The following is a 72,089-nucleotide window of genomic DNA, read 5'->3' as shown; positions in this document are numbered from 1 at the left end:
TTGTAAGGCAAATCCACATACTCAATCATCTCTTTTGTTTTCCACAATTGTTACAACTCACGTGGTACTCATGGTGTCAAAGTTTCAGCTGGACACAGAGAAAGATAGGGGCTTATAGTTTTGCCTCCCAACTATTTACCTCAAGGGTAAAGTCAACAATAATAAAGCATAAGTACTCAACTTAAAGTTGATATATGAATATAGATCTTTCACAAGCATGTGACGGTAGCCAAGAAAAAGGAAAAAAAATAGGGAATTGGTGAAGATCACCATGACTCTTACAAGGGCAAAAAGTAAAGGTACAAGATAGGCCCTTCGCAGAGGGAAGCAGAGGTTGTCATGCGCTTTTGAGGTTTGAATGCGTGTCCTCTTAGTGCGTAGGAACGTCACTTTATATTGCCTCCGGTGATAAAGAACTTTATTATGCAATATGTCGCTTTTATGTCTTCCTCATCACAGGTTCGTACAAAGCTTATTTTCCACACACTAATAGTTCGTACATATTAGAGAGCAATTTTTATTGCTTGCACCAATGAAAACTTACTTGAAGGATCTTATTCAATCCATAGGTAGGTATGGTGGACTCTCATGGCAAAACTGGATTGGAGGTTTATGGATGCACAAGTAGTATCTCTACTTCGTGCGGGAGTTTTGGCTAATATGAGGTGGAAGCAATCGTCACATGCTAAGGGATCTCAGATCATATAACATTGTTTGGAACCAAGCAAACACAATTCATTATGTTGTCTTCCTTGTCCAACATCTACTCCTAAGCATGCAATAGTTTGGTGAGTGCTCACAATTGTAAAAAAAAGTGTCTAAGATGATATATTTGTATGTGAACCTCTCTTTCCTTATTACTTCTTATTAATTGCAACAATGACTGAGGTCTGTGTTGATTTATTCTCAACAAGTTTCAATCATCATACGTGTCATATGTGAAGTAATCACTTTCCATAAGATCGTCTCATGATCTTTCATGTTATCGTTCTTTTCATACTTTTGATCATGACAAAAAGCAAAGCCCTTGACTAAGATACTCTTTATTATATAGTTCACGAGCTCGAATACATCGGGGGAGAGACAAAGCAAAAGACTCAAACTAAACACTAAAGACTTATTCCTCTAGGAGAAGAAATAAAAACTGAAAAGGAAATAACTAAAACAAAGGTAAAAGCAAAAGATATAAAGGTGATACGATACCAGGGCAACTCCCCCAAGCTTGGCAGAAGCCAAGGGGATTGCCCATACCAATGCTTAGTTGTCTTCCTTTGGTGGTGATGGTGGTGGAGTTGTTGAAGTAGTCCGATCCTTCGTCTTCCAAGGCATAGGTGCTCCATCATGGTAGGATGAACGAGTCGCCGGAATCCTCAAATGTGCAGCCAACCTTATTGATTTAAATCTGTACTCATACTCACAGTTTTGGTTCTGCAGGTCATAGATCTGGCCCTGAAGTTGATCAACCCTGTCATAGAGCTTGGAGAGGTGTTTCCCAATGTCAATGGCATCCATTTTGTGATTGCTAGTGAACTCCGTGATCATCATGTGGTTGGCGTTGAGTCCATGCTCCACCATCCCTTGGCACTTGAAGACTTGTTGCTCCATTGCTTCGAGCCTCGTCTCCACGCTTCCGGTCTTCTTAGGCCACTCAACATCACGAATGTGCAACATCCCCTCGCTCATCTTGATAGATTGAGGGTGTTTCAGCACTTCCGTGAGGTAGGGATTGATGACCTTCTCGAAGATCTTGTCCTTAGGAGATTTTGGGGAAGTCATGATGATCTAGATCTGTCACAGAAACAGGCTCGAAACAAAAACAGAGGAAAACTACGCGATACGGAGATCAAAACCTTCGGGTGAATATATATTGATTTTTTCTGGACCAGAAGGAGTGCTCTGCAAGAAAACGGAGTCCGGGAGGCACACGAGGTGCCCACAAGTGCTCTCTCTGCCACCAGGGGGTGGCGGTGGCCAAGCTTGTGGCCGCCTCGTGCGCTCTCCGGACTGCTTTTTATTTTTCTAATTTGCCAAAAATTCCAAAACGGAGGAAATTTCCTATTGGAAAAGCATCGGAGTCCAATTTCTTACAGAAACAGATACCTCTTCGTTTTCAGGGTCTGAAACAGGCTGATAAACATCCCTTATGTACTCCTGTGGACTTATGAAATTGATGATATTGGTCTCAACATTTATGGGAGTACCAGAGATGTAATGCTTGATTCTTTGCCCATTTACCACTCTAGGAAAATTTCCTTCCGTGTTATTGATTTTGATGGCACCGGAACGATATACTTCCTCGATAACGTAAGAACCTCCCATTTAGGGAGAAGCTTGCATGCGAAGAATCTCAAACGAGAATTGTATAGCAGGACATAATCACCTACATTGAACTCTCGTTTCTGTATTCGTTTATCGTGCCATCTCTTAACCTTCTCCTTGAACAACTTGGCATTCTCATATGCATGGGCCCTCCATTCATCTAATGAGCCGATATCAAACAACCGCTTCTCACCGGCAAGTTTGAAATCGAAGTTGAGCTCTTTGATTGCCCAATAAGCTTTGTGTTCCAGCTCAAGAGGTAAATGACAGGCCTTACTGTAAACCATTTTATACGGCGACATGCCCATGGGATTCTTATAAGCAGTCCTATAAGCCCATAGTGCATCGTAAAGTTTGCTAGACCAATTCTTTCCAGATCTATTGACGGTCTTTTGTAGGATCAATTTGATCTCCCTATTACTCAACTCCACTTGACCACTAGACTGAGGATGATAAGGAGATGCAACTCTATGGTTGACATCGTACTTAGCGAGCATCTTGCGGAAAACACCATGAATAAAGTGTGAACCACCATTAGTCATCAAATATCTAGGGACTCCAAATCTTGGGAAAATGACTTCTTTAAGCATCTTAATGGAGGTGTGGTGATCAATATTTTTAGTGGGGATAGCTTCTACCCACTTAGTGACGTAATCCACAACAACTAAGATGTGAGTGTACCCATTGGAACTTGGGAAGGGTCCCATATAATCAAAGCCCCACACATCAAATGGTTCAATGACAAGTGAATAGTTCATAGGAATTTCCTGACGCTTACTGATGTTCCCTATTCTTTGGCATTCGTCACAAGACAAGACAAACTTACGGGCATCCTTCAAGAGAGTGGGCCAATAGAAACCTGATTGCAATACCTTGTGGGCAGTTCAATCTCCAACATGATGTCCTCCATAGGCTTTGGAATGACACTTCTGCAAGATCTGTCCCTGTTCATGTTCAGGTACACAATGTCTAATAACACCATCTACTCCTTCCTTATAAAGGTGAGGATCATCCCAAAAGTAGTGTCTCAAATCAAAGAAGAATTTCTTCTTTTGCTGATATGTGACAGCCCGAGACCGACGCCCAGAAGATTCTCCCTTCTTTTCCGTTTCCGTCGTGTGATTAGTTTTAATTGTGCCTCGTCATTTAGTTTGCATCGTCGCATCATGCATGTCATCTTGCATCGTCTGTCACGTGTGGTGTTTTGAGTGTTGTGCTTTGAGTGATCACCGAGTCGTAGTGCGATAGTAGCTCCCCCTCTCCCCTCTTAATTTCGTTTTTTTGCGGTTTGCCAAAGTTTCCGTTTTAACCCCTATTAAGAAAAAGGCTCGTCTCTTTTAAATCCTTTTATTAAATGTGGGGGCAACCCTTAGGTTTTTATTTTATTTCTTCGTTTGTTTTATTTTAAAACGTCCCATTTTATTTTCTCTTTTAAAAGGCTTTTATTTTATTCCTTAAATAAATAGGTTTTATTTAAATCTTCAAAGGGGTTTGATTTTTTTATTCTCTTGTAAACGGGTTTTAATTTTAATTCTTCAAAAGGGTTTTATTTTATTATTTAAAAATAAAGGTTTCATTTTGTTTCTGCTAAAAGAAGCCCAATCTATTTTATAGTTGGGGTTTATTTTTCAAGGAGCCCAAAAGCATTTATTTTATTGTCTTTTATTTAACCCTTTTTCTTTTGTATGTGTTCTGTTTTTTTTTTAAAAACAAGAGAGAGGGGTTGAGAAGGAGCTGCCCAGCCGGCCCAAGGCCCAGCACGCTTCCGTCCCCTGCCCTAGTGCTCCCAGCGCCGCAACCCTCGTCTCCTCCCTCGTCCTCCCCCCTCGCGCAGTCTCCTGCCCGCCGCCAGCGTCTCCTTCCCCCAGCGCTGCCCTAGCCCCGAGCCCCTGCCGTCGGCCCCTCCTCGCCGTGCCCCCTTGTGGCCCCTGCACCTGTTCGCCGCCTCTCCTCGCCTTCGGTCGCCGCTCGCCAAGTTCCTCGCCGCCGCGCCGCCTCGACACGCCGTTCCCCGCGTCCGTCGGCCGGCCTCAGCAGCGACGAGCTCGCCTCCCTCTGCCCCGCTGTGCCGCGGCCTCCGCGTTCCCGGTGCCCTGCCCGCGCCGTCTGCCGTGGCTGTCCCCAGCTCGGGATCGAGCCGGCCTCGCCCCGCGTTGTTGTTGTTGTCTGTTGCAGGGAGCCCGCGACCCCATGCCGAGCACGCCATCGCCCTCAGCCTCCTGCCGGTTGCGCCGCCTTGGCCTCGCCCTGCCGGAGCCCGAGCTCGCGTGGCCGCCGTCTCCTGCGCTGGTTCCCTGCTGTTGTGCCGCCATGAAGCTTCTGCTTGCCTTTTGCTGGTGTTTGATGTGGCCGCCGCTTGCTGTCGGGCATGCTAGGCTAGATGCTTAGTTGCTGCTTGTGCTGTAGCTGCTGCTGCTTTGCTAGCTAGTAGTTGTTGGTAGCTTTTGCTGTTAGCTGCTATTGCATGCCGCTTAGCTAGCTTGCTTTGCTAGCTTGCTTGCCTGCGCTATGCTTTCACCAGCCGTGTTGCTGCCGCTTGCCGTCGCCGCGTGCACCACCCCCCCCTCCTTCATGGAACCGACAAGTTCGCCGCGAGTACCACGACGTCCTCGACAACCCCCGGAAACGAGTTCGTCTTCCTCGACGTCGCCGAAGACCCGTGTTCGACTACTGAGGTGAAGACCGTAACCGTCGCCGAAGACCGTGTACCACTACTTCAACTACCGGCGCGTGTACGACTACTTCCACGACGACCACGACTTCCACGATGACCGTTGGTCCGCTACGACCCGAACCGCTTCGAATAGCACGCTTCGAAGGTATAACATTGAGACGTTGTCGTGTACCGTGTACAAGTGATGTATGAATATATGTTTGTATGCACCGTATGTTGCCCGTTGCCCGTTGTCTTCTTTCGTCATGCCTCGACACATGGGAACCCGAGATACGGGATCACCCCATCTTTAGTTACCATTCCCGCACGCTCCCTATTCGTTGGCACGATATCTCGACGAGTTATCGGGAAACGAACGTTGTCGTGGCATCGTTTCCGTTTCGCTGCCATGGTTCCATCTCGCTCGCCGTGGCGACACCTGTTCTTTCTCTTCTTGCCCGTGATGTTTGAACTTGCATGCATAGCGCATTCATGGCATATGATCTTGTGTTGCATGTCTCTCGTGTCGTAGTTCCGATCTATGCTCCGCGTGATAACCGGCTAGGACATGTAGGATCATCGCTACACCCTTGCCATGTTAACAACAATTAAATATTGCGGGGTAAATAATCGGGAGTGAATTAAATAATTAATCGTGGAGTTTCGTCGATATGCAACCCGTTGCATATCGAGCTTCACTTGACGTGTAGGGTTTGCGTGACGTGAATTGCCATGCCATCCCTTGCATCTTTGAACTGATCATGCATCATAGTAGGTTATGCATTATGTTGTGCATCGTGTGGTGAATATTTGTGTTGATGTTTGTTTCCGCTTTGCTCCGTCTCGATAGAGTTCCTCAAGCGTGTCGAAATGTGAGGAACCGTTCGACTACATTGGTTCGTCTGCTTCACAGAGTTCTTCTTCCAACCGGGATATCAGGCAAGATGATCATTTCCACAGATACCATTACTATCATTGCCATGCTAGTTTTATCGCTTCTACTGATTATGTCTCATTGCCTACCACATGTTAATTATCAGCCTCTCAACAATGCCATGAAACCTTCAACCTGTTCAACCTAGCAAACCACTGATTGGCTATGTTACTGCTTGCTTAACCCTGTTGATAGCGTTGCTAGTTGCAGGTGCAGTTGCTTCCATGTGAAAACATGGGTTCCTTGTTATATCACCATATTAAATGCTATTTAATTTAATGCACCTATATACTTGGTAAAAGGTGGAAGGCTCGGCCTTTTCTAGCCTGGTGTTTTGTTCCACCTTTGCCCCCCTTAGTTTCTGGCTACCGGTGTTATGTTCCATAATTGAGCGCTCCTAACACGATCGGGGTTGTTATGGGGACCCCCTTGATAATTCGTTTTAGATTAAAGCTGGTCTGGCAAGGCCCAACATTGGTACTACATTTGCCTAATCACCTAATAAATTGCATAGGGACTTTCCGGACCCCGAGGATAATTTAATCAACCCCCGGGCCAGTGCTCCTCATGAGTGTTGGTCCAAAACAAAGCAGCTTATTAACGCTACCCGGGGCAACTCGGCGTTTGGCGTGGTAACCATCGCTCATCCGTCGTGTCCTGAGAACGAGGTACGCGACTCCTATCGGGATCGTCGACACGTCGGGCGGCCTTGCTGGATTAGTTTTACCTTTGACGAGGTATCTTGTGCATCGGGATTCCGGTGATGCTTTTGTTGGAATTATGCCCTAGAGGCAATAATAAATATAGTTATTATTATAATTCCTGTATCAAGATAATCGTTTATTATCCATGCTATAATTGTATTGAATGAAGACTCATTTACATGTGTGGATACATAGACAAAACACCGTCCCTAGCAAGCCTCTAGTTGGCTAGCCAGTTGATCAAAGATAGTCAGTGTCTTCTGATTATGAACAAGGTGTTGTTGCTTGATAACTGGATCACGTCATTAGGAGAATCACGTGATGGACTAGACCCAAACTAATAGACGTAGCATGTTGATCGTGTCATTTTGTTGCTACTGTTTTCTGCGTGTCAAGTATTTATTCCTATGACCATGAGATCATATAACTCACTGACACCGGAGGAATGCTTTGTGTGTATCAAACGTCGCAACGTAACTGGTTGACTATAAAGATGCTCTACAGGTATCTCCGAAGGTGTTCGTTGAGTTAGTATGGATTGAGACTGCGATTTGTCACTCCGTGTGACGGGGAGGTATCTCGGGCTTGGACCGACATTACTCGTACGCTTACGAGAGACTGGTTTCATCGTTACGAGTAACTCCGTTGCTCAAAGATGATTGGCAAGTGTCGGTTTCTCCAACTTTAGTTGAATCGGATTTGACCGAGGAGGTCCTTGGATGAGGTTAAATAGCAACTCATATATCTCCGTTGTGGTGTTTGCGTAAGTAAGATGCGATCCTACTAGATACCCATGGTCACCACGTAAAACATGCAACAACAAAATTAGAGGACGTCTAACTTGTTTTTGCAGGGTATGCTTGTGATGTGATATGGCCAATGATGTGATGTGATATATTGGATGTATGAGATGATCATGTTGTAATAGAAATATCGACTTGCACGTCGATGGTACGGCAACCGGCAGGAGCCATAGGGTTGTCTTTATACTAACGTGTGTGCTTGCAGATGCGTTCACTATTTTGCTAGGAAGTAGCTTTAGTAGTAATAGCATGAGTAGCACGACAACCCCGAAGGCAACACGTTGATGGAGATCATGGTGTGGCCGGTGACAAGAAGATCGTGCCGGTGCTTTGGTGATGAAGATCAAGAAGCACGTGATGATGGCCATATCATGTCACTTATGAATTGCATGTGATGTTAATCCTTTTATGCACCTTATTTTGCTTAGAACGACGGTAGCATTATGAGGTGATCTCTCACTAAAATTTCAAGACAAAATTGTGTTCTCCCCGACTGTGCACCGTTGCTACAGTTCGTCGTTTCGAGACACCACGTGATGATTGGGTGTGATAGACTCAACGTTCACATACAACGGGTGCAAAACAGTTGCGCACGCTGAACACTCGGGTTAAGCTTGACGAGCCTAGCATGTGCAGACATGGCCTCGGAACACATGAGACCAAAAGGTCGATCATGAATCATATAGATGATATGATTAGCATAGGGATGCTTACCACTGAAACTATACTCAACTCACGTGATGATCGGACTTGAGCTAGTGTAAGTGGATCATGAACCACTCAAGTGACTAGAGAGATGTACTTTTTGAGTGGGAGTTTAGCAAATAATTTGATTAAGTTAAACTCTAATTATCTTGAACATAGTCTAAGTCCACTTTGAATATGTTTGTGTTGTAGATCATGGCTCACGCGACAGTCATTCTGAATTTTAATACGTTCCTAGAGAAAGCTAAGTTGAAAGATGATGGAAGCAACTTTGTAGATTGGGCTCGTAATCTTAAGCTAATCTTACAAGCTGGGAAGACGGATTATGTCCTTAATGCTGCGTTAGGATATGAACCACCCGCTACGGCTGATCAAGATGTTAAGAACGCTTGGTTAGCACGTAAGGAGGACTACTCAATAGTTCAATGTGCAGTCTTGTATGGCTTAGAACCGGGACTTCAACGTCGCTTTGAGCGTCATGGAGCATTTGAGATGTTCCAGGAGTTGGAGTTTATCTTTCAGAAGAACGCTCGGATCGAGAGGTATGAGACCTCTGATAAATTCTATGCTTGCAAGATGGAGCAGAACTCGTTTGTCAGTGAACATGTGCTCAAAATGTCTGGGTACTCAAACCGTCTAGCTGAGCTGGGGATTGAACTCCCGCAAGAAGCTATCACTGACAGAATCCTTCAATCACTGCCGCCAAGCTATAAAGGCTTTGTGTTGAACTACAACATGCAAGGGATGAACAAGTCTCCCGGCGAGTTGTTTGCGATGCTGAAGGTCGTAGTGTCTGAACTCCGTAAAGAGCATCAAGTGTTGATGGTGAATAAGACCACTAGTTTCAAGAGAAACAGCAAGGGCAAGAAGGGCAATTCGAAGAAGAGCGGCAAGCCTGTTGCCAATCCGACGAAGAAACCCAAAGCTGGACCTAAGCCTGAAACGGAGTGTTTCTATTGCAAGGGTATGGGTCACTGGAAGCGCAATTGCCCCAAGTATCTGGCAGATAAGAAGGCGGCCAAAGAAAAATCAGGTATATTTGATATACATGCTATTGATGTGTACTTAACCGGCTCTCGTAGTAGTGCCTGGGTATTCGATACCGGTTCTGTTGCTCATATTTGCAACTCGAAACAGGAAATGCGGAATAGACGAAGGCTGGCAAAAGATGAAGTGACGATGCGCGTAGGAAATGGTTCCAAGGTTGATGCCATCGTCGTCGGCACAGTTTCACTTCATTTACCATCAAGATTAGTGATGAACTTAAATCATTGTTATTTAGTGCCTGCGTTGAGCATGGACATTGTATCTGGATCTTGTTTATTGCGAGACGGTTACTCTTTTAAGTCAGAGAATAATGGTTGTTCTATTTCTATGAGTAACATCTTTTATGGTCATGCACCGAATGTGAGAGGATTGTTGTTGAGGCATAATTTATGCCTAAGTAATTTTGGTGATTGATGACAGTACCGTACAGGACTAATCGTGTGTGTCAAGGTTTCAGGCAACACTCATCAACGGCACAAGACGACACGACTCCTCTCTTCTGGAACGGAAGCACGGCGCCCTCCTAGATTCTCTTTATTTGAGTCATAGGAAAGTCGTACTATTAAGAGGGGATCCGTAGTGGAAAGGTTTGGGTGGAATCTATCTTTGCACACGCACACCTCTCTTTCTCCCTTTCCTTTATCTTTGGAGCGGCCCTCGCCGTTTTGTTCTTAGCTTCTCTGCAAAATGGTCCCCAGCGGTAGTACCGCTGGTCCCAGCGGTAGTACCGCTGCAGCCAGCGGTAGTACCGCTGGCTGGCGATACTACCGCCCTGGCGGTAGTACCGCCCCGGGTCAGCGGTAGTACCGCTCCAGGTGCCCTGTTCCACCTACCTAGCGGTAGTTCGTGGACGGACCCTTTTTGCGAAGACTTTCTCGACGGTAGTAGTGCTTATGCACTACCAAGGGCCAGCGGTAGTGCCGCTGGAAGCCCCAGCGGTAGTACCGCCAGGTAGCGGTAGTACCGCTCCTTCCCAGCGGTAGTACCGCTGGATCTCGGGCAGAGAGTGGGAAAACGGTCTGAATTTCCCCCCACTATATAAAGAGTTCTTCTAGCTGAGGAACCCTATCTCTTACCTCTCTATGCTCCATTGTTGCTCCACAAGCTTAAAAGTGCCCGATCTCTCTCCCTAGCCAATCAAACTTGTTGATTCTTTAGGGATTGGTTGAGAAGGCCTAGATCCACACTTTCACCAAGAGAAAAGTTGATTCCCCCACCAATCCCTTGCGGATCTTGTTACTCTTGGGTGTTTGAGCATCCTAGACGGTTGAGGTCACCTCGAAGCCATATTCCATTGTGGTGAAGCTTCGTGGTCTTGTTGGGAGCCTCCAAGCTTTGTGTGGAGTTGCCCCAACCTTGTTTGTAAAGGTTCGGTCGCCGCCTTCAAGGGCACCTATAGTGGAATCACGGTACCTTGCATCGTGCGAGGGCGTGAGGAGAATACGGTGGCCTTAGTGGCTTTTTGGGGAGCATTGTGCCTCCACACCGCTCCAACGGAGACGTAGTTCCTGTCAAAGGGAAGGAACTTCGGTAACACATCCTCGTCTCCATCGGTTCCACTTGGGGTTATTTCTATCCTTTACTTTGTATTTGCTTTAGCATTGTGACTTTATCTCAGTCGGCTTAATAGCTCTCGTGGTTAGATTCTATCGGGTCATCTCTTTGTCATATTATCTGTGTACCCACATAGTGTTTACCTTAACTTGCTAAGATTAATTAAAAAAGTGGTCGTTGTCTATTCACCCCCCGCCTCTAGCCAACCATATCGATCCTTTCAATTGGTATCAGAGCCACGTCTCTTTATTAAGGGTTTAACCACCCGAAGAGTATGGAAGGCGAAGAGGAAGTGAACCATGGGCAACCCGAGGGCATGGAATTGACTTCGGTCACAAGGGACAACTTGAATACGGCTATGGCAGCCCTCAAGACGTCCTTGACGAGCGAAGTCAAAACCATGCTTAAGGAATTAATTGATGGTCTTAAAAGTTCACCCGAACCGGCTTTAGTGGTTAAACCCACCATTTCCGATTCGGAGGCCAACTGCTCTAAGGAAGCGGCTAAAGGTATGCAACCTGCTTCACCTCACGGAAAGGATGGGACTGGAACACATGCCTCTGTTCCACCTCCCATGACTTATGGAGGACCCGTTCTCGCACCTCGTCTTAATCCTGTTGGTCCTCCTCCTAAACTTGTGAAAGGTGACTTTGCTAACTGGGTATTTTCTATTAAGTCTCATTTGAATCACAGCTCAACAAACTTGTGGAGAATTATCGAGCAAGGATATTACCCCCATGACCCAAGCAACCTCACTCCAAGAGAAGATGCAGACAATCAATATAATCACTCTGCGCTGTTTATCCTTCAGTCTGCTGTGCCACCTGAAGATCTTCCCCACTTACGTCCCTTCACATTGGCCAAAGATTGTTGGGAGCATATTATGGTGTTGTATAAGGGAAGCTCAAGTATCCAACGATCCAACTATGAAGTGATACTTGATCAGGCCGATGAGTTTGTGATGAAGGAAGAAGAGGACCCTCGTGATCTCTATCAGAGGGTGATTGCTATTGCTGTGGCACTAAAGGACCATGGAAGTAAGGATGTGGATGACACTTGGGTCAAGCGCAAGTTTCTCAAAGCCATCATGCCTTTCAACAAAGCCATGTCATCTGTCATTCGTCAGCGGCCAGACTTTCACTCCTTGTCTTCCAGTGAAGTGTTGGATGAGTTCATTGCAATGTCAATCATGAACGAAACAGCCGACAATGCACTTGCTCGTGTCCGATCAAAAACCACTTCACCCAAACTTGCGTTGAAAGCAAGAGTAATGCTTGAAGAAGAAGAAGAAGATGAGGAAGAGGAGAGCTGCCCGGAAGACACAAAGTATGCCTATCATGAGCACATGGCTCTTGCATCAAGGCAATTCTGGGGAAATAAAAGGAACTCAAGACCAACCTTCAACAAGAACAACTCAAGTGGTTTCAAACCCAAACAACGAGTAAGGACATGTTATAACTGTGGCAACGTGAGTCACTTCGTGGCAGAATGTCCCTATGAGAAGAGAGAAGACAATGGAGGCAAGCTCATTCGCAAAGACAAAACCAAATCATTTCCAATCAAGAACAACTTTGTGAAGAAACCTCACCCAAAAGGAATGGTGGCCCTGGAGGAGTATCCTTCTGATGATGATGATGATGATGATACAGTGGCAACGACAACTGTTGCTATAGCCACTACCCCTTCCCAGAAGGTGTCTCTCTTCAACGCCCCCAACGAGAACCACATCACCAAGTGCCTCATGGCAAAAGGTACCAATCAGGTAACTTCTATCATTAAGACCAACATTACTTCTGCTCCTTCATTGTTAAATTGTGTAGAAGATAGTGATGTTGGAGAACTTAATGAGCATGATCTTGATAAGTTTCTATGCACTATTAAGGGAGAAACCAAGAAGCATTTTGTTGCTATCTTGGAACAACTGGGTGAGGCCACTGACCTCATTGAGTCTCATGAGGAGACCATCTCCGAGCTTCATGGACATAGCCGTGACTATGCCGATGAAATTGCCGAATTATCTAGCACTCTAGAAGAGGAGCGCACTCTTCGTTTGGCTCTTGAGGAGTCATATAACGATGACTGCGCTAAAATGCAAAAGAAACTAGATCATGATGTTGTTCTTACTCGCATGCTTAAATCCGAAAAGTATGCTCTTGAGGTTGGCCGTGACAGACTCAAAGAAGAGTTTGACATACTTGACAAGGCCCACAAAGCCTTGAAAGGTGTTCATTTCTCTCTGAAAGAGTCTCATGATCAACTCCAAGCAAAACTTACCAAAGAGATCTCTACTTGTCCTCCCTTTGTGTTAATTGATAATACTTGTGCAACTAACCCCTGTTGTGAGCATGTTCATCTTGTGGAGGAAAATGCCAAGTTAAAGGAGAAACTTGAGAAGGGCCTTGTGTCATGCAGACAAGGTGAGAAGAGTCTGAACGATCTCTTAAGCACTCAAAAGAGTGTCGTAGGAAAGGAAGGACTTGGACTTACCTCCAAGTCAAAAGCTAAAAGGAAGAACAAGCACAAACGATCTCTCACCCTCATGGACATCTTTGTCAAGGAGGGTGAGGGGACTCAGAAGGTGAACAGGAACAAGGTGGACTATGGGAACCCCAAGAAGGGCAAAATCGCTCCTACTAACACAGCCGGCAAACTTAATTCCTCTTATGTGTTATGTTGTGCTAGTGACGGGCATGTTTATGCCAGATTTGTTGGTTCCTACGATGAAGATATTGAATGGGCTATCTGGGTTCCTAAGACCCTTGTCTCTAACATGAAAGGACCCATTAAAAAATGGGTACCTAAAACCAAGCCTTGATCTATTGCAGGAGTTTGCTTCCGGTGGGGTGTCATGGTTGCTCGATAGTGGAGCAACAAATCATATGACCGGAAGCAAGGACTTAGTGGTGGATGTGCACCCTTCTCCATCTATGCCCACCCATGTCCAGTTCGCCGATGCATCCTCGTCAAAGGTATTGGGATTTGGTAAGGTGGTCGTCTCTCAAGATTTGTCTATTGAGAAGGTCATGCTTGTTGAGTCTCTTGCCTACAATTTACTTTCCGTTCGTCAACTTGCAATCATGGGTTTTTCCACTTTCTTTAATATTGACTCTGTGGTCCTCCTAAGGAGAAAGACTCTTAAAGTATCCTATGTTGGACATGTCGAAAATGGTCTCTATGTGGTAAACTTTTCGAAACGACCCACTAAGACTGCGACATGTTTAATGGCTAAAGTTGACGTGGGCTGGCTTTGGCATCGCCGTTTAGCTCATGTCAATATGAGATCTTTGCAAGGTCTTCTGACAGGGGACCATGTTCGTGGACTAACAAATGTGAGCTTTGTTAAAGATCGTGTTTGCAGTGCTTGCATTGAAGGAAAGATTCATGAAACTGCTCATCGTCCAACGACTCTTATCTACACTAAGAGGCCATTGGAACTTCTCCACATGGATCTGTTTGGTCCCCCAACATTTGATAGTCTTGGAGGCAGAAAGTATTGCTTAGTGATTGTTGACGATTACTCAAGATATACCTGGGTATATTTCTTCAAAAGGAAGAGTGAAACTCAACAAACAGTCATCAACTTTGCTAATGAAGCGCAACGTCAACATGGAGCAAAGATCTTGATGATTAGGAGTGACAACGGCACCGAGTTCAAGAACTACACTCTAGATGAGTTTCTAGGTGATGAGGGAATAAAGCACCAATACTCTGCACCATATACCCCTCAGCAAAACGGCGTGGCAGAAAGGAAGAACCGGACCTTGATAGATGCTGCGAGAACAATGATGGCAGAATTCAAATCTCCATACAACTTCTGGGCAGAGGCCATCAACACAGCATGTCATGCGTCCAATCGGCTCTACATTCGCAAAGTCTTGAACAAGACTCCGTATGAGATTCTAACTCGAAACGAACCCAATCTCAAGTACTTCCGGGTATTCGGTTGTAAGTGTTTCATTCTTATAAAAGGAGCTCGGCTAGCTAAATTTGATTCTAGAGCACATGAGGGCATCTTTGTTGGTCATGCTACAAACTCTCATGCCTACCGTGTCCTCAACAAGTCCACCGGACTAATTGAGGAGACGTGTAACGTAGAGTTTGACGAAAATAATGGCTCCCAAGTGGAGCAAAGTGGTCTTTGTGATATAGGTGATGAAATTCCTCCCGAAGCCATAAGAATAATGGGGATTGGTCAAATACTCCCCATTGAGGAACCCCTTGTGGCAGAAGGAGAAGGACAATGCTCTACTCAAGTGGAGCCATCACCCCCACAAGCCCCACACGCTTCCGATGAACAAAGAGAAGACTCTCAACAAGTTGATCAAGCTCTCGGTCAAGATCAATTGCCTAACAACGATGATATGCCCACTCAAGCACTACCCCAAGACCCTGAACCAGCACGAGATCAAGATCAAGAGCAACCACTAATACAAGATCAAACCAGTGAACTTGCTCAAGTCGAAGGACAAGATGATCAGGAGACTGTCTCACAATTCCCGTCTGGGCTCCAACAACCAGCTCAAGACGCAAGGGCAAACAAGTGAAACAAGGCGACGCTCCCCCGTTATCTAATGAAGAACTCTTGGAGCGTCGAGCAGCCAAGAATGCGAACAAGCTGAGAGTCAAGTCACACCTTATGAAGAATGTCCTTGGCAGCTTAAAAGGGGAGTATCTACTCGTCAACAGCTTTGGAATTTTTGTGAGCATCACGCGTTTGTCTCGTATTGTGAACCTCAACAGGTACAGGAAGCGCTCGATGATGAGGATTGGCTTATGGCCATGCACGAAGAACTTAACAACTTCGAGCGCAACCAAGTCTGGGATTTAGTGCCCCGACCAACGAAGGAACATAATGTCATTGGGACCAAATGGATATTTAAGAACAAGCAAGATGCAAATGGAATTGTGATTCGAAACAAGGCAAGATTGGTGGCTCAAGCCTACTCCCAAGTCGAGGGTATCGACTACGGTGAAACCTTTGCCCCTGTTGCTCGTCTAGAATCTATTCGCATGTTACTTGCATTTGCTTCTCATCATAACTTCAAATTACAACAAATGGATGTGAAAAGTGCATTTCTTAATGGTCCTTTGAATGAGTTGGTATATGTCAAACAACCCCCGGGTTTCGAACATCCCAAGCTCCCCAATCATGTGTACAAACTCAATAAGGCACTCTATGGCCTTAAGCAAGCCCCACGCGCGTGGTATGAGTACCTTACTGAGTTGTTACAAGATCGTGGGTTTGAAATTGGAAAGATTGATCCCACTCTTTTTACTAAGAAGGTTAAAGGGGATTTGTTCATATGCCAACTATATGTTGATGATATTATCTTTGGCTCTCCTAACATTTCATTCAATGAAGAATTTGCTGCACTAATGACTGAGAAGTTTGAGATGTCCATGATGGGAGAGTTGAAGTTTTTCCTCGGGTTCGAGATTAAGCAAGGTCTAGAGGGGACATTCATCAAACAAGCCAAATACACTCAAGACATGCTCAAGCGGTTCGAGCTCGAAGATGTCAAACCAGTCAAGTTTCCCATGCCAACCAGATGCAAGCTTGACAGTGATCCCAATGGTAAAGCAGTGGATCAAAAGGTATACCGCTCCATGATTGGATCCCTCCTTTACCTCTGTGCATCTAGACCGGATATTATGTTGAGTGTAGGGATATGTGCACGGTTTCAATCCGCACCAAAAGAAAGTCATTACATGGCTGTCAAAAGAATCTTTCGATATTTGGCTCATACCCCAAACTTTGGCCTCTGGTATCCCAAAGGAGCAAACTTCAATCTAGTTGGCTATTCTGACTCAGACTGGGCTGGAGATTGTGTGGAGAGGAAGTCAACGTCTGGAGGATGCCAATTCCTTGGTCGCTCTTTGGTAAGTTGGTCTTCAAAGAAGCAGAACTGCGTCTCCTATCATCCACCGAGGCTGAGTATGTGGCGGCTGCAAGTTGTTGTGCTCAACTGCTGTGGATGAGGCAAACTTTAAAGGATTATGGTGTCACTTGTGACAAAGTGCCTCTTCTATGTGACAATCAAAGCGCCATCAAGATTTCCCTCAACCCAGTGCAACATAGCAAAACAAAACATATTGATATTCGTCATCACTTCATCCGTGAACATATCAAGCTAGGTGATATTGAGGTTCATTTCATCCACACTGAAGAGCAACTTGCAGATATTTTCACCAAGCCACTAGATGAAGCAAGGTTCCGGGAGTTAAGGCATGAGCTAAATATCATTGACTCAAGTAATGTGGATTGAAACTAGGCATATTGCACCTCACTTCACATTCCATCTTGGTCTAGGTGTAGGCATGGACATAGGGGGAGTGTTGTTCTCACAAGTGAACTTTCCCTCCCCCCATTATGCATAAATCACTCTAGTCTTTCACTTTAGCCATTGTCAAATGGCACTTGTGCTTCAAAGACGAGCATTGGTCATGAACCCAAGGATAATTCTTCGCGGTGTCATACCACTGTCTCAAACATAGGTGGCCTCGGCCACCGCCCCTCCATCCTTTCTTTTTTGTATAAAAGAAAGGATGCACTATGACAAGTGAGTACATTTTTCTAAATGCTATCTCATCTATTACTTACTTGTCATATGCCCAAGTCCCTCTCTTTTCTTAAAGCCGCGCTGCGACATTTGCAGCGGTACTACCGCCAGGGTAGCGGTACTACCGCCAGGACCCCAGCGGTACTACCGCCAGGGGTAGCGGTACTACCGCCAGGACCCCAGCGGTACTACCGCTAGGTGTAGCGGTACTACCGCCAGAGTTCAAAATCTAACTCGGCCGGCTGGAATATTTCTAAGGTTTCGAGGGGGACCGGTACTACCGCCAGGACCCCAGCAGTACTACCGCTGCACTCCAGCGGTACTACCGCCAGGTCAGCGGTACTACCGCTGCACCCCAGCGGTACTACCGCTGCCCGTACCCCTTGGGCTATATAAAGGGAGGGGGAGCCCAATCTTCAATCTGTTTCTTCTTCCTCGCGGCTCCTCCCTCCCCTACCCCGAAACCCCCCTGATTGGATCTCACTTCGTGGAGCTCTTTCTCCTCGTTGGTGTGGAAAGGCTGCTTCACTTCTTCTTCCTCCTCCAAAGCCATGAATCCCGGTAACAAAAGCTCCCCCCTTCTTCTATTTGGTTGTTCTTCGTGTTCTAGGGTTAGGAGCATTGGGGATTGGATTCATCTTGTTGATCCTATGGTTAGTTATTGGATGGCATGAAGGAAATTTTTGAGGGGAGTATAGGTGCAATGGTTTGTTGTTATGATTGCTGCCATGGTTTAGGATTTCACCGTCTTATATCGAATATTTGAACTTTTGGATTAGATCTAAAACGTGCTCTCTCTTGCCTAGGCATGTTTGTACCTCGTATTACTATGTGTTCCTCTTGTCATTAGGGCTGGGGTGTACGTCTTAATGTTCATATTCAGTCCATGCCCTCGAAAACGAGTTTTATATGTGTAGATCTGAAAGTCAAACCCCCAGCGGTACTACCGCCAGGGGGTAGCGGTACTACCGCTAGGCCCCAGCGGTACTACCGCCAGGGGTAGCGGTACTACCGCTATGACCCCCAGCGGTACTACCGCTATGACCCCCAGCGGTACTACCGCCAGGACTGGCGGTACTACCGCCAGGCCCCAGCGGTACTACCACCAGGGGTGGCGGTACTACCGCCAGAAGCATTCACGGTGTATTTCTCTGCATGTTTTCGTTTTCTGCTCTTTCAAGATCCATTGCCTTGACTTTTCTTGTCGCCTCTTTTTCGCTTTGTGGTCTGTGTCACAGGTGGCTCTGCTCGCCGTTCGAACCCCCCACGGGACACGGCATCCAAACAGTTTCGCAACACAGAGGCGCCCGAGGGGTCTGCCACGTCTGGTCTCCCCCCTAAGAAGAAGTCCTTCAAGAAGGTCGCTCACAAGGACAAGAGGGTGAAGATCCGCACAATGTCTCCCAAGGACTTTCTGCAATTTCGCACCAAGAACCACTATCTCCAGGAGAGGGAGAAGATCGATGGTGTTGAAAATGTCTCGGTTAAGGACCATTGCAGGATATATCGAGATGTCATTGCAAACTTCAAGAAGAACTATGTATCTGTCCAGTGGATTGATCTGGCACACCTTCAGCGGCACACAGAGTACTTTGGTGATGCCCTTGCTTTGATTGACAAGATGGGTCTCAAAAACATCATCACCTTCAAGACGGATTTTGATCCCACGGCAGTTGCTCAGTTCTATGTCACAGTTCACTTCTCCCATGATGAACAGCGCTCCATGATATGGATGACTGGGTCAAAGAAGATGACTGGTTCCTGGACAGAGTTCATGCAGTTCCTGCACGTTGATTTTCAGGGTGCTGACACCCCTCTTGGGCTGCGTCCTCACGCTCCAGCCCCCACTGATAAGGGCCTCGCAAAGGACAGACTGCAGACACTGTATCTGAGGAAGGGGGTGCTTCCCAAGCACCTGGACATCATGCACCGCATCTTTCGGAACACCCTCTTCCCTCGGAGTGGTAACTTCGATGAGGTCCATGGCTCCTTGGCTGAGATGTTGTTACTGTGTGAGGAGGCTATGTCTGTGGAGTCTGCTCAACTGGATATTGCAGATGTGATGTTCACAGAACTATGGAACTGCATCATCAACCGTAAGGTCCCTATCTACGGGCCTTACCTGTTTGCATACATCTGCCATAAGTGGCAACAGGCGTATCCGGATGAGGTGCTCTACGCACAGTCTGACTACATTGTGCATGACCCAATCAAGCTGCGCGTCAAGGACAAGTGGGCCAACCCATCTTCATCTTCTCAGCACATGGACACTGATACAGAGACAGCTGCTGGTAGAGGACCTGCCTCTCAGTCCCGCTCGTCTGCCATGCCATCTTGGGCTATCAAGTTGCAGGACAAGATGAAGACTCTCTTCTGTATGCAGGCCAAGGGTCAGTATCAGACACACGTAGCTCAGAAGCAGAGCCGCCAGAGGCATAAGCGTGTTCTCAGGACCTTGGATATGGACATCTCTAGTGGCTCAGAGGACGACATCACGCCTGAGGCCACTTGGATGCAGGCTCAGGGGTACCAGTGGTCGGGTGGTGAGGCGCAAGAGGAGGAGGAGACTGACCAGGAGGGGACCGACGAGTCTGGTGATCCTGAAGACGAGGAGTAGCTACCTGTGGCATTAGGTGTGCCCCCTTTTTGGTGTCTTGTGCCAAAGGGGGAGAGAGTCTAGGGATTTGATTTCATTCGAACTTTGCATTGCTTTGCTTTATCTCGTATGATTTGCTTTGAACTTGGTTTGCTTCGTTTGCTATCTTGTGTGAGACATGATCTTTCTTATGTGAGATGAGATTTATTTCCATCATATGCTGTGAGTCATATGTCATATATATCTATCTTTTTACTCTCATATTATTATCCATGCAAATCCGGTATTGTCATCAATCCACCAAAAAGGGGGAGATTGGTGAGGCATAATTTATGCCTAAGTAATTTTGGTGATTGATGACAGTACCGTACAGGACTAATCGTGTGTGTCAAGGTTTCAGGCAACACTCATCAACGGCACAAGACGACACGACTCCTCTCTTCTGGAACGGAAGCACGGCGCCCTCCTAGATTCTCTTTATTTGAGTCATAGGAAAGCCGTACTATTAAGAGGGGATCCGTAGTGGAAAGGTTTGGGTGGAATCTATCTTTGCACACGCACACCTCTCTTTCTCCCTTTCCTTTATCTTTGGAGCGGCCCTCGCCGTTTTGTTCTTAGCTTCTCTGCAAAATGGTCCCCAGCGGTAGTACCGCTGGTCCCAGCGGTAGTACCGCTGGACTGCCAGCGGTAGTACCGCTGGCTGGCGGTAGTACCGCCCCTGGTCAGCGGTAGTACCGCTGGCTGGCGGTAGTACCGCCCCGGGTCAGCGGTAGTACCGCTCCAGGTGCCCTGTTCCACCTACCTAGCGGTAGTTCGTGGACGGACCCTTTTTGCGAAGACTTTCTCGGCGGTAGTAGTGCTTATGCACTACCAAGGGCCAGCGGTAGTACCGCTGGTGCCAGCGGTAGTATCGCTGGAAGCCCCAGCGGTAGTACCGCTGCATCCAGCGGTAGTACCGCCAGGTAGCGGTAGTACCGCTCCTTCCCAGCGGTAGTACCGCTGGATCTCGGGCAGAGAGTGGGAAAACGGTCTGAATTTTCCCCCCACTATATAAAGAGTTCTTCTAGCTGAGGAACCCTATCTCTTACCTCTCTATGCTCCATTGTTGCTCCACAAGCTTAAAAGTGCCCGATCTCTCTCCCTAGCCAATCAAACTTGTTGATTCTTTAGGGATTGGTTGAGAAGGCCTAGATCCACACTTTCACCAAGAGAAAAGTTGATTCCCCCACCAATCCCTTGCGGATCTTGTTACTCTTGGGTGTTTGAGCATCCTAGACGGTTGAGGTCACCTCGAAGCCATATTCCATTGTGGTGAAGCTTCGTGGTCTTGTTGGGAGCCTCCAAGCTTTGTGTGGAGTTGCCCCAACCTTGTTTGTAAAGGTTCGGTCGCCGCCTTCAAGGGCACCTATAGTGGAATCACGGTACCTTGCATCGTGCGAGGGCGTGAGGAGAATACGGTGGCCTTAGTGGCTTTTTGGGGAGCATTGTGCCTCCACACCGCTCCAACGGAGACGTAGTTCCTGTCAAAGGGAAGGAACTTCGGTAACACATCCTCGTCTCCATCGGTTCCACTTGGGGTTATTTCTATCCTTTACTTTGTATTTGCTTTAGCATTGTGACTTTATCTCAGTCGGCTTAATAGCTCTCGTGGTTAGATTCTATCGGGTCATCTCTTTGTCATATTATCTGTGTACCCACATAGTGTTTACCTTAACTTGCTAAGATTAATTAAAAAAGTGGTCGTTGTCTATTCACCCTCCCCTCTAGCCAACCATATCGACCCTTTCAATTGTTCATATTGAATCTTGATAACGATACGCATATACATAACATTGAGACCAAAAGAGTTAGAGTTAACAATGATAGCGTCATATTTTTGTGGCACTGCCGCTTAGGTCATATTGGTGTAAAGCGCATGAAGAAACTCCATGCTGATGGACTTTTGGAGTCACTTGACTTTGATTCACTTGACACGTGCGAACCATGCCTCATGGGCAAGATGACTAAGACTCCGTTCTCAGGAACAATGGAGCGTGCAAGTGACTTGTTGGAAATCATACATACCGATGTGTGTGGTCCGATGAGCGTGGAGGCACGCGGCGGATATCGTTATTTTCTCACCTTCACTGACGATTTAAGTAGATATGGTTATGTCTACTTGATGAAGCACAAGTCTGAAACATTTGAAAAGTTCAAGCAATTTCAGAGTGAAGTGGAAAATCATCGTAACAAGAAGATCAAGTTCCTACGGTCTGATCGTGGGGGTGAATATCTGAGTTTCGAGTTTGGTGCTCACTTAAGACAATGTGGAATTGTTTCACAGTTAACACCGCCTGGAACACCACAGCGTAATGGTGTGTCCGAACGTCGTAATCGTACTTTATTAGAGATGGTGCGATCTATGATGTCTCTTACCGATTTGCCGTTATCATTTTGGGGTTATGCATTAGAAACAACTGCATTCACTTTAAATAGGGCACCATCAAAATCCGTTGAGACGACACCATACGAACTGTGGTATGGCAAAAGGCCAAAGTTGTCGTTTCTTAAAGTTTGGAGATGTGATGCTTATGTCAAAAAGCTTCAGCCTGAAAAGCTGGAACCCAAAGCGGAAAAGTGCGTCTTCATAGGTTACCCAAAAGAGACAGTTGGGTACACCTTCTATCTCAAATCCGAGGGCAAAGTGTTTGTTGCTAAGAACGGAACTTTTCTCGAGAAGGAGTTTCTCTCGAGAGAATTGAGTGGGAGGAAGATAGAACTTGACAAGGTTGTCGAACCTCTCATCCCTCTGGATGGTTGCGCAGGGCAAGGGGAAACCTCTGTCGTTGCGACGCCGGTTGAGGAGGAAGTTAATGATGATGATCATGAAACTCCAGTTCAAGTTTCTGTTGAACCACGCAGGTCGACGAGATCACGCGCTGCTCCAGAGTGGTACGGTAATCCCGTCTTATCAATCATGTTGTTAGACAACAATGAACCTGCAAATTATGAAGAAGCAATGGTGGGCCCAGATTCCAACAAATGGCAAGAAGCCATGAAATCCGAGATAGGATCCATGTATGAGAACAAAGTGTGGACTTTGGAGATACTGCCTGAGGGTCGCAAGGCTATTCAGAACAAATGGATCTTTAAGAAGAAGACGGACGCTGACGGTAATGTGACCGTTTATAAAGCTCGACTTGTGGCAAAGGGTTTTTCACAAGTTCAAGGAGTTGACTACGATGAGACTTTCTCACCCGTAGCGATGCTTAAGTCCGTCAGAATCATGTTAGCAATAGCTGCATTTTTCGATTATGAAATCTGGCAGATGGATGTCAAAACGGTGTTCCTTAACGGTTTCCTTAAGGAAGAGTTGTACATGATACAACCCAAAGGTTTTGTCGATCCTAAAAATGCTAACAAGGTGTGCAAGCTCCAGCGATCCATTTATGGACTGGTGCAAGCATCTCGGAGTTGGAACAAACGCTTTGATGAGGTGATCAAAGCATTTGGGTTTATACAAGTGGTTGGAGAATCTTGTATTTACAAGAAAGTGAGTGGGAGCTCTGTGGCGTTTCTAATATTATATGTGGATGACATATTGCTGATTGGAAACAACGTAGAGTTTTTAGAGAGCATAAAAGGTTACTTGAATAAAAGTTTCTCTATGAAGGACCTAGGAGAAGCTGCTTACATTCTAGGCATTAAGATCTATAGGGATAGATCAAAACGCCTGATAGGACTTTCACAAAGCACATACCTTGATAAAGTTTTGAAGAGGTTCAAAATGGAACAGTCCAAGAAAGGGTTCTTGCCAGTTTTACAAGGTACGAGATTGAGTAAGACTCAGTGCCCAGCAACTGATGAAGATAGAGAGCATATGCGCTCCGTCCCCTATGCTTTAGCCATAGGTTCTATCATGTATGCGATGCTGTGCACTAGACCGGATGTTAGCCTGGCCATAAGTATGGCAGGTAGGAGTGGATCACTGGACAGCGGTCAAGAATATCCTGAAGTACCTGAAAAGGACTAAGGAGATGTTTCTCGTGTATGGAGGTGACGAAGAGCTCGCCGTAAAAGGTTACGTCGATGCAAGCATTGACACAGATTCGGACGACTCTATGTCGCAAACCGGATACGTATTTATTCTTAATGGGGGTGCAGTAAGCTGGTGCAGTTCCAAGCAAAGTGTCGTAGCAGATTCTACATGTGAAGAGGAGTACATGGCTGCCTCGGAGGCGGCTAAGGAGGGTGTCTGGATGAAGCAGTTCATGACGGATCTTGGAGTGGTGCCAAGTGCACTGAATCCAATAACCTTGTTCTGTGACAACACTGGTGCCATTGCCTTAGCAAAGGAACCGTGGTTTCACAAGAAGACCAGACACATCAAACGACGCTTCAACCTCATCCGCGACTACGTCGAGGGAGAGGACGTGAATATATGCAAAGTGCACACGGATCTGAATGTAGCAGACCCGCTGACTAAACCTCTTCCACGGCCAAAATATGATCAACACCAGAACTATATGGGTGTTAGATTTATTACAATGTAATTCACATGGTGATGTGAGGGCTAGATTATTGACTCTAGTGCAAGTGGGAGACTGTTGGAATTATGCCCTAGAGGCAATAATAAATATAGTTATTATTATAATTCCTGTATCAAGATAATCGTTTATTATCCATGCTATAATTGTATTGAATGAAGACTCATTTACATGTGTGGATACATAGACAAAACACCGTCCCTAGCAAGCCTCTAGTTGGCTAGCCAGTTGACCAAAGATAGTCAGTGTCTTCTGATTATGAACAAGGTGTTGTTGCTTGATAACTGGATCACGTCATTAGGAGAATCACGTGATGGACTAGACCCAAACTAATAGACATAGCATGTTGATCGTGTCATTTTGTTGCTACTGTTTTCTGCGTGTCAAGTATTTATTCCTATGACCATGAGATCATATAACTCACTGACACCGGAGGAATGCTTTGTGTGTATCAAACGTCACAACGTAACTGGGTGACTATAAAGATGCTCTACAGGTATCTCCGAAGGTGTTAGTTGAGTTAGTATGGATCAAGACTGGGATTTGTCACTCCGTGTGAACGGAGAGGTATCTCGAGGCCCACTCGGTAATACAACATCACACACAAGCCTTGCAAGCAATGTAACTTAGTGTAAGTTGCGGGATCTTGTATTACGGAATGAGTAAAGAGACTTGCCGGTAAACGAGATTGAAATAGGTATGCGGATACTGACGATCGAATCTCGGGCAAGTAACGTACCGAAGGACAAAGGGAATGACATACGGGATTATACGAATCCTTGGCACTGAGGTTCAAACGATAAGATCTTCGTAGAATATGTAGGATCCAATATGGGCATCCAGGTCCCGCTATTGGATATTGACCGAGGAGTCTCTCGGGTCATGTCTACATAGTTCTCGAACCCGCAGGGTCTGCACACTTAAGGTTCGACGTTGTTTTATGCGTATTTGAGTTATATGGTTGGTTACCGAATGTTGTTCGGAGTCCCGGATGAGATCACGAACGTCACGAGGGTTTCCGGAATGGTCCGGAAACAAAGATTGATATATAGGATGACCTCATTTGATTACCGGAAGGTTTTCGGAGTTACCGGGAATGTACCGGGAATGACGAATGGTTTCCGGGAGTTCACCGGGGGGGGGCAACCCACCCCGGGGAAGCCCATAGGCCATAAGGGTGGCGCACCAGCCCTTAGTGGGCTGGTGGGACAGCCCAAAAGGTCCCTATGCGCCATAGAGATAAAAATCAAAGAGAAAGAAAAAAAGGGAGGTGGGAAGGAAGGGAAGGACTCCCACCCACCAAACCAAGTCCAACTCGGTTTGGGGGGGGGGAGTCCTCCCCCCTTGGACTCGGGCGACCCCCTTGGGGCTCCTTGGGCCCCAAGGCAAGGTCCCCTCCCTCCCACCTATATATACGGAGGTTTTAGGGCTGATTTGAGACGACTTTCCCACGGCAGCCCGTCCACATACCTCCACGGTTTTTCCTCTAGATCGCGTTTCTGCGGAGCTCGGGCGGAGCCGTGCTGAGACAAGGTCATCACCAACCTCCGGAGCGCCGTCACCCTGCCGGAGAACTCTTCTACCTCTCCGTCTCTCTTGCTAGATCAAGAAGGCCGAGATCATCGTCGAGTTGTACGTGTGCTGAACGCGGAGGTGCCGTCCGTTCGGTACTAGATCGTGGGACTGATCGCGGGATTGTTCGCGGGGCGGATCGAGGGACGTGAGGACGTTCCACTACATCAACCGTGTTCACTAACGCTTCTGCTGTACGATCTACAAGGGTACGTAGATCACTCATCCCCTCTCGTAGATGGACATCACCATGATAGGTCTTCGTGCGCGTAGGAAATTTTTTGTTTCACATGCGACGTTCCCCAACAGCTTTGGGTAATCTCAGAGTTGAGGTTTTCCACTAGGGAATCCGACGAGATCACGAGCTTCGTGATGGAGGATTTCTATGCGGCTTGTGGTAATTTGTGATGGACTAGTTGGAGCACCCCTGCAGGGTTAAATCTTTTCGGAAAGCTGTGCCCGCGGTTATGTGGCAACGTGGAAACTTTGTTTAACACTGGTTCTAGATAACTTGAAGTTAATTCAATTAAAATATGCCAACTGTGTGCTTAAACGTGATTGTCTCTTTCGTGAGTTCCTTCTCCGATCGAGGACACGGTGGGGTTATGTCTGACGTAGGTAGGTGTTCAGGATCATTCATTTGATCATCAGTAGTTCTCGTCCGTTATGCGTAGATCTTCCCCCTCTTATTTCTTGTACTCGTAAGTTTAGCCACCAAATATATGCCTAGCCGCTGCTGCAACCTCACCACTTAACCATACCTCACCCATTAAGCTTTGCTAGTCTTGATACCTTTGGAAATGAGATTGCTGAGTCCCGTGTGGCTCACAGATTACTACAACACCAGTTGCAGGTACAGGTAAAGGTTATTTGACGCGAGCGCGTTGATTGATCATTTGGAGTTGCTTCTTCTTCTTTTTCTTCTTCATCGATCTAGGATGGGTTCCAGGCCGGCAGCCTGGGGTAGCAAGGATGGACGTCGTTCTTATTTTTCTCGTTTGTTTTCGTCCGTAGTCGGACCCTGCTCTTACTCTTGATGATTATGTAATGTACAGATGTGACTCTGATGTAACTTGTGGCGAGTGTAAGACAACTCTATATATATCTCTTCTTTTCAGTACATGTACTTGTGACGATATCCATTCTTGCGACACGACGAGATGCGCTTCTATCCCTGACGAGGCCCTCGTGCCAAATTGAGGATAGGGTCGCGTCTTGGGCATGACATGATAGGTGAAACTGGGTGGTATGTATTTGGCTACGATATAGTTTGCATAATTGGCATACCACGGTGCACTATGTGAAGTGCGGATGACATTTAATTGCTCATCAGGAAAGCTGTCATCAATAGGTAGTGGGTCATCAAGGACATTCTCTAGCCTAGACAAGTTATCTGCTACAGGGTTATCAGCACCCTTTCGGTCAACGACGTGCAAATCAAATTCCTGTAGCAGGAGAGCCCATCTGATCAGCCTAGGCTTAGCATCCTTCTTCTCCATAAGGTACTTAATAGCAGCATGACCAGAGTGAATAGTGATTTTGGAGTCAACTATGTAAGATCTAAACTTTTCACATGCAAACACGACTGCTAAAAACTCCTTTTCCGTAGTGGCATAGTTTCTTTGGGCATTGTCTAGAGTTTTACTAGCATAGTGAATAACATTCAACTTCTTGTCAACTCTTTGTCCTCGAACAGCACCAACGACATAATCACTAGCATCGCACATGATTTCAAAGGGCAAATTCCAGTCAGGTGGTTGAACAATAGGTGCGGTTATCAAAGCCTTCTTAAGTATTTCGAAAGCTTCCTCACAATCCTCATCAAAAACAAAAGGAACATCCTTTTGCAAGAGGTTGGTAAGAGGCCTAGAAATCTTAGAGAAGTCTTTAATGAACCTTCTATAGAAACCATCATGACCTAGGAAACTTCGTATACCTCTGATATCTGTGGGGCAAGGCATTTTCTCAATTGCATCAACCTTAGCCTTATCAACTTCAATGCCTCTTTCAGAAATTCTGTGTCCTAAGACTATACCTTCGTTACCCATAAAGTGGCACTTCTCCCAATTCAAGACGAGGTTGGTATCTTCGCATCTCTGTAAGACTCGATCAAGATTGCTGAGGCAATCATCAAAGGAAGACTCGTAAACGGAGAAGTCATCCATGAAAACCTCGACAATCTTTTCACGGAAGTCAGAGAATATAGCCATCATACATCTTTGAAAGGTGGCAGGTGCATTGCATAAGCCAAAATACATACGTCTATAAGCAAAGGTACCGAAGGGGCAGGTGAAAGTGGTTTTCTCCTGATCAGATTGTGCAACAAGTATTTGCGAGAAACCTAAATAACCATCTAGAAAGCAGAAGTGTGTGTGTTTTGATAGCCTTTCTAGCATTTGGTCGATAAACGACAAAGGATAATGACCTTTCCTGGTTGCCTTGTTCAGTTTCCAGAAGTCTATCACCTTCCTATAGCCGGTAATAATCCTTTGTGGTATTAGTTCATCCTTATCATTAGGAACGACGGTGATACCTCCCTTCTTAGGTACACAATGTACTGGACTTACCCAATCACTATGAGCAACATGATAAATGATTCCTGCTTCCAGAAGCTTTAATATTTCTTTTCTAATGACCTCCTTCATCTTAGGATTTAATCTCCTTTGATGATCAACAACTGGTTTAAAGTCAGGATCGGTCTTAATCTTGCGCTGACATCGAGTGGGACTAATACCCTTAAGAACATCAAGAGTATATCCAATAGCAGCACGGTGCTTCCTCAGAGTTCTTAGTAACTTTTTCTCTTCGTTCTCTGAGAGGAGAGCACTAATAATAACAAGATATATCTCCTTCTCATCAAGATAGGCATACTTAAGAGTATCAGGCAACTGTTTAAGCTCGAACACAGGATCACCCTTTGGTGGGGGAGGATCCCCAAGCAGTTCAACAGGCAGATTATTCTTGAGAATAGGATATTGTTCTAAGACAATTTTATCTATCTCATCTCTCTCCTCCATATGCATATCATTCTCATGCTCAAGCAGATATTGCTCTAAAGGATTCGTAGGAGGTACGGCAATAGAGGCAAGAGCAATAATTTCATCCCTTCCAGACGACTCTTTTTCATGGGGTTGTCTTCCAAACTTGCAGAAGTTAAATTCATGAGACACACCCTCGAAACTAACTGTGACAGTCTGCTTAATGCAATCAATGTGAGCATTGACAGTGTTGAGAAATGGTCTACCAGATATGATGGGACAAAAGCTATCTTGTGCAGTACCAAGGATGAGGAAATTAGTAGGATACTTCCTCTTACCACATAAGACTTCTACGTCTCTCACAATTCCCAGAGGGCAGATAGTGTCTCTATTAGCTAGCATAATAGCGACATCAATGGGTTCTAACTCAGCAGGTGCAATCTCATCTTTGATTTCATCATATAGAGAACAGGGTATTGCACTAACACTAGCTCCCATATCACATAAACCATGGTAACAGTTGTTGGGGAATGTCGCATGGGAAACAAAAATTTTCCTACGCGCACGAAGACCTATCATGGTGATGTCCATCTACGAGAGGGGATGAGTGATCTACGTACCCTTGTAGACCGTGCAGCAGAAGCGTTAGTGAACGCGGTTGATGTAGTGGAACGTCCTCACGTCCCTCGATCCGCCCCGCGAACAATCCCGCGATCAGTCTCACGATCTAGTACCGAACGGACGGCACCTCCGCGTTCAGCACACGTACAGCTCGACGATGATCTCGGCCTTCTTGATCCAGCAAGAGAGACGGAGAGGTAGAAGAGTTCTCCGGCAGCGTGACGGCGCTCCGGAGGTTGGTGATGACCTTGTCTCAGCAGGGCTCCGCCCGAGCTCCGCAGAAACGCGATCTAGAGGAAAAACCGTGGAGGTATGTGGTCGGGCTGCCGTGGAAAAGTCGTCTCAAATCAGCCCTAAAACCTCCGTATATATAGGTGGGAGGGAGGGGACCTTGCCTTGGGGCTCAAGGAGCCCCAAGGGGGTCGGCCGAGTCCAAGGGGGAAGGCTCCCCCCCCAAACCGAGTTGGACTTGGTTTGGTGGGTGGGAGTCCTTCCTTCCCTTCCCACCTCCTCCTTTTTTTTCTTTTCTCTTTGATTTTCTTTCCTAGGCGCATAGGGCCCTTTTGGGCTGTCCCACCAGCCCACTAAGGGCTGGTGTGCCACCCTCAAGGCCTATGGGCTTCCCCAGGGTGGGTTGCCCCCCCGGTGAACTCCCGGAACCCATTCGTCATTCCCGGTACATTCCCGGTAACTCCGAAAACCTTCCGGTAATCAAATGAGGTCATCCTATATATCAATCTTCGTTTCCTGACCATTCCGGAAACCCTCGTGACGTCCGTGATCTCATCCGGGATTCCGAACAACATTCGCTAACCAACCATATAACTCAAATACGCATAAAACAACGTCGAACCTTAAGTGTGCAGACCCTGCGGGTTCGAGAATTATGTAGACATGACCCGAGAGACTCCTCGGTCAATATCCAATAGCGGGACCTGGATGCCCATATTGGATCCTACATATTCTACGAAGATCTTATCGTTTGAACCTCAGTGCCAAGGATTCATATAATCCCGTATGTCATTCCCTTTGTCCTTCGGTATGTTACTTGCCCGAGATTCGATCGTCAGTATCCGCATACCTATTTCAATCTCGTTTACCGGCAAGTATCTTTACTCGTTCCGTAATACAAGATCCCGCAACTTACACTAAGTTACATTGCTTGCAAGGCTTGTGTGTGATGTTGTATTACCGAGTGGGCCCCGAGATACCTCTCCGTCACACGGAGTGACAAATCCTAGTCTTGATCCATACTAACTCAACTAACACCTTTGGAGATACCTGTAGAGCATCTTTATAGTCACCCAGTTACGTTGCGACGTTTGATACACACAAAGCATTCCTCCGGTGTAAGTGAGTTATATGATCTCATGGTCATAGGAATAAATACTTGACACGCAGAAAACAGTAGCAACAAAATGACACGATCAACATGCTACGTCTATTAGTTTGGGTCTAGTCCATCACGTGATTCTCCTAATGACGTGATCCAGTTATAAAGCAACAACACCTTGTTCATAATCAGAAGACACTGACTATCTTTGATCAACTGGCTAGCCAACTAGAGGCTTGCTAGGGACGGTGTTTTGTCTATGTATCCACACATGTAAATGAGTCTTCATTCAATACAATTATAGCATGGATAATAAACGATTATCTTGATACAGGAATTATAATAATAACTATATTTATTATTGCCTCTAGGGCATAATTCCAACAAAAGTGATCTCCTATCTTGACAGAAACAACGGGCAGGCCAACTACATGTCCATATTTGTCTTTCGCGTGAGGTTTAGCAATTCTAGCGGAGTCCTCACAGAATTTGATAACATGCCCGTCTACGTCTTCGTCTAAGAGATCTTTAATAATAACAACTCTAGGTTCAACTCTAATATCCTGAGGGGGTGCAAGTGGTCTAACGTAACCCCTACGTATCACAGTTGGAGCTTTAGAATAATCCTTTATCCTAGCAAGGTATGGTGGTTTCTGAGCGTAAGCACAAGGAACAACGGGATCACTAAAAGCAATGACTTTCTCCTCAACTAGATTGGTTTTGGCTATGTTTCTTTCTACAGGAGGATGATATTTAAACAACTTCTCTTTGGGAAGATTAACATGAGCAGCAAAAGATTCACATAGAGAAGCTACTATCTCATAGTCAAGTCCATACTTAGCGTTAAATCTCTAGAAGTGTTTGTCTCAACAAAAGATTTAACGCAATCAAACTAGAAATTCATACCTAACTCCTTACCTTCCTCCAGCTCCCAATCTTCAGAGTTATGTTTGGTTCTCTCCAATAAATTCCACTTGTGGTCAACATCCTTCTTCATAAAAGAACCGGTACAAGAAGTGTCAAGCATGGTACGATCTTCATGAGAAAGCCGAGCATAAAAGTTTTGAGTGATGATTTCTCTCGAGAGCTCATGATTGGAGCATGAATATAGCATTGATTTAAGCCTCCCCCAAGCTTGAGCTATGCTTTCCCTGTCACGAGGCCAAAAGTTATAAATAAAGTTCCGATCACGATGTACTAAATGCATAGGATAAAACTTTTGATGAAATTCCAGTTTCAACCGATTGAAGTCCCATGATCTAGAATCATCACATAGCCTATGCCATGTCAACGCCTTATCCTTGAACGATAAAGGAAAGACTTTCTTCTTTACCTCATCCTCGGGCAAACCTGCAAGCTTAAATAAACCACAAACTTCATCTACATAGATCAGATGAAAGTCTGGATGTGAAGATCCATCTCCTGTAAAAGGATTAGCCAGCAGTTTCTCAAGCAGACCCGAAGGAATTTCATAAAAGATATTTTCAGTAGGTACCTCAGGTTGAGGAACAACTCCTCGTGCTTCCGTTCGTGGTGAAGATACCCCGAACAAACTCCTCAAAGGAACAGTTTCCATAGTGACAAGTGACAATAAATTTCAGCACAGTATAAAAATGTTTCCTTACCAATTTCCACTTACCAAAGGCGCTTCACTCCCCGGCAACGACGCCAGAAAAGAGTCTTGATGACCTACAAGTATAGGGTATCAATCGTAGTCCTTTCGATAAGTAAGAGTGTCGAACCCAACGAGGAGCAGAAGGCTCTGATAAACGGTTTTCAGCAAGGTAATAACTGCAAGCGCTGAAAGTAGCGGTAACAAGTGATGGTGTAGTGAGGTGAAACGTAGCAAGCGAAAAGTAACAAGTAACAAGTAGTAGCAATGGTGCAACAAGTGGCCCAATCCCTTTTGTAGCAAGGGACAAGCCTGAGCAAAGTCTTACAGGAGGAAAAACGCTCCCGAGGACACACGGGAATTTCTATCATGCTAGTTTCATCATGTTCATATGATTCGCGTTCGTTACTTTGATAGTTTGATATGTGGGTGGACCGGCGCTTGGGTACTGCCCTTACTTGGACAAGCATCCCACTTATGATTAACCTCTCTCGCAAGCATCCGCAACTACAAAAGAAGAATTAAGACAACGTCTAACCATAGCATTAAACTAGTGGATCCAAATCAGCCCCTTACGAAGCAACGCATAGACTGGGGTTTAAGCTTCTATCACTCCAGCAACCCATCATCTACTTACTACTCCCCAATGCCTTCCTCTAGGCCCAAGTATGGTGAAGTGTTATGTAGTCGACATTCACATAACACCACTAGAGGAAAAACAACATACAACATATCAAAATACCGAACGGATATCAAATTCACATGACTATTATTAACATGACTTATCCCATGTCCTCAGGAACAAAAGTAACTACTCACAAAGCATAATCATAATCATGATCAGAGGTGTAATGAATAGCATCAAGGATCTGAACATAAACTCTTCCACCAAGTAATCCAACTAGCATCAACTATGAAGAGTAATCAACACTACTAGTAACCTTACAAGTACCAATCGGAGTCGTGAGACGGAGATTGGTTACAAGAGATGAACTAGGGATTGGAGAGGAGATGGTGCTGATGAAGATGTTGATGAAGATGCCTCCCTTCCGACGAGAGGAGTGTTGGTGATGATGATGGCGACGATTTCCCACTCCGGGAGGGAAGTTTCCCCGGCAGGATCGTCCTGCCGGAGCTCTAGATTGGATCTGCTCAAGTTCCGCCTCGTGGTGGCAGTGAAACCACGAAAAAGCTCCCGATTGATTTTTTCTGGAACGAAACCCTTCATATAGCAAAAGAGGGGGCTAGTGGGCCGTCAGGGAGCCCACAAGCTTGCCCTCCGCCACCAAGGGGTGGCGGTGGCAGGGCTTGTGGCGCCCTGGTAGCCCCCCTGCGGTACTTCTTTCGCCCAGTATTTTTTATATAATCCCAAAAAATTCCACGTAACTTTTCAGGGCATTTGGAGATGTGCAGAATAGTGGACTAAGATTTGCTCCTTTTCCAGTCCAGAATTCCAGCTGCCTGAATTCTCCCTCTTCAAATAAACCTTGCAAAATAAGAGAGAAAAGGCATGAATATGGTACCACAAAGTAATATAACAGCCCATCAAACAATAAATATCAACATGAAAGCATGATGCAAAATGGACGTATCAGAGCCAAAGTCGCGGGACAACGAGGACGTCGTCGACTCCATCCTCCTCGGCTCTAGGAGCTGCCACGGCGGTGGGAGAAGGACGGCGGAGGAGGTGATATGTCTCAAACGTATCAACTTTTCCAAACACTTTTGCTATTGTTTTGGCCTCACTCTTGCATGATTTGAATGAACTAATCCGGACTGACGTTGTTTTCAGCAGAGCTGCCTATATGGTTTTCTTGTGTGCAGGAAAATGAATATTTAGACGTCTCGGAAAATTACCATAAAAAATAGAGAAAATCAACACACCGGGAGGAACCTTGGGCGAGAAGATGGGCTAGAGGGGAGCCATAGGGCCCCCAAGCGACCTGTGGGTGCGGCGTGCCCCTGGCCGCGCCGGGAGGCCACCTGAGTGGGGTCCACCCTGTGGTGCCCTACTTTGGCTCCTATTTTTACCCGTGACGTAGAAATCGGAGAACAGAAGTCATTTTGCAAGTTCTCGGCGCGGAGCCGCCGCCACCCTCAGTTCTTCTTCGGGAGAGCTAATCCGGAGGCTGCTTTGGCCTCCGGAGAGGGGAAATCGTCGCCATCGTCATCACCATCACCACTCCATCATCCTCCCATGGATTCTCCCATCATGTGTGAGTAATTCTGTGCTGTAGGTGAAGGGGATGGGAGAGATTGGATGAGTTAGATCATGTAATAGTTCATCGGATTGTTGGGGGCATGTTGCCTATCATCTACTATGGTGTTTATCATCTTTGCTACTACTTGTTACTCTTAATGCTTGTCACTTTGGGCCCGAGTGCCATGATTTCAGATATGAATATCTTATGTTTTCATGAATATATTTGTGTCCTAGATCCTATCTATGAGTAGTATGCACCTATTATAGTCCAGAACCGGCGATCCCAATGGTGACAGCTTGGGACACCAAAGGGGATAGACTATAGTTTGAGGATTCCATGTATCCATTGATTGTTAATGCTTTGTTCCGGTGCTCTTTGATAGGAGCACCTTAATCTCCATAGGTTCCTTTTGGCCCCGTTGATAGCGGGATGGTAGGACAAAAGATGTCGTGCAAGTTCTTATTGCAAGCATGCACGACTACCTTGGGATACATGCCTAATGTTTGATATATGCCTAGATGATCATTACTTTCATATGTGCCTTGCCCCAAGTGAAATACATGATATCTCTCATCCATGACCAACCATCCATCTCCTTAGCCTATAGTGTTTTAATATTGCTAGTCACAAGTTGCTTTACTTTCGCTGTTTTACTTTTGTTGCTTTGCCACTATTATCACCGTTGCTACTAATATTTCGTGATCAAGCAAGTACCTTTCAGGTGCGGTTGAATTGACAACTCAACTGTTAAAGCTTATACATATTCTTTGGCTCCCCTTGTGTCGAATTAATAAATTGGGTTATCTTACCCGCGAAAACTGTTGCGATCCCCTACACTTGTGGGTTATCAGGGGGTACTTGTACGTGGGTGTATTGCCGTCCTCGATGTTCTCGAGGACGACCTCCAGGGTGCAGCTGGGGACGGTCCACCATTGGCGCCGCCCCTCGGAGTTGTGTCGGTCGCGGGGCTCGACCCCGTTGGTGGCGGCGAGCTGGTCGGCGTGACGGCGGCCGAAGAACGCCATCGAGAGCGCGTCGCTGTCGGGAGCGTACAACGGGAGATTACGCGAGTTCTCCGGCAGCCGGACTTCATGCACGCAATCTTCGCCCGCCACTCAGCTCCGGTGGGCGGTGGCGGCACCGGGACGCCGTCGGCTCTGAGCCTCCAAGACCTCGGCGCCCGCATGTCCGGCGGTGCCGGGTACTCCGGCTCGTAGAGGAGGCGAGCCTCATCCTCGCGGAGGTGCCGGTGGCCGAAGCCATTGGCAGCAGCTCCATCGCCGGGGTAGCGTGCGACCATTAGGGAGAAGAAGGAGAGAAGGCACCGGTGGTGAAGAAGAGAAGAGAGCATCGGCGGGGAGAAGCGTGTGGCCACCGACGGGGGGTGGGTTGATACGTCTCGAGCGTATCTATAATTTTTGCTGGTTACATGCTATTATCTTGTCAAACTTTGGATGTTTTGCATGCCTTTTATATATTTTTTGGGACTAACTTATTAACTCAGTGCCAAGTGCCAGTTCCTGTTTTTTCCATGTTTTTGACCCCTTTCAGAGGAGATTTTGAAACGGAGTCCAAACGGAATAAAATCCCCGAAAAGATTTTTTCCGTAACAGAAGAAGATCAGGAGACTTGAGAGCCAAGGCAGGGGGTCCCCAGGGGCCCCACAAGCCCTCACCCCGTGGCTAGGCGGAGGCCGCGTCCCACATGCTTGTGGCCCCCTGGACCCCCTTTACCCTAGGGTTTGCGCCTATATATCCCCAAAAATTCCACAAAAAATCAGGAGATCATCGAAAGTACTTTTCCGCCGCCGCAAGCTTCTGTCTCCGCAAGATCCCATCCGGGGCACGTTCTGGTGCCCTGCCGGAGGGGGGATTTGTATACGGAGGGCTTCTTCATTAACACCATGATCTCTCCGATGATGCGTGAGTAGTTCACCATAGACCTACGGGGCCATAGCTAGTAACTAGATGGCTTCTTCTCTCTCTTGGATCCTCAATACAAAGTTCTCCATGATCTTCATGGAGATCTATCCGATGTAATCTTCTTTTGCGGTGTGTTTGTCGAGATCCGATGAATTATGGATTTATGATCAGATTATCTATGAATCTTATTTGAGTTTATTCTGATCTCTCTTATGCATGATTTCATATCCTTGTAATTCTCTTCGAGTTGTGGGTTTTGTTTGGCCAACTAGATCTATGATTCTTGCAATGGGAGAAGTGCTTGGTTTTGGGTTCATACCGTGCGGTGACCTCACCCAGTGACAGAAGGGGTAGCGAGGCACGCATCGTGTTGTTGCCATCAAGGGTAAAAAGATGGGGTTTTCATCATTGGTTTGAGATTATCCACCTACATCATGTCATCTTGCTTAAGGCGTTACTCTGTTCGTCATGAACTCAATACACTAGATGCATGCTCGATAGCGGTCGATATGTGGAGTAATAGTAGTAGATGCATAAAGTATCGGTCTACTTGTCTCGGACGTGATGCCTATATGTATGTACTTGCGCGGTTCTATCAATTGCTCGACAGTAATTTGTTCACCCACCGTAATACTTGCTATTTTGAGAGAAGCCTCTAGTGAACACTATGGCCCCCAGGGTCTACTCCACACCATATTTTCAGCCTTACACTTTTTACTTCGTTGCACTTTCCGCCTTCAGATCTCACTTTGCAGACAATCTTGAAGGGATTGACAACCCCTTTATAACGTTGGATGCAAGCTCTTTTGTGTTTGCGCAGGTACTCTGGACTTGACGAGATTCTCCTACTGGATTGATACCTTGGTTCTCAAACTGAGGGAAATACTTACTGCTCCTGTGCTGCATCACCCTTTCCTCTTCAAGGGAAAAACCAACGCAAGCTCAAGAGACGACAGAAGGATCTCTGGCACCACTGCCGGTGAAGGACTTTTGTTGACGTAGCATGGGTTGCCTTACATAGCTCCGAGCGGGCGGGCACGCGGAGCGGTGGTGTGTGTGAACGCGTGGTACCGATGGGATGTGCGTTGCTGGGACACGCGTTGCCGTGCCTTCACTGCATCACCCTTGAATCAATGAAAGGCTGACCGACGACGCAGCCTTCGCATCGATCCCCGCGGGACACGAGGCGATGAGGACGACGACCACGCGGGCTGACGTTGACTCGGCGTGTAACGACCAAGATGCGGTCCTTTCCGATCTGGGGGTCGAGGCCCCGAATTGGAAAGGAGCGCATCTAAGCGTCTCCCAAACGGGTAACACAACACATACATAATAATAAAGATAGACAATCCGGGATTCAATTGCCTTCTCATAAATATCTCAGAGTACATCACACATACAACCAAGGTAGTTCCGCTACGGACTACAAAACATAGAAATGCTATGCTACCCTGCCTGCAGGCCCACGATCACGACCACGCCTCAATCTTTTGGATAGTTCACGTAAAGGCGGTCTGTCTCCTCGTCGTACTGCCACGCCAGCTGAGTGCCGTCGGGATCATCTGTCTCTGGGGTACCTGTACCTGTTGGGATTTTGGAGGAATACGTGAGCCACGGGGACTCAACAATCTAAGACCTTGGTGCCAGAACTAGTCAAGTTATTAGGTAGGATAAGGTGAAGTATTTAAGGTCGCAACATCCTAAGCTTGATTCAGTGGCTAACTTACGTAAAGCTTTTATGAAGGTGGTCTATTCTAGCGGACGTGATTACTTGATCACTAAGTGATCCTGAACACCTACCTACGGCATTCATAACCCCATCGTGTTCCCGATCGAAGAGAGATCTTCGAGGGGACAGTCACGGTTACGCACGCAGTTGGCAATTTTATTAGCTTTTGTTTAAATTTTCTAATACCAGATGTTAACAAAATATTCCAAGTTGCCACATAACCGCGGGCACGGCTTTCCGAAAGATTAAACCCTGCAGGGGTGCTCCAACTAGTCCATCATAAACGTACACAGGCCGCAAAGTAATCCTCTATCATGAATCTCGTGATCTCGTCGGATTCCTTAGAGGAAAACCTCAACTCTGGGGGAAACCAAAGCTTCACTGGGATTCCTATACGCAAGATATATCGCTAAGGTAAAGCAAGACTAGCAGGACCTCCCGACGTGTCGACGGCCTCGATAAGAGCCGCGTATCTCAGTCTCAGGACACGACGGATGGAAAAGCCTACAGGAGCCAAACCTCAAGTTTCCCTATGGTGGCCCCCGCAGTTTGTCCATGTTGGACCAACACTCATGAGGAGCACTGGCCCGGGTTGTTGATTAAATTCCTCGGGGTAGCTACTCCCTATGCAGATTATTATTAAGTGATTATCAAATTAACACCAATGTTGGGTCCTGCCGGACAAGCCTTAGCACTACGCGATTTATCAAGGGGGTCCCCATAACAACCCCGAACGTGTTTGGAGCGATCGTTATGGAATCAAACACCGGTAATCGGTAACTAAGGCGGCAATAACGGAACAAAGCACCCGGCAAAAGGCTAGGCCTTCCGTCATTTACCAAGTATATAGGTGCATTAATTAAGTAACATAATTTAAGATAATGATATCAAGCTCATGTTATCACATGAGTCAAAGCACCTGCATCTAGCAACGCTAACATTAGTAGCTGAGCAAAGCCTACTTAGCAATTCAAGTTTTGCTAGGAAGGGATCAGTGTATGGGTTCATGGCATATCAAGAGGCAATTTAATTTTAGTGGTAGGCAGCGAGCAATATGACATGGAAACGCAAACTAGCATAACAAGTCTAGAGATGGAATCAAGGTCATATCATCTTGCCTGTGATATCCTCAGCTTGGAATGGTTCTTGTTCGTCATGCACGTACTCTCCCGAATCCACATACTCGTTCTCCGATCCCGGTGCTACCCAACATAAGAATAACATCCAATGAACAACAGCACCTCAAGATGCAAAAAGCACATGATGCATGAGATAAAAATGAGCATGCATCACTATTTCTATCACTAGCACAAGCAAAATAAACTACTACAAGTTTCTGGAAAGAACTGTACCCTAAGCTATTTTGACATGCATGAGAATGACATGATCAGATGCGTCTCGTGAAAACGATGCAAAACCATATAAAGAACATTACAATCGGAGCTACGGATCAACGGGAATCAACGAAACAAGATATGAAGCCCTACGTGTAAAAATCAACACCACACACTCAAATGGCACAAATCTGGTATTCCCAGGTTGCCAAGACATATAACAACCCAACATGAATGGATTGGAGCAAGTAAGAACACCACAACATCAACTAAGCACCCACAATCATCAAAATGACAATACTACACAATCTGCCATAATCTGCATCTTAACTCTTGCTGAGCTACATGCAACATAGCTACAACCCTCCAAATATGACAAATAATATATGTGGCTGTAGCCAACCAAGAATACTACAAGCACAAGCAATAATCACACCAAAAGGAGTTAAGCACAGGAAGACACAAGGCTACAAACTTTCCCAAAACCACCAGATCTCAGGGACTTGGTGAAAATTCCTGCACCTCACTTTCTGTCTTAGTTCTGAAGCTTTTTGATAGCAGCCAAAACATAACCTACAGGATTCCAAATGGGATGAAATTTGACAGGGAGCTTCACAAACATATCAGGTCCAAATTCCTAGCACTGAACTAAGGCTAGATCACAACACAATGACCAACACAACCTCATCTACAGGAGAAGAAAATGTTTCCAGATTCTCAGACTTAGTGAAATTCCAGATTTCACTAAGCTGGAATTTTCAGCCACATACCCACTTTGGATGGGCACCACTTGCACACATGGATTCCAAATGATGAATTGAAACCCACATGTGGTAGAGGGGGTCACCCTCTACTACCACAACCAAGAATCAACTACAAGAGCACATCACCTTGCATGGAACCTAGCTCTAAACTTAGAAGAAAGTGCAAATAAGACTTTCCAGAAAAATGCTCCAATGGCAAATCTAAGTTCACCAATGTATTCCTTGGGAAAATCTAACACAAAATCATATATAATATGTGGGCACTTACTTGGAACAAGTGACCACAAATTAAGGAAGATGAAACTACCCCAAATCATGACTAGGGAATAGTGCATCATTTCATGTAGTTTCACTATATCAACTACTACATGGTTGAGCTCATGTGCACAATGACAAAGTGACATGGGGGTTTGAACCCCATGTTTGTGTCATGCACATCAACTTCACACCCCCTTCTACCAAGCTACCCATACATACAAATCACCAAGCCCTCTCACATATGGACATGTGAAGGTGCACAAGTGTTGCAGGGTGGGGCTGTTTTCACCACATGCATATCATCAACTCATATGCATGTCATCTAGTAGAAACTCACACCACCTACACATGCTAGCAACACAAAGAAAGCTAACACATGCATATGGCAATCACACACACATGCATACCTACACTAGCAACACCTCATGTGTGTGCAACAGACACACACACATGCACATCACCTACTGCCACCTCTTACTAGGCACACAAGCATAAACACAAGCCACCTACATAAGATCATCTACTAGGAAACATCACCATACACACACATCCATGTGGGACTAACCTCATGTGTATGCACACACACACACATGCACCTCTCACAAGCACCCAAACATACACCACATCATCATCCACTACTATACAACACAAGCAAGGAGATAAAAACCAATCTCAACTAAAGTGATAATCACAAGACTATAAGCACATGCATCCACTACTCTACTAAGTGCATATTCACACACACAAGAGCATCACCACTTATTCACAAGCCACCAACAATTGCACATACTTGCAGATTATGAGAGGAGGTAGCACAAACATAAATGTGCAACAAAATGGCTACCTCACTACAAAGAACAAGGCTGCAAAAATAGTGAAACAGAGAACAAGGGGCAGAAAAAAATAAAAGGGAGGTACTGGGGGTCAAACCCCAGACCTGCTGCTCGAGCACACACACACACACAAGGCAGCCACCACTCTGCTACGGTCACTTATCTGACCAGAGAGGGGGTTCTCTCCAGGTATGGTTGATCTGCCTGCTACTGTGTCGAAGAACAAAAATACACGAGAAAGAAAAAGGGTTGCCGAGGGGAGGGATCGAACCCACGCCCTCACCACTGGCACACCACACCACATACCACTGGGCTACGCTACGAAGTCTGAACTATATCGCGCAAAGAATCAACAGAAGGGGTCCTCTCTGCTGAACTGCTACCGGCGGCAGACCGGAACAGGGGAGGGCTCTCGCCGGCGACATAGCCCAAATCGAGCAACGACTCGTGGAGGGGAGGGAGCCCGCACACACAGGAACTCATTTCCTTCGCTAACTATGCCCGAGACCAACTACGGTGGCCTAGCTATGGTGCACGGCGGCGCCAGCGACAGAGACGAAGTACGTCAACGATCTGCTGCTCCTACACGACGAGCTACTGCAGGGAAGGGGGCAGGAGACGGATCTGCTCACCCTAGGGTAGGAGAACTCGGCCGCGACGGAGAGGAAGCAGGGGAAGAAGAGGCGGTCGTCGTTCTGGTCTGCTCGTCGGGGATGGTTGTCGCCGTCGTGGAGAAGAGGAAGCAGGGGAGTTCGCGTCGATCTAGCCGCGGGGATGGATTCGTGGATGACCCCGCATGCTCGCCGAGTCGTCGGGGAGGGAGAAGAAGCTCGTACGCGGTGGCGAGGAGGACCTCAATCCACGGCCATGGCGGAGGAGCTCTACCTTACCTGACGCGGATCTTCAGAGAGCAAGGTGGAGAGGGGAAAGGAGGTGGCGGCGCGAGAGAGGGAAACCCTACTGCACGGACACCAAGGGGGGTCGCCTTTATGAAGGGAAGGAGCGAGGAACGTTCCTCGACGTCCGTGACGTCGTCAAATCGCCGCTGCTCTGAACCTGCTGGAGTGGAGCACTGACGGCAGAAGGGGGGGAACGAGCACGCCGTCTACAGGGGCGCCACGCGCGAGAGAGGGGTGCTGGGCCTGCTAGTGGGAGGAGGCCCACTAGTTGGCGCCAGATAGGAGAGGAGAAAAACCTGAGGTTTTTTTTCTAATTAAAACAAACAGGGAAAAGGAGGTAAATCACAAACAAATCTGTTGGGGTTAAAAACAAAACAAAAAAGCCCCTGGTCATAAGAAATTATGACCTAAATGAATAAAATAGAAAAGAAATATCTGGAGCAATTAAATATTTACAAAACAGAACTTGTTGGGTCTGTTTTGTGAATAGTTGCACCCTTAAAACCAAGTTACAAAACAGCAAAAACACATCTTGACATCCACCACAAAATATACTAAATCATGGGCATTTTTGAATCAAGGTTGGGACAAGTGAATATTGGCTTGAGATATAAAAGAGAGAGAGAGAGGTTTGCAAATATGACAAGCCTACTTCATTTAGAACTAGTCACACACATGAAAAGATAGATCACCCCAACATATACACAACATCACAAAGTAGCTAACCACAAGATCACCACATCCCAAGAAATGCTAAGATCATATAACCCCACACAAGACAAGGCAAACAATGATATGCTATCCATGCATGCATGGGAAGGAAGGAAAAAAAATACAAGGGACATCACAAGACTCATGGCACAATTGATATCATCATAACTCTGACAAGGTGGACCCACTTGCATTAGGTTCCAAATAGGAAAGGTTTACATCTGGGGCACTACACGACGGGCCCACCATTTTTTCGCGCCAAAACATTTTCCGCCGGCGCCCCCGGGCAACCCTCAGCGCGCTGGGTTTGGCCTGGGACCGCCGAAGCCAATTTTGATCCGAGGCGACGAAAAACGACCTCTTGGGGACGTGACTGGGTTGATTTCACACCGTCGGTGTTAAAAAAGTCGCCCGGAAAGGCATGTTGAGGGGGGGGGGAGCTAGTGGAGATGCTCTAAGAGACCACCGTGCGTAAATGGGTAAGGACAATCTAGTGAATAGTTCTTTCAAATCCTAGACTTGTACTTATTTACTATTTTACGCTTTATATGGACCCTATATGATTTTAAAAGAGATTTTATAGTATTTGTATCCTAAAGAATCTTTTGTAGATCATATCAAATTTATACTAAATCAATTTCTACATCCCCATTTTCATGCCATTTGAACATAAGCTCAAATCTCATTTCATTTTTCCACTGACAAATCCAGTACACATCTGCGCTATCTCTCCTCAATCCTTAAGAACTTTCGTCACGAAAGACAGATACTACGAAATTCTTGAGTTTCAAAATCCTATATGATTTCATGACACATTTTTTGATATATACTATCAAGCATGTGTTTTTCTCTTCTCTAATTACCTATATAGTTTTCAAACTTCTGCAAAAGTCCCACCAATAGAACGTCTAAATAAAAGCGGACCTAAGAGCATTTAGAGCCGTAACTTGCAAATCCGACCCCTCAAACGTTCACGGACGCGCCCGGTCACTGACCGGACGTGTTCGTTTTAAGCCCCTACCTTTTCATCTGTGCAAGTGCATCTTTCATATTTTTCTTTTATGTCCAGTGATTGATGGAAAAGAAAAGAAAAAGAAAATAAATAAAGAAAGAAAGAGAAAAAAAGGCCTAGAATGAGATCGCGTCCTATGTGATGGATTGACGGGCGTGTCTGAGCGCGTCCACGAACGTTTATATTATCTTCATATTAAGATGAATATAAAAAATGCCGGTCTATTCAGACGTTTGAAATGAATATACGAGGAATTCGATTGGACTTTTTTTTATGACCGGTCACTATAGATGTTTGAAACGGGTTTAAAAGACCGATTGTATGCTCTGAAACACCGTGCAGGACGCCACGGTGCCACGAGGCAGGCAGGCAGGCATCCTACGGACCGAGCCAGGGTTTTACGGCCTCCACCGGTCTCTCCACCCAACGAACACATCAAACCCCCAAATCCCCCTCCCCCTCCCCCTCCCATCCCCACCGCCAATGGCGACGCCGCCGGAGCCATCGCCGTCGCCGGTCAGGCTTCGGCTCGTGTTCGACAAGACCCGCCTTCTCCGGCGGGCGCAGAGGGACCTCCGGCGCTGCTGGGTCCTCCTCCGGCCCGAGCTAGCCACCGTCGCCGACCTCTCCGCCCACGTCGCCACCCGCTTCCGCCTTCACCGCTCCTGCCCCGGCGGCGTCGTATTGACGGTGGGTCCCTCCCCCCCCCCCCCCTCTCCTCTACCTTTCTACATTTGTGTGGCACACGGGGCTTTCAATCGGAGACTCCCCATACACGAATGCCCGAGGGTTTCTGGGCAGTTCTTAGATCCTTGTGGATTTCCCCCATCTATTTTTGTCGATCCTTAGATTCTGTACTAGGAATTAATGGGTTGCCTCTCCGTACAGATGGATGGATTTGCCTTGCCACCTTTCGAGTCGACTTGTATCTTCAGGGACAAGGATATCATAAGGTATTTGGTGGAGAACTGATATTTTTTTCCGGTTTAATTCAGTGTGGCATCGTGGTGCGCATGAACGTGCTGATGTCACATTGTGGCGTTTGGATCTCTGGGTTCCCTTTTTGGTGGAATCGATGGGTTGTGTGCTTGTGGCTATGCAGAGCACCCATGTCAGATTCACGGGCGCGCATGCTATGATTCGTTCTAGTGTGTACCTGCCATTTTCTTCTGGAAAAAGTATACCCCGACCGATCATCATCCCGAGTCAAATCTCATAAGCCCATGATTGAGTGGGCTGTGAACATATGAGACATATGCATGTCAGTTCTCCCCATATAGCTGTTGTTTCAGATGTTCGGCATGATTGTATAAGTAAATTATGTTTCCTTTGAAAAGCTAGAGTTTCACATGAATGATGGCATTGCATAGGAACACTCTCCTGTGTTTTTGGATGTAGTATCTCGGTCTTCCACTGGCATGTTGAGTTGTATATACTTATGTGGGCATGATCAGGAAATTTATGGTGAACAATTTCCGTGTACCTTTACCTGGCTAGAAAAAAAACTTTTCCATTTAGTATTCCCGTTTCAGTACAACCATGTGCGTAACTTTATGTGGAAATGATGTTATTTACAACAATGCTACCCTCCCATCTCCTTGGATTGCAGGGTTAAACAGAAAACATGCAATAGAATGGTACACCATGACGATGTACATTGTATTGAAGATCCCGAGAAAGTAGAAATGCGTCCGCTTCCAACTGATGATAAAATCCTTGCAATTGAGTATCAAATTGACGGTGGTAAGCACCAAGAAGAAGAGGTGCATTGTGATCATCAGCCTGAAGAAAATGTAACATCCAACCACAATCTAGAAAATGGGCATACAAGTTCGAAGAGGAAACGGAAAGATGAAGATGCAAGAATACCTGAGAGCTCAAGGTATCCTCTTTGTTTGTTATTATGCTTTTTTCTTTCCGTTTGGCAACTAAGGATTATCACCCAATCTGTACTTCATAACGGAAAATGGCTATCTAAACGCACCCCTCCCCCCATTTAGATCACATCTGGTTTCTAGTTCCATTCAGTGTTCAAGAAAGTATTTTTAAGCGACGCTTAAGCGCTGAGCGATGGCAAAGCGGTTCGCTTTTGCCCTAAGCGGTAGATTAAGCGTTTTTTTTAAGTTTGGCCAGAATTTGACTGTTTTTGAACTACTTATGCTTGTCTGCTTGTGCAATAATGGCAATATCCCATTTATCTTATTATTAGGCTCTGTTTGGGAACTATTTCCTTCATATGCTGGCAAAATTATGGCCACATGATCTCTATTAGGCTATGAATTTTTGAACTGAACTGCATTTTAGGTGTTATTTTGCTTGCCCTGTGAATTTAATGTGTACTTTCTATGGTGTGAACTGTATTTTAGATGTCTATTCAATTACACATGTGCCATGTTTCCTATTTTCCTGTGTATATTATTCAAAATCTATCAAATTCTAGCCAATTTCAAAAAACGCTTAAGTGCGGTTAAGCTGTGCTTAAGCGTCCATTGCTCTAAGCTGTGGCCTTCCGCTTCGCTTACGCTTTCCGCTTTTTTGAACATTGGTTCCATTAACAATGGGCTACCTTTTCCACCTGAGTATATGTTTGCTTCTCCTATCTGTGTTGCGTTCAGTTCTGTTCAAGTGATTCTGCTACCTATCTGGTGATGCAGGAGAAAGAAACTGAAGAAGGTAAAAGACATCGGGTGCAGCAAGGTAGATAACATCTGCCAAGATCAGGGGTGTCATGGTTCCAAAGAGTCGAAGCCGTCCATTATTGGTATTGAAGAAAAGAAGGCTGCGATTCAAACTGAATGTACTGTTGACTTGGATGGAAAGCAAAAAACTGCCAGGTACTATATCAAGTTTCTTCTTTCCACCCTATCTGATAAACAAGTTCTCCAAGGATCATAAACAACAAAGTACCAATCCAAGCAATAAAATCACGACCAGTAAATGGTGGTAAGTCGGTATAAATTACATGATTATAGCATATCGGGTATACCACCCCAAGATACTTTGGATCTGACTCTTAAGAGACTAACAGCTCTGCAGATTCACATACTCCGTCCTTCTGATTTGTAAGTCACTCCAAAATCCCAGGAACCAAGGAGGATCTAATTAAGTACTCCCTCCGTCCTGAATTACTTCTTGGATTTGTCTATATACGGATGTATCTATACACGCTTAGTGTTAGATACATCCATATCTAGAAAAATCTAAGACAAGTAATTTAGGACGGAGGTAATAGTAGATAACATATTAATGCTACATGCATGGTCACCTCCTTCATGCATTGGTTGATACCGCATTGAGGAACAAAATTTGACATAATTTAATGTAGCCTTAGCTAATGTTTACCAATTCCCAAAGCAATGAGCCTTACAAACTGTAGAACCGAAATTTTTGAGATGAGACTAACAAACAAGAAGAAAGGGATCAGACAATTTGACTATAGACTTATTGTCATTATGGTTTTAGTGAACATGCCAACTTCAGCAATATGTTGTGTTCTTATAACAGATGCAATATTAACAACACTATTGCCACTTTAAGAAACATATTAAGTTATCGGAATACTACTGTCACATTGGACACAAAAAATTGCATGTGCCTTTTTATGTTTCTATTTACTATCTGAACATAACACTATTTGAACAGTTTGAGTTTACATTTCATGAGTAGAAATATTGCTATGATATTGTAATTATTTTGAGCTTTTGCAGTATGAAATAGTACTGTAACGCAATAGATGGTTCAAAAATGTCTTTCCTTGCAAGGATAACTTCCATGTGCTTCAGATTATTAGCTACGAAGAAAACGATCAGCTAAGGAAGATCAGAAAAATAAGTATAATTATTAAGTATAAGATGTCCAAAATATAGTTATTCTGGAATAATGCTTCTTCACAATCATTAACTATATTTCATCTTTTGGCTTTTTTATAGTCTTCATGGTGAGTTTGTCTATGGTGTTTCAAGTAAGAATGTACTAATAATTAATAAGAAGCAGATAAATTAGAGATATCGAAAGCATTTCTCAAGAAAAATGAAGGACATTATTTCTATGCTGCAAATCTATATTTTTACATACATCAATGGTAAAAATGCAAAAAATGTTGCTGCATTTGCCATTTGGTGACACAAGAAGGAACACAGTAAAATACATAGTAGCCGATGAGGGACAGTAAAGAAAGTCTCAAGTCAAATCCATTTTGGTTTCTTCTACATACTTGTATTCCATTCTAGATAACTTGGTCCTTAAGTCATGTGTTGTTGTATTTGTTTTCTTAACTTTTGAGTAATATTTTCTACAATATTTTAGCTATGAGTAGAAATTGAGATGTGAAGGCTTCACAACACCTGTAAATAGAGGTCATTGCCTCTAGTTTGTAACCTAGACTATGTGCGCACTACTCTTAATAGAACTTGGTTATCCTTACTCTTCGACTAAATCTTGTGCTCTAGAAGTTTTGGATTGAACTCTTGCTGCCATATCGGCCTATCTTCGCCTCTATAGCTATATCTAGTGCTGCACGTTAGAGTAGTTCCTTCAACACTTGTGCTGTACTCTTTTTAGCAGCAAGGTGGAGTTAGCTCCTCCATAACCTTGTACTACTTCAGCAGCTTGGTAAACAAGACGCCGAAAACCTGTTGAAATTATATATGAAATGTTGAATTACGTCTCTTAGTAATATTTTTCGCATGCAATAGAAATGACCTGCAAGTTATATTAAATCAATCAGTAAATGTCCAAACGGTATAGAGTATAGGTTAGTGTTTCAGTGTAGCTTTTCTTTTGTGTATTAAAACAGTACAGACTTTTTCAGTTGTCCCTTATGTGCATGTCATCTAGAGATATTAATCACATGTCATTATATTTGCATAAACTGCGAGAACCCTTTTGAACATGACATTTTCTAATGATTCAACATTTATCTCTGTTATTTTGAAGACTGTTTTTGCCTTTTTGTAATGGCAGTTATCTTTTTTTTTTCCTAGTTATATATGTACAACAGAATGTGAGCATTAATACCAAGTACATCCTAGTTCATTTTTAATAGTTGGGGTGTACATCATTGTTTTTGAGGCGGTAAGGCAAGGCGCTGGGGGGGGGGGGGGGAGGGCTCACTGCCTAAGCGCTAAGGCATAAGGCAAGGCGACGCCTTAGAGAGTTTTAAGAAGTAGAATATAGCAGAATTTGGTAGGCAACTAGGCATACATACCTTGCAATTGCTGCTGTTTGTAGAACCCATATAGCATCCATGCTGCTTGCTTGCTGTCCTGGAGAGGAGGGAGAAGCTGCAGGAGAGGAGGGGGAGGAGGAACTGCCGGAGAGGAGGGGGGAAGCTGCCGGAGAGGAGGGGGAGAAGCTGCTGTAGAGGTGGGGGAGAAGCTCAGATCCAGCCTGAGGTAGGGGTGGGGGGAAACTGAAACTGGTTACAACTCTCTCTCTTCCCTGCTAGTAACTATTGGCGCCAAAACAGACTTTCTCGCCCTTTCTTCCCTCCCAGATCTCTGTTTCCGCCTGAACCTCCCAGCCCTGTCTAAGGCGTCTTCATTTGCCTAAGACAGGCAGAGTGGCACCTAGACGGCCGCCTTGGACGCCTTAGACACACAGGTAAGGCAAGGCCGACGCCTTGGCTCCTTGGGGCGCCCTGATGCCTAGGCGATGCCTTAGGGACGCCTTAAAAATGCTGTACATATATTAACAGTAATTCTGGTAAAGAAATAGGTATTACCATGATACACTAATAAGACTTATGGACTCCCTTGCAGTCTTTTCATATTGTTCACACTGGAGTATCTTAGAATTAGTGTCATTCTTTGTTCTGTTAGATCTTTGCGAAAAATTAATGTGGATCATTTTCAGGTGCAATCAGACTGAGTTGAGTTGTGAAACTGAGATGGCCGGGCAGACAACTCAAATTCCTAAAACGGTTTGTGTAATCTGCACTTCTGCTTTTAGAGAAATCCAGTGGTTGACTCTATGTCTGTTAGTTTGTTTGGGTCAGTTGCTGTAAATACTTTCCTCATCAACTTTGATGTTTCTTATAGTTGTTGGTAAACATTATCATGCATCTATAGTATCTTATGAGACCTAAAGTTCTCAAAGCTGTTCTAAAGATACCACAATGCTTTCACTTAACAATTCTGTAAGTATCATTGTTCGTAAATCATAATATTATGGCCAGATTTTTAGTGCCAAAATAATAAGAATCTTATGACCAGGTTTGGCATTGCATTGCCAAATGTAGTAATAGAAAGTTCCCGTTCTTGGCTAAAACAGACCTCATTCCAATATATTCTACTGCATTTTTCAGTTATAAAATAAATATGTACAGCAGATGCTACTTGTAAGATAAGATATTTAAATTGCCTAGAGATTTAGATGGAGTTGTATTTCCTTCTCTTAATTTGATTTAATCTTTCGGCTTTGATAAGACCATAGATAGGACCGAATCATGCTCCTTTAGCTCCTCTTTTATATGCTAATAACGGGCATACCAAAATTTTGAAACAGAAGCTATGATGTAACAGTTTTTCTGCTTCTGCATTTTGGTTAATTAGCACATGCGTTTTTGTCTTTGTTTTGTCCTGTCAGAGTCGAAGTGCTCGTCGTAAGAAAATCAAAAGGCAACTTAGGAAGCAAGAGAAAGAAAAGCTGAAAGAGGTATTTTGTTAACGATTTTTGTGTTCTCTTTTGGCTTCACATGTTATCTTTTATATCCTTACTAGGGCATGTTGGGTAGGAATTCTGATAACACTGCAGTTTTGTGAACCACTGCCACTGACAAGCTTTGTTGAGTCAGTGGCAGCCGAAGAGATAGGATGTTTAGATAAACTCACTAGCCACATCCAAATGTGGACCTTTTCAAATCAAGCCATGCGCTTTCCTTAAATTGCACCTTTTCCCAAGCCTCTCAAGAAGACTGTCGATGGGTTGATATTAGAGTCTAACAAGAGTCTGAAACTGTAGATTGGTAAGGTGTTCGTTATCTATGAATCCGTAGTAGGATTCATTATTGATATTACAGTTTTTCTACTTTACAAGCATTCTGTAACTCATGTTACGTCCGAATGCTTCATTCATCCTCTGAACCCCCGATCTCCGGTGATGGCTTCTCTCCCCTCTCATCCCCACTTTATCATCCAGATACCAGTCTCTCCCGGACACAGTTTGCTCGCCCATCCAGCTCCTCTCTTCCGTGCAAGGTCCACCTTCTCCCTGTGGCGCTGCTCTTCGAGATCATCCTCTCTCACCTGTCCTGACCCTAAATCGCGCCATGCAGCTGAGCCACGGAGACCGCACCCACGAGGGCGGCTGGTGGCAGCCGAGAGGAAGGCAACAAGAGGAATCGTGGCAGTCATGGCGGCGGTGAAATGGGCCTCAGTGGGGCAGACTCCTGGTGCTGCAGCAGAGGCGGTAGGAGGAATAGTGTTGGTTGTTGGTTGCAAAACAACTGGGTCTGTTCTGAACTTGCACGTGGGGCTGAAAGAGAACCTTCATGTATTTCAATTGGTACCCTACTCCAGCGGCTCTAGATCTCTCATGAGTCGTACCTGATATGGTCTGGTATCTATAGTACGCACAAAGCATAAATGGTGTTAGCCAAACTTATTAATCCGTAATGTATATTTGTAGAATGTGGACTGCCAGAAATCACCCACGGCCGCTGACTGTCCATCCTCAAGCAATCACGATGATCTTCCTTGCCCGTCAAGCAATGAGAATGGCCCTCACTTGCCATTTTCAAGACATGAAGCAGAGGAGGAAGAATCTGATACATCAGAAGATATTGTTCCAGTTGTGGTTCGTCCTGGTCACATTCGCTTTGAGCCAGCAGGTATTCCTGAACCCTTCAAGAGCTAATCGCCGCCAATACGACTTTCTGCATTGCAACAGTTGATTTATTGATTGGTACTTCACTGATAGTGTATCTGTTTACCATCCTCATTGGTAAAGAAAGCTTGTACGAATTGTAGTGCCCCTGACTACACTGTGCATGTGAGCTTGTACACATTTCATCATGCATGTCCAAGCATGGACACATTCTATGCTCTGTATGGTCAACTGGAAAATGTTGTTTGACATCTTGATAGTAGTTTGCTATTATTCGATTTTTTATTATAGTTTATTTGTGTATGAGTTGCTTGCCTGCTTGTGTCCTGCCTCTTGACTCTTGAGTTATACTGGGAAGCTCAAAATTTGGTGAAATTATTTACGAAATTACTTCCATAGTTTTTATGCTAGAGTTATTGTAGTCATTCAGTGCAATTTGACATTCATAAAAGAGACAAACAATTTATGTTTTTTTATTTATGAAAATGCTTATAATTTGCATCGTGGACCAATTAGTCTGCTTATTTATACCTGAAAGGGGTGGATCCTCAAGGCAGATCATTGTGCTAAGTTGGAAATATAAAACAGTGCTGCTCCCAAGCCTATGAATTTTGTTCCTGAATTGATCTTCTGAGAGAATATCCAAGGAGGATAGTCTTACCATTGCAAAGTGGCACTGCTGGTAGATGGTGTTGTTCACTGTGTCCACAGTCACTATTAGTTGGAAATATTAATATAGTTGGTTTGCTTCTTGGTTACTTAGTCGGGTTTATTTGTTTTTATAGATTATGTGTATTAGAGATAAGTTCACCTGGCATTGGAGATCATGTCTTATTAGGTCATGGCAAGCTGTCCCTATGCAGGGATGACATTGCATCTTTGCTTTTCAGGCAAGAACAATTAATTAGTTTTCTCTCTCAACATCTCTGTATCTCAGATTATATCCAACCTTCTCCTCTGAAATCCTTTATCCCCTTCAAGCAATGTCTTCTGCTCTCTACTACACAGTAGGTACCCTGATGTGAACCAAGATTTGTATCATAGTGGGAGCTTGCTAACTTGATGAAAGTCAGTTGTCTAAGTGGCTATGGAGCTATATATATTCTGTGTGAATCAAGTATATTGCAGTTCCAGTTTCCCTTCATGACTTGTATAATTTATATTTTTAATTTTCTAACAGTTTTGTAGGAATCGTCATTCTTGTGTTATAGGCATCATTGTACAAACTTGAATCCCTACATGAATAATCATTTATTTTGTCTAATACAGAATTCTTTGTGTTTCTAGGTGAACCAAATACGTCATCAGCGAAGGAAACACAGGTTTACTTGCTTCTCTAGTTCTCTTTGTCCTTTCTATTGTTCATCTTGGAATTGTCTATAATGTTCAATCTTTCTGCAATGACTAAAATTTGGGGCCCATCTATGTAGTTACTGAAACTTGTTGCTTATGTTCAGTTTGATGTGTCCTTCTGCTCAAATATGTATCAACAGACAATAAATGCAAAGATCTAAATGTTTACTTGTGGATTAACTTCTCATTTTGTGCTACATGCTATATTTTTATTTCATTAGCTTTAGACTCAAAATCACTATCTAGCTTATTACACTAATTAGTATTCCAGATAGTCTATTCCTTTATAAGAAATTTAGATGTCATCTCGATGGGGTACAACATTCTAGAAGAAACTGCCTACTCTGTCACAACTTTGTGGGAACAACAGATAATACATTTATTTCTTTTGCCTAAAAAGCTACAGCTAGGAGGAGTTTGAGGTCGACAAGCAGCGAAATGGAGTGAACTTTCCTTTTCCATATCTTCCAATGTGAACTGACTTTTATTCTGAAATGTTAATAGTTTGCACAATATCACCCCTTCCCCATATGTTTTTAACAGATCTTTTTAAAGCCTTTACATGTGGTTCCCCCTGTTAGGAAGTATTAGTATTAGTCTAGGAGTCCTTATTAGTCTATGTTTACTTTCCTTGCACCTCAAGTCATGTGTAATATATATATGCCCCTTAGGCCTTCAATAAAGATAAGTTGCTTTCCTAACATGGTATTAGAGCTTAGGTTATTTTTTTCGGGCACCGTAACTCGCCCTCCCGATCCAATCTCGCGCGTCGCCGCTGCTTTTCTTGCGTGGTCGGATCTGGCTGCTCTCCCGTCGCAGTCCTCCCCGTCGTGCTCCCTCACCCAGGCCGCGTCGGCTCCTCCCTGCCTCGCCGTCTCGCGCTGCCTCGCCTCCCGTCGCTGGTCCAGGACCCGCCGCCGCAGGTCGCGCCGGTCTCCTGCCTCGGATCCAGCCGCCGCCGCCCCCTCATCAGATCCGGTCGCGCCGCCTCACGCCTTGGATCTTGTCGCCGCCCCAGTCCGCCTAGATCGAGGCGGCCCCAGACGTGGACGCAGATCCGGTGCTGCTCCAGATCGAGGCGGCCCCTCATCAGGTCCGGTGCTGCTCCAGATCGAGCGACACCGAGCCATCTTGTCAGCCTCCTTGCTCTCCGCTCAGGCCAGCGCTCGGCTGTGCATGAAAGCTGCTGCTCCAGCCGAACAAGATTGATCTGGATGGACACGGGTAATGCCCGTGGCTGCTTCTCGTCGTTCCACCAAAGCGCTGCTGCCTTACGCCTGTGCTGCCTTCTTCCAGCATGTTTTTCTGCTGCTGCCTCTGCCCAGTGCTTGCGTTCTGCAGCTACAACGCATGGTTGTATGCTGCTACTAGCTGCTTCCTGTTGCTACGTGATGCTGCTTGCTGCTGCTATGTGATGCTCCTGTCACTTGCCGTTCTATAGTCTACTATGTGCTTTCTAGTTTTTCTTTTTTTGTTTTCCGCTGCGTCCACCAAATCCGTTGATATTATGTGTTTCTCATGCCATGCGAGTCCACCATACCATTGTCCGTCAGCCTTTCTCCGGTCCTGATCCTTTCTATACAACTTTTGTGGTCTATTTGCCCTTGTTGTTTTCTATAGGATTTTCTAGACTTCTTTTGCATTGTCGATCTACGTCCATCGTGCCTTATCCGCCGAGCTTCTTTCGCCGACGGTTGTCGTGGACTATGAATTTCTGCACAATGCTTTATTTTCTTGATGTGCCATCTTCTTTTGACAACCCATCTTCTCTTGATACTTATGTTGTATCTTCAAGTGATGCGGTGTCTTCCTCTGATGTGGCATCTCTTCGGTGTCTTCCTCTGATGTGACATCTTCTTTTGACAACCCATCTTCTCTTGATACTTATCTTGTATCTTCAAGTGATGCGGTGTCTACCTCTGATGTGCCATCTCTTCGTTATCTCCTTCGGCGACTCGACAAGTTTTGAAGACTCTTCATGCTACAAGGACACTCTCAAGACGTGGATTTGGATTATCATTTTTTTTAGTATTACACTTCTTCAAATGCAATGCTATTGCATACGCTTTGCATTTGAGGGGGGGGGGGGGGGGGTTAGGAAGTATTAGTATTAGTCTAGGAGTCCTTATTAGTCTATGTTTACTTTCCTTGCACCTCAAGTCATGTGTAATATATATATGCCCCTTGGGCCTTCAATAAAGATAAGTTGCTTTCCTAACACCCCCTAGGGTGTTAATGATAGGTCCGTTTCTACTTTCCATCTTACTCCCTCCATTCCTAAATATAAGACCTTTTAGAGATTGTACTATAAACTACATACAGATGTACATAGACACATTTTAGAGTATAGATTCACTCATTTTGCTCCGTATGTAGTCTTCTAGTGAAATCCCTAAAAGGTCTTATATTTTGGAACGGAGGGAGTATATTTTAGCCCAAGTTTCATGTGGTGTCCAGCGCATGTACACAAAGAGATATATAATGCAGATTGGTAAAATCTAAGAAGTTAGATGTAGATTTGAATTATGCATTATCAAGATGACCATTTTACGTACATGAAAATATGATGTTTTTGTTTTGTTTAAGTTAAGTAAAATCAGCATCGACTTCCCTTCCCATTGATGTTGTGCTTGTGGTTGCAGGCAAATGTCACGTGGGGTGGAACCATGAGCAAGAAGAAGGGACAGAAGTGGGGAATGAACAACTCAAACAAGAAAAGTGCTAATGTCGAGAATCTTGGGAAAATAGTTGGAAGTAATACTGAAGTTAACCACCTTATGGTAGATAGGAGGGATGAGGAAAATGTTTTTTCTGGGGTCACTAATCAAAAGGTCAATGAGATCAATCATGATCTGTTAGCAATGGAAAAATCTGTTGCTGAGGAAGGAAAGCCTACCAGTGGATCTTTGGACTTCGATACTATGTACCCCCTAACACGACTTCCAATGGTATTGGTTTCCATTAGTAGCTTTGCAGAAGTTGCTTATTCTTAAGCTGTATTTTATTTGTCTAGTTTAATTCTCTTTGTGAGCTTAACCTTTTTTTTTCTGCTACAGGAGGGAGATTTGATTGCTTATCGATTGGTTACGCTGTCTTCCTCCTGGTGTCCGGAGATTTCTTCGTATCGGGTATGACACAATTTCCAATAGCAATTTCAATTTCTTATGGAAACACTTCTTGCGTGGGTCATTTGTTGCTTCAAACATGCGAGGGCAAACATGAAAGCAAAACGCATCTTAAATGTTCGAGCCATCGGCTGTTCTTAAATTTGGGCACCTATGTTTCATCATTGTACATACTGTTTCAGGTTGGTAAAGTTCTTTTGTATGATCTGATATCATCGCGCATCATCCTGTTACCTGTTCCGGAGCATCCAATCATCACAGAGGAAATGACATGTGAGGACGAATCAGATACTATGATGGTGGATACGTCACCCTACAAGGAAGATGGCTCCTTGGAGGTAATCCTCACTCGTGTTCAATATCCAATCTAACCATGTATGCAAACATGGCAAACAAACATCACCCTTCAATGTCAACTGCAGATCGAGTACTCCTCCCTTCTTGATGTAAGACTAGTGAAGGGCAGTGAGCCAGTATCCGCAGACCTTAGTGCTCACACTAGAGAAACAGGGAAGGAAGGCAAACCACCACCGGTCGGAGAACCAGTTACCTTGGACGAAAACAAGGGCAAAGTTCACAGCCAGAATGGAACCTCGGTGCCAGCTAGCGGTAAAGATCCAGAAGCGCCACCAGGTATGTTTATAGATGAAAACAAGGGCAAAGTTCACAGCCAGAATGGAACCTCGGTGCCAGATAGCGGTAAAGATCCAGAAGCGCCACCAGGTATAGACCTACTTAACCTGTAAGCATTTATCTTCCTGTACGTAATAACAGGTCTAATGCAGAAACAACCGTTTTTTTGCGCAGAAGAAAAGGTGCACAATGATAAAGCCTGGGAGGCAAGCAGCGAGGTCCCAAACGGCAAGCCTGATGATGAAGCAGAAGGGAACAATGGGTGGGGAGCTTGGAAACAGAATGCTAGCACGTCGGCATGGTCATATAGAGCACAGAGAAGCAGCGCCCTTGGCCCGACGCTCGCGCTTCTGAGAGGCAAAAATGGCAGGGGAGGCGGTGGCAGGGGCGGTGGTGGCAGGGGAGGCGGTGGCAGGGGCGGCGGTGGCTGGGGAGGCGGTGGCAGGGGAGGTAAACCCACCAACTGGAAGTATGGCAAGTGATGCATGTGTTGGCACGGCGTGTTCGGGCGTCGCCGAGTCATTTTGTATGCCATGCCTGGCCGAACGAAGATGGTGTCTGTTAGCAACTGTCAAACCATTCGGGGGGAAGGCAAGATAATGTCTGTTTAACTGTCGGTTCGGAATTTAAGTAAATGCAAATTATCATCCTGTGTGTTGAGGGAAAAAAGTAATTATACACGGGGTGCAAAAACAACCATGTAACGGAAACAATCAAACACATCATGATATGGCCGTATTTCTACAAAAAACCTGAGTTCTGGTTTTATAGCACAGTGAAACAAACATCCTAAATCATAAAGAACTCACGCTAGATAATTTGTGATTTCGAGCAAGAATTGCGACGAGCGTTTGCTTGCTAACACACATAGTGAATGAATCGTTCATCTTTCATTTCACAAATTATCTCTCATTCGACAATAATCCCCATTGACCTCGATCACCATCCTTGATGATGGTGCATCACCATACCATTATGTTTCTGAGCTATCTCGCTCATCTTTCATTTCACAAATTATCTCTCATTCGACAATAATCCTCATTGACCTCGATCACCATCCTTGATGATGGTGCATCACCATACCATTATGTTTCTGAGCTATCTACGTCGACGGGGAAGCGCGGCGAGCTCTCTCCCATCTACTCCACATCACGGATGTTTGAACTCTTCCCTCTGTTCGGCATGTTTCCATCCATGGCACACCCGTGTTGCATGGGCTGCTACGACTTGGTTTAGGCGGTGCTTGGTGGTCGATGTGTCGCACAAGCGGTGGTGCGGGGGAGGTTGTTGCCCCCTTTGTAGGGCGTCTTTGGCGATAAGGTGTGGCCGAACTGGTCCCCCTCATTGGTGGGCGGGTGTTGCCTCCCGTTGAATTTGGTCGGGAGGCTTTAGGGGTGGTGGTGTGTGGGAAGGTTATGGGAGAGATGGGTGGTCTGGACACCTGTCGCCGTGTGTAGGGGGGCGCCGGTTGGGAGCATGATCCGCTCCTTTTCCTCCCCTTTTTCCTGACCTGTTGCTTCATGGTTCTGGATCGGGCGATGATAGGGGCAGGCCGACTGCTGGCGGCTCCGCCGGTGGTAGGGGTCTACTGGTCGGTGCAAAGTCCATTCCTTGGTTGGTCTCTAGGGTGTGTCTGGTTCCTGGGAAGCTTCCCCGATGGTGGGAGCAGCGGTGCTCGTGGCTCAGGCGATGGTAGCTGCCATGGCCGCACATGTGGTGTGGTGGCTGGTGTTCAACTATCTACGACGGTGGTGCGACAAGTGTCCTTGTGACTAACATTACCCTGATTTAGAGGCACGATGTTGTGGGTGTGAAAACCTCGTCTTGTGGGCTTCGCTCCCTTCTTGAAGGCACCATTACGATGTCCCTTTGTTCTTCATTATGTTCCAGGTGAAAACCTAGGACAATGGTGACGCTCCGGTGTTTGTTCTTCCTAAAGGTGTCGCTTTGGAGTTCATGGTTAATCGTTGTCCAAGTTCATCTCTTCGCGGTGGCTCGTTCATGGTCAAGAACTTCGACTCTAACTGTGCTGAATCTTTTCACTTGTCGTTTGCTTTGAGTTGTATATGGTGTGGTGTTGATGTTCATCAACTTTTTTGTATTTTGCCTGTTTGTGTGTTATCATGGGTGTGCATGCGGTTTATCGTATGGTGGTTGTTTCTTTATATTCACTCCTTCCGGAATTACTTTATCACAAAAATGTATAAAAATAAATGTATCTAAAACTAAGATATGTCTATATATATTCTTTTTTTCTAACAACTAATTTCCGACGAGGGAATATATAATAAATAGAAGCGAAAGCCGTTTTAGCTAGGTACAATGCATCATTTGGGTGGAGCAGGGACTGGTTTGGAGTCACTATATAAAACAAACTTGTTAACATATGTCAGTGAGGGAGAAGAGCCCGTGTCGTTGTGCTCAAACTTGACTTGGCCAAAGCCTTTGATTCTATCAACTAGGAGAGCCTTCGTATGATCATGGATGCCCGTGGGTTCCCTGCCCTCTGGTGTGACTGGATTGATGCTATTCTTCATTCTTCGCGCTCAGCACTTCTTCTTAATGGAGTGCAGGGGAAGTGGCTCAAGGTAAAATGCGGGTCTGCGTCCAGGAGACCCGATCTCCCCCTATCTGTTCCTGATTGTTGCTAATGTGTTGCAGCAACTGATTCGACAAGATGACGTGTTGAGACATCCGCTGCTCCCGGATGCCCCTGCAGTTGTGCTCCAATACTAGCACCGATGACACTCTGATCATCCTGCACGCTTGTGAGGAGGGGGCTGTTCGTCTTCGTCTAATTCTGGATCAATTTGCGGAGGCGACGGGGCCTCGGATTAACTTCACCAAAAGCACGCTGGCGCCGGTCCATGTCGTGCCGGCGGTCCATGAGCTAGTTGTTCGCGCACTAGGATGTGCTGTTGGATCCTTCCCCCAGCCCTACCTCGGCTTGCCCTTGTCTTGGGAGAAGTTGAGGTTCTCCCAATATGGTTGCTAAGTTGGACAAAGTATATGGTTGGTTGGGCGTCACGTCTCCTCTCGCCTGCGGGCGCCTTGTGCCGATAAATGCCGCTCTGGACGCCTTACCCACGTATGCCATGGCGGCTCTGCTTCTTCCGCCGGCTCTGACGCGCCTATGGAATGTGGCTGAGAGGGTTTCTGGAGCTCAATGTTTAGTGGTGTGGTATCGTGTGTGACGTGCCAGGTCGGAGGGTGGTCTGGGTGTGCGCAACCTTGCTACTCAGAACGAGTGTCTCCTACTGAAAATGATCCATCGTCTGCACTCTGCTCCTTGTTCAAGCGTTGCCGAGGGGATCTTGCCACGCCTTTCCCTGCTCTCTTCTGGCACTCCACGGACGCCGAGGCTACGGTGTGGTAGGTGCGTGCCGAGGGGCTGGGCCGCTTCCTCGTCCCGTGGCTCACGGGCATGGGGGAGTGCGAGCTTGCTGCTGTCTCTGCGCTTCTTGTGACGACGCCTATCTGGGCGGGGGACGACGAGTGGAGGATGCTCCACGTCTCCGCCTCCCGTGGCCGTACGTCGGCCAGCTCGGCGTATAAACTGGCACGGTTTGGTGGCGTTGCCCCCTATGTTGCGTACATCTGGGGGCCGCGAGGGTGAAGTTCTTCTGCTGGCTCATGGTGCAGTGCCGTATTCACACGCGTGATGTGTTGCTTAGGAAGTACATTGTTGCTGCGAACATCGCAGGGTGTCCCATTTGCTCGGCAACGCTGGAGAGCGCGGATCATCTGGTCTTCTCATGCCCCTTTGCTGCCAGCTTCTCGAGGGCGGTCGGGGTTCCGGTCGCAGGCGCGTCTGTGGACTGTCTGGAATCACTGGTCCGATCAGCTGGTTATGTGGTGTAGTCTGCGGCTGAATCCTTCATGCTCTGCTGCTCGCAAGTATGGAAACACCGGAATGCTGTCGTGTTTCACGGACAGCTTCCCTCTCTTGTTCGGGCCCTTAGTTGCTGCCGTGAAGATGCACTGTTGTGGGGGGGTCGGCTGCACGAAGACTGTCAATTCCATGTTGAAACTTGGTTGATGGCTCTCTCGTTTTAGTTTCGTTTCGGGGGTTCATTATCCTCCGCCCCTCTCCCACTCCATGTATTTCTTTGTGGTACCCTTGGATGCTTGTAATTACCTAGGTTTTGGCCCGTCTGGTTAATATATTCAGGTGGGACCCTCCCTCGGAAAATTAATAAAAAAACATATGTCAGTGAGTGGGGTGTTACATTCTGACGAATCCATGGAAGACAATATCAAGGTGGCAAGGTGATTGACTGGGTCGTACGTACATAACATACACTCCAGCTAATTAACACGTGGTGATCTTTAATCTCAATAAAACTCTACATTGACGGAAACAAGAAAGCAGAAGGAAGGAACGGAAGAAAGAAGGAGAAGGTTCATATGGAAATGGAACCATCCTGTGCATGTTGGCATCTGGCGACTGGCGAGGTGCAATGCATCCATGCATGCAGGTCCCGCCTAATCAACGGCTATGCTTGCTTGGAAATTTCCCATAGATGCCAAACCTGCATGCATGCATGGTGACAATAATATCCACTAAGCACAGATTAAAATGACGTGCTGGTGAGGTTGAAATGCGTATTGACTCACGTGCGGATTCATCACGTACCATTTGCATTTGCTGTGACATAATTAATCGTCTCACTCAGCTCACCCCACATTACATAGCTATACAGTGGATGGAGTGTATACCGGTGTTACCACACTACTGTAGTTTTTTTTGCAAACAAGCTAGCCATCTACGTAGGCGAGGTGCAATGCATCCATTCATGTCTGGCCTTTATTAAACTGTACGAATTATGCCTGGGAATCTCAGGCAGACGCCCGACGACGAATGGTGGTGTGGTGGTAATAATATACGGTCTATGTGTGCCACTGCCTAATCCAGAGTCAATACATTTGAGAAGGCCAGGTGCAATGGACCTCAGCATTGACGCACGTGCGCGCGGCTAAGCTTGCGCGCCATTTAGATTCAAGTGCAGTGGAGTGTAATCCAGCGCTACCACTACTTCCACTTGATTAAGTAGGATAGCTCTGCTACGCACGGCATAGCGATTAATCTCACCACTATGAATTTTCATGATCACGGATGAATCTTGTTTCCCAATCACCACCTGGTGCAGCAAAATCTATGGTCTGATTTTGCTCTAGTGCGCATTTTGTGGAGTTTTCTCTCTCCATATTTTGCTCGAATTTGCCTGAATTTGTCTCAGACTATTAAAACTCTGCCAATTCAAAAAAATGTATCATAAATACTGTAGAAGGGCGCATCGCATCAGCATCACAGTATGAATTATTACCTCTGCCCCAGCGAGCAAAAGCAAGGCAAGTAGGCAAAGGCACCCAGAAACAGTTCGGAAACCAGGAGACAGAGCATCTCTTTTTATGTAATACCAGTAATACCCTCCCCTGCTCTGCTTCATTCTAATCCAACCAACTCCTGTCACCGGTGGTACGTATAAACTAGCCCTATAAAACCATGGAGGCGCGCTTCCAGACGTTTCAACTCGACGTCAGACGAACATTCCATGGGGTCGTCTGATCCAAGCAGCACGTGCACGGCCTCTTCCTCTCCTTCCACGTCGCCGCGGCTCACCGCCGGCGTCGTCAACTTCTTGGCACGCCGTGCCATGACCACGCACCACCGACCAGCAGCAGCAGCACCATTTCCCCTCCACTCGCCGGGCTCCTCCACCGGCTCCGCCGACTCCGCGCCGTGGACCAGCTGCTGCCACCACCGCCACGCCCCGGCCACGCCGCCCCCGCTGCCGTCCGACACCAGCGGCGCCGACGAGAAGCTCCTGCTCAACGTGCTCTCCCGGCACCAGGGTGCCTCCGCGCACGAGGCAGCGGCGGCGGCGCTGCCGCTGAAGCAGGGGGCCGCCGACGCCGAGCGCGCGTTCCGCGGCGTGCGGAAGCGGCCTTGGGGCAAGTACGCGGCGGAGATCCGGGACTCGACGCGGAACGGCGTCAGGGTGTGGCTGGGCACGTTCGAGAGCCCGGAGGCGGCGGCTCTCGCTTACGACCAGGCGGCCTTCGCCCTGCGCGGTGGCGCCGCCGTTCTCAACTTCCCCGCCGACCAGGTCCGCCGCTCGCTCGAGGGCGCGGAGGAAGACACCCGTGGGGTGTCGCCCGTGCTGGCACTCAAGCGCCGGCACTCCATGCGGAGCCGAAAGGCCGCACCGTCGTCGGCGGCGTGCCGCAAGGCCCGTGGCCGGCCGGAGGGCGTGGTGATGGAGCTGGAGGACCTTGGCGCAGAGTACCTCGAGGAACTGCTCGGCGCCTCCGACGGCATGGCGACCTCGGCCTCCGATTCATGGTGCTCGAGCCACCATTCCATCTGATTCCCGCTCAAGTCAGGATTCTGCACCCATGAGGCGCCCGGCATGCAAGAAGTAGGCGACGATGGATTGGATTGATCGCCATTTGTGTAGTTTTCTGTGGGGATTGAGAAACGGTTTGCCAAACCGACGGCCGTTGGTGAAAGACGTGGAGTGTGACAAATGTTTGGGTTTGAATTCAGTCAAAATGAATGCATGGTTGTGGATAGTTCATAGGCGCCAAATTTGAAATTTGTGTGGCTTGGGTCGCTGTTTGTTTTCCTTTTCTAAATGATACGGATCAGAAGGTTCACGGGATTATTGTTGGACCATCTCCAATAGATGATGTACTAGCAAAATGTCCCATGCGTTACAACGGGAGAAAAAAAACATAATCTTCAATGATGATGACTACATTATGTTCACACATCATCGCTTGATTTTGAAATTTTATGCACAAATGCAAGAAAATGTTTCTACTTTGAAATTTATTCACAAGTTGAAGCAATCTTTACATTAAAAAAAAATCATGGTTGTCACAAATCTTGGTAACTCAAAGAATTATTCTTAATTTCAAGATTTTTTTTAAAAAACATACAATAATAATCCGATCCATCCAACAGTTAATTCTTCAAAAATCACATGGGTATATTTTCACAAAGAATTAGAAGCATTAACGTTTAACTACATACATTAGATATTTCATGAACAATTTTACAAATATGAGAACAATTTTAAAATCGAGAATATTTTTTACAATTTACAAACATTTACTAAAAATCGTGAATATTTTTTATATTTCAAACGGGTTTAAATATTTTCTTTTGAATTGGCGACCAATTCTAGAAAAGACGAACATATTTCTTTATGTTGGAGGATTTTACTTTAAATTCACAAAAAAATTGAAACGCATGAAGTTTTTCTGAATAAACAAACATTTTTATAAGTCAATAATATATTTATTAAATTCACGGACATTGTTTTGGAATTTGCAAAAATATTTATAAAAATCCGACCCCTTTTTGAATACAGAAACATTTTATGTTTTCGTCAACATTTTAATTCAAAGTTCCTATTTTTTAATATGCAAATGCTTTTGTAATCCTAAATTATTTAAATTAGAAGTAAACAAAAATGGAACAAAAAAATTTAAATAAAAGATAAATTATCAAAACAGGCATTAGCTATTTTTAAAATTTTAGGACATTTTTTAAATGCATTAACATATTTTGAATTATAAAGCATTTTGTTAAATGCTTTTAATAATTTTTAATACATGGAGTTTGATTTGAAATCATGGACTTTTCTTGTTTTACAAACATTTTTTCAAACTTGCAAACATTTTATTGTATATGCTAGCATTTTTTACAAAAACTCCGAGCAGTTTTTGAAGTCAGAAACATTTTATTTTTTAAATATTTTGATTTAAAATTTTAAGTTTATTAAGAGTTTAAAGGTTATTTGAAGTTTTAAATTATTTAAAATAGAAAAATAAAATGGAACTGAAGATAAATAAATAAGCGGAACTAAAAAAACTGGCGGCTGTGCATGGGCCGGCCCATACGGTGTGCTGGATATTCTTCCAGGGTGCAGAGCGTAATATAGGAGGTTTTTACATGGGCTGGCCCAGTCTGAGATTTTTCGCTTTGTGAAACGTTTTCTATTACTTACCGGTGACATGGTGGGTAATTTATGCAAATTTAGGGGCAATTTCCATGACGTATCGCAGAAGCAATAATTGTTTTATTAATAGGTAAAGATATTTTAATGTTTTAAATCGGTGATGTAAAAATTTGAAGCATAAAAATGCCTTTTTACATTTTTAAAAGGCTTAACTCCAATAAATGGTCCAAAACGAAGATGTAAAAGTGCAACTTTAAGAGGCGGTCCAAAACAAAGATGTAAAAACGACATAACTACTCGTCGTCCGAGGGCAGCTGTGTGCGGTGCGGGCGAGGGCGGGCGGCGGCGCGCGGCACCGGATGGAGGCGGACGGAGCTGGGCGGCGGCATGCGTGGCAGGCGAGGGCGGGCGGCAACGACGTGCGGTGCGGGCAGGGGCGGGCGGAGCGATGGCAAATGAGGCCGTGGCGGTGCTGAGGCGGACGGGGCCGGGGCGGGGCAGAGGCGAACGGAGCGGAGGCGGACGAGCCAAGGGCGGGGCTGAGCAAGACGAGGCCGGGGCGGAGGAGGCCGGAGCGGTGGCGGATGGGGCCGGGGTGGCGCGGTGCGGCGACCGATCCGCCCGTATGACGACAGGTGACGGTCCAGGAGGGGTGGAATCGGCGGCGGGGGTAGGGGCGGGGCTGGATCTACGGCGGGGCGGCGTTAGGGAGCTACGACGGGACAATGGCCCAGCGGGGAAGTGCGGCAGGGCGGCGGCCGAGCGGGGAGTTGCGGCGGGGCGGAGGCGGATGGGGCCGGGGTGGCGCGGTGCAGCGACCGATCCGCCCGTACGACGACGGGCGACGGTCCAGAAGGGGTGGAATCGACGACGGGGGTAGGGCGGGGCTGGATCTATGGCGCGCGGGCGGGAGGGTTTTTGGAGGGAAAAGGGGGGAAATGGCGGTGAAAGCCACCGACCGGCGGGCCCGGGAAGAGGAAGAGGCGCGCGCGAGCGTCCGTCTCCTGTCTATGCCGACGCAAATCCGGCCCAAAATTTAGCCGGGAATGGATCGTCAGGTGGACGAAAACCGGACGCGCGTCCTTGGATCGACGCGTTGGATCGACTTTTGTGTCCACACCGACCGAAACGAACAACGACATATGGAATGGGTCGCCGCATTGAAGTTGCTCTTAGTTTAATTATCATTGGCTGGTGAAGTGGACGGGAACAGAGAAGCATGCATGTCTGATGGACCGGGTCAAGTCCAAACTCCGGACATGCCTGCAAGTTGATGTTGGTGTTGGTAGGCAATCACGTGTGGGTATATGTGTACTGTACAAGATAAACACAATAGTAGCAATACTAGTAGTTGGTGTCGCCAATGACCCAATCAAACTTAGGTATTCGAAGTCACTAGCTTTCCCATTTGTACGCCCTCTTTTAAATTCAGCGGCTTTGCTATTTATGTCAATGCACTAATTTTCTTGAAAAAATTTCACACATTTTTGAATGTGCAACGGGGACCGGTGCACCAGTACCATTAATTGCCTCGATGCACCAGATACGTTCCTGAGGGGGAGGTTCACCGGAAAGCAACAACCTCACTATCTATTTTAGGGATGTGGGGGTGGAAAGAGATTGAGATCATCGAGGTTGTTTGGGGGGTGGGGACGGGGGTGTTAAGAAAATGGGGAGGAAAAAGATGAGCATGTCTTGGCATGATCATGGCCGTTGGATATGGATCTCGAGGCCAGGAAAAAACCGATCGATTGAAACTATTTTTGGGTAACTGTTAAATAGATGTTCCCAAATTCCAAACTTTCGGCAAGCAAATCCCACCTAACAAGTAGCTTGGGTGTGCATGATGTACTAATCAAGAGTCCATGGCAATCAACGGCGGGTTAGACGTGAGAAGCTCATGTGTTCTGGCATTGCTACATCGCCGATGATGCAACATGTCACCTTGCCTGTCCCACACTTGGAGGGTGGGGGCACATTGATGTTATGTCAATGCACTATTTTTTTTCTTCATAAATGTGCAATGTGGGACCGGTGCAACGGTATCATCGATTGCACCGGTGTACCAAATACATTCTTGAGGGGGAGATTCATCGGGAAGCAACAACCTCACTATCTATTTTAGGGGTGTGGGGGTGCAGAGAGATCGAGACCGTCGGGGTTGTTTGGGGGGGGGGTGAGGAACCGTCCTGTGTGAGTAAGAAGATGGGGAGGGAAAAGATGAACATCTCACGGCATGACATTGGACGTTGGATATTGATCTGATGGCCAGGAAAAAAGTGACCGATTGAAACTTATTTTAGGTGCCTGTTAAATAGACGGCCCCAAATTTCAGATTTTCAAAGGCAGGCACGCACACCTCACCTCACAAAGTAAGAAGATGCAGGGTTTGACCAGGATCTTCTTCAAGGTTCGGTTGGGGCTATCATCAGGGATCAAAATGGACATTTCATTGTGGCGGCAAATGAAAGGATTGACATTTTCTATGATTCACACACGGTAGAAGCTCTAGCGGTCAGATTTGGTCTGAACCTAGCAAGAGCTGTAGGGTGTAGCAAGATTGTGGTTAATTCTGACAACTTGGAGATTGTGGAGGCTCTAAAAGATGGATACTCTTCCTCGGCTGCATCGGCAATCATCGACGACTGTTTCTTCATGTCTTCGGATTTCAATCATGTTATATTTCAACATTGTTTTAGAGAAAGCAATCAAGTAGCGCATGAATTGGTTAAGTTAGTTAATCTTTCTCCCCCTAGCTGTTGGATGGACTAAGCTCCCCCCGAGATCATTCCAGTGCTTGTAAACGATATGGTCACTCTTGTTTCTGAATAAAGCGGGAGGAAGTTGTCAAAATAAAGTAACTTGGGTGTAGATGATGTACTGATCAAGAGTCCATGACAACCGGCAGCGGGATTAGAGCAAGTCTAGTAGAACCCTCAAACCCTTAAATTCTGGAAAATAACCGTTTTTTTACAGTTTTCGTCGAAAAAACGACGTAGACTAGAACCCTTAAACCCTTAAACCCGTAAAAAAATTTAGAGGTCGAACCTGTAAACGCCCTCGCAGCCTGTAGAAGTGAGGGTTGGGAGGGCAAACCCAATCCCAACCCGCACTCCTTTTCATCTCGAGCGCGGGAGGGAAACCGCCCGTCCCAGCCGCCGCGCCATGGATCCACCGGCCGCCGCCTCCGCGCCGGCCCCGCCCGCCCAGGCCGCCGCCGCGCCAGCCCCGCCCGCCCCCGCCCCCGCCCCGCCCCGCACGCCCCGGCCACCGTGGCCGACGTGGTGGCGGCGACCCACGTCGGGGCCAAGCGGCGGCGGGCGGGCCTCGCACCGCCTCCTCCCGCCCCGGCCGCTGCCGCGCCCGCCCCGGCCACCGCGGCTGCCCCGGCCACCGTCCAGCCCGCCCCCGCGAAGAAGAGCCGGCCGAAGGTCTCCTCGCGTGGGCCGCGAGGGGCTTCCTCGAAGGCCGTCGGCGCATCCCCGAAGCGGAAGAAGGTCACGGCGCGGAAGAAGCCCGCGCCCCCGGTCGTCGCCGTCGCCGAACCTCCTCCCGCCGTGCACGAGGTGTTCGTGGAAAGTGTCAAAAAAGGGTTGGGTTTGAGGGTTCTAGTCTTTGCCCCTGTTTTTCAACCCTTAAAAGTGTAAAAAATGTGCAATTCTCGATCCTTAAAACTGGTTTTTGTTTTAAGGGTTTGAGGGTTCTACTAGACTTGCTCTTAGAGCATCTCTAGTAGAACCCTCAAACCCTTAAATCTAAAACCAGTTTTAAGGGTTGAGAATTGCCCATTTTTGACACTTTTAAGGGTTGAAAAACAGGGGCAAAGACTAGAACCCTCAAACCCAACCCTTATAACGGAATATTCCGTTATAAGGGTTGGGTTTGAGGGTTCTAGTCTTTGCCCCAACCCCAACCCTTAAAACTGTCATTTGGCATTGCATAATTTTCACTAAACAAACATAATAAACCTTCAAACAAACACGGAAATAAAGATCATTGATGCATGGTTTAATAGTTTTTACATCACACAATCATCATCTTCCCCCTCTCATCGGCACCATCACCAACAAGTTGCACTTGGCGCCATTTCCTAGACCACTTGCACGTCCATCAAGCACCTCCATTGCCGCCGGTGGTGGAGTCATCCACACCGCCATCGCCACCACCACTCATCGGAGTGTCACCTCGAACACCTCGTGCGCGGCGGGAGGAGGTTCGGCGATGGCGGCGGCCGGGGCCGCGGGCTTCTTCCGTGCCGCGACCTTCTTCCGCTTCGGGGATGCACCGGCGGCCTTGGAGGAAGCCCCTCGCGGCCCACGGGAGGAGACCTTCGGCCGGCTCTTCTTGACGGGGGCGGGCGGGACGGTGGCCGGGGCGGGCGCGGCAACGGCCGGGGCGGGAGGAGGCGGTGTGAGGCCCGCCCGCCGCCGCTTGGCCCCGACCTGGGTCGCTGCCACCACGTCGGCCATGGTGGCCGGGGCGTGCGGGGCGGGCGCGGCGGCGAGCGGGGCGGCTGGCGCGGCGGCGGGCGGGGGCGCGGCGGCGGCCGGGGCCTCCATGGCGGCGGTCGGACGCGGGAGGAGCTGGGAGGCGGGGCGGTTTTTCCCTCCCGCGCGATGTATGAAGTGGAGTGCGGGTTGGGGGGAGTTTTCCCTACCAACCCTCACTTCTACAGGCTGGGAAGGGGTTTGAGGGTTGGACCTCTATTTTTTTTACGGGTTCAAAGGTTCTAGTCTACGTCGTTTTTTCGACGAAAACTGTAAAAAAACGGTTATTTTTAAGGGTTTGAGAGCTCTACTAGAGATGCTCTTACACCCGAGAAGCTCATGCGTTCCGACATGCTGCATCTCCGATGATGCAACATGTCACCCTGCCTCTGCCACACTTCCTGAGGTTGATGTTGTTTCACCGACAAACGCTGGAAGTGTTGATTTCGGGCTTACACGCATGGTCAATTCTGTTTTCACCGCTTTGTTCTTCGAGCCGACATATTTGAAATTGGATTCCATTTTAATAGGTTGTGATGATATTTTAAGATTAAAATTATGCTATGAAAATAAACTAACACAGATCGAAAAAAAATAAAAATAAACTAACACATGCTTCCAAATTTACCAACTCGTGTTTTTAAATAGGTAAATGCTTTCATCCGGCGCGCCGGTCAAATCGTTCGGCCGGTCGCGCGCGGGCCGCGCGTCTCGCTTGCAGGCGCATGCAACATTTTTTCGTCAAATTTGCTGCAACCATGTGTTATTTTATACAAACGTTTTTCATGCAGCTTTTTTTCTCGTCTAAATTTGTTGTAACTAGCGTTCATATTTGCTACAACCGTTTTTTATTTACTATATTTGTCGAGTAAAAAAACTGCATATACGTTTGGTTGCAACTCGAGTTTGTTGGATTTTTTCTACAACCCGTGTTTTGGCTTTTGCTACAACCGTGTTATTTTTTGGTACAACCGACATTATTTTTTGCTGCAACCGTTCACTAAAAAAGTTGCATACACGTCACATAGATATTTGCTACAATCGGCGTTTGACTTCTGCTACCACACATCATCTTCTTCATTTTTTTGCTACGATCACGTAATTTTTTTTGCTATAATTATTTTTTTTATTGCAACCGTTGACGAAAATTGCTGCATAGCATCGAAATTTGTTGCATCAAAGAAAAAATGTTGCATAAAGATCTAACGGCACGACCCGCCTACAACTGATAGATCGGACGGCCCGCGTGCTGCCGGCCGAGCATCGCCCTTTCAAATAAAACAAACTTGTGCATCCGTGGAGATGAAGCACACCTGTGCTCCGCATGAAAGCACATCTGTCCTCCTAACACACAAAAACCAAAAATACAATAAAAATAAATTAATAGAAACTATAAAAACCGTTTAAACCGAGTAAGAAACAAACCTAACAAGCCTCTCCATCGTTCCATCCTCGACGCCGCCGTCGGCTGGCCGGCCAGCCGGTCGGCGGCGACGGGGCTGCTAGGCCTCCTTCATCTCCTCTCATGCCAAGTCCCTTCTTCTCTTGACCCTCGATCTTGGAGCCCGACGGTGCTGCGTTGCAGGCACACGCTCGTCCTTCCCGGAGATGACGCACGCGTGTGAGAGCTCGTGTACGTCAGTTCGTCACCACGGAGATCGATCAGCTACACACTCGTGTTTGTCAGCTACGTGCGTCCCGTCCCTCCCGATGGCGCGCGCATGGCGGCCAGGATCTACCACGGCCCGAGGGCTTGGCATGGGACTCTCAGCGTATGGATTGTTGCGGCGGCTGCCATGGTGCACGGGCAATCTGATCTCGCCTGTTTGATATCGTTGCGAACGCATATGATGACGGCACGGATCAGGACTGATCTGATGCTTGATAGCAGATCTTTGGACTTTCGATGGTTATTGATTCGGTGGTGGTTGCCTTAGTGCAGCTCTGATCCGCTCAACGGCATTCTTTTTTTTTTAGAATCACCGTCCAACTTTATGTAAGTTTCTCCCAATGGGAGTTCATCCGAAATTACATGAAGAATACAATCGGGCGGGGGGAGGGGGGGGATTAGGTCAGAAAAGATTACTATCCCTAGAGGCACCCTCTTTAGCGAGTAAGTGGGCACCTTTATTTTCCGTACGCCTAACCGAGGATACTTTGAAACCCTGCAAAGTACTGCCCAATAGCTTAATCTCTTCCACTATAGGACCAGCCATACTTAAATTCTTGGCCTGCTTGTTCACCATGGCCATTACTGCTAGACTGTCAACCTCGACATGCACCTTCGGCGCTCTCATTTGGATTGCCAACTGCACTGCCTCCCGACAAGCGAGTAGCTCGGCCACCTCCGGATGAGAAACATCCCTGAAAACAAAACAGGCACCTCCTCTATAAGCTCCCATGTGATCATGAAGAACTACACCTCCACCTCCACGTTTCGGCGCTTTAGCGATAGCTCCATCAACATTAGCCTTTAACCATCCTTGCTCAGGTGGTTTCCATCTCACAACCAGT

At 46.2% G+C, this 72,089-nt stretch overlaps 2 protein-coding genes across 3 annotated transcripts; both read left to right on the top strand.

Moving 5' to 3' along the window:
- The first annotated feature begins 44,629 nt into the window (after positions 1-44,629).
- On the top strand, positions 44,630-57,893 carry LOC123447518 (coilin). 2 transcript variants are annotated; one of them, XM_045124136.1, is made up of 13 exons: positions 44,630-44,873; positions 45,072-45,136; positions 45,793-46,065; positions 46,838-47,017; positions 50,037-50,103; positions 50,769-50,837; positions 51,810-52,011; positions 53,295-53,329; positions 56,003-56,308; positions 56,417-56,488; positions 56,668-56,823; positions 56,908-57,118; positions 57,293-57,893. In XM_045124136.1, exons 1-13 carry the CDS (start codon positions 44,667-44,669, stop codon positions 57,598-57,600), a joined length of 2,151 nt encoding a protein of 716 aa, XP_044980071.1. In that variant the 5' UTR covers positions 44,630-44,666; the 3' UTR covers positions 57,601-57,893. The 2 variants fall into 2 exon arrangements, with proteins under 2 accessions (XP_044980071.1, XP_044980064.1); XM_045124129.1 differs by having other exon boundaries at positions 44,631-44,873; positions 56,908-57,208.
- A 4,776-nt stretch (positions 57,894-62,669) lies between these two features.
- On the top strand, positions 62,670-63,718 carry LOC123416694 (ethylene-response factor C3-like). The gene has a single exon (XM_045106812.1). It carries the CDS (start codon positions 62,674-62,676, stop codon positions 63,487-63,489), a length of 816 nt encoding a protein of 271 aa, XP_044962747.1. The 5' UTR covers positions 62,670-62,673; the 3' UTR covers positions 63,490-63,718.
- Positions 63,719-72,089: the final 8,371 nt, after the last annotated feature.

This window comes from Hordeum vulgare, chromosome 1H, assembly GCF_904849725.1.
Source record: "Hordeum vulgare subsp. vulgare chromosome 1H, MorexV3_pseudomolecules_assembly, whole genome shotgun sequence".
Lineage (NCBI taxonomy): Eukaryota > Viridiplantae > Streptophyta > Magnoliopsida > Poales > Poaceae > Hordeum > Hordeum vulgare.
Note: the sequence above shows the minus strand (reverse complement) of the source record. Positions and strands in the feature narration are given on the sequence as shown.

Bases quoted from the DNA above. Each gene is read 5' to 3' on its own strand.
- LOC123416694 (XM_045106812.1), top strand. From the start codon at position 62,674: ATGGGGTCGTCTGATCCAAGCAGCACGTGCACGGCCTCTTCCTCTCCT.
- LOC123447518 (XM_045124129.1), top strand. From the start codon at position 44,667: ATGGCGACGCCGCCGGAGCCATCGCCGTCGCCGGTCAGGCTTCGGCTC. The intron at 44,874-45,071 runs GTGGGTCCCTCC...CTCTCCGTACAG, and splicing joins CCGGCGGCGTCGTATTGACG to ATGGATGGATTTGCCTTGCC. The intron at 47,018-50,036 runs GTACTATATCAA...GATCATTTTCAG, and splicing joins GGAAAGCAAAAAACTGCCAG to GTGCAATCAGACTGAGTTGA.